Raw genomic sequence first — 72,089 nt, forward strand, 5'->3', positions numbered from 1 at the left:
CAAACCAGAAGAAAGTGACTTAAATAAGGAAGCTACAAATGAAGAGAACTACAACTTAACACAAACAGAAGAAAATTACAAAATTTCGCCACAACAATGAAAATGATATTTTATCTTTCAGGACTTCGAAACAAATTTGAGGATAAGAAAGAAGATCTAACAAAATGAGCTGCCAGGAGAATCATTAGAGTGTGGGAGACAAAAAGTGTACATCTTACTCAACTTGTTTCTCTTACCTTCAACACTTACAAAAATACAGGAATCCTCTGGCAAGTGGAACATAATGATTTGGAAAGCTACTTGGCAAAAGAAGGAAGCTAGAGCTAGATTCAAGAGATTTGATTCGATCTACCAGATGGAGTACTATATGATTAAACACTTTTTTGCATATGGTTAAAAGAATAGATAAATTTTGGATGCAAAGGGATTCTACAGTAAAAGGGATAAGATATATAAATAGTATAGTATTTTTAAAAATACATGAAATGTAAAAATACAATAAAAAATAATGTACGTGAATAAAATGTTTGGATACTTAAAGGTAACTAATTTGGAGAAAATTATGACTACCAGAAACGATGTTACATGTGGACATTATAAGATATATAAGTAGTATAGTATTTTTTATAATATATGAAATGTGAAAATATTGGGATGGTGTATGTGAATGAAAAGTTTGGATATTTAAAGGTAATCAATTTTGAGAAAATTATGACTGATAAGAATAGTTTGAATACTGAGGGAAATTTAAGCTTAAATAAGAATTTTGAAAACAGGACACATAGTGACTTAATAAGATGACTTTTACAAATACAATTGAAACATAAGTCGACCAGAAAATATATGGATGTTATTGTTATTTGTACCAACACAAAAAAAGTTTATATTCAATCTCATATGCATCTAAAATATTAAGAATTATGTTTGTTTAATGTTGACAAAGGAGAATACTATTGGAAGAAGAAATATATTATTGCTAATATATTGATTATGGAATTATGGGAATTAATCACTATTGATTGTTTTTAAATATATGAACCCAGACAAAACTCTGTTTACTAAGCACTAAAGACTGTTACTGTAAAAAAAACCCAATAAAATATATTTTTAAAAAGATGGATTTAATCAGAATTTTGTTTTGGTACAAATAACCTGGCAGATACTCAACTTATACTTTCATTTATTACTTCTACATTGATATTCTACTACATACACTTTCTCTAACTCAGCGTTCATAGCTTCTTCTGTGGTATAGGGTATACATTTCAGCTTCTGTACAACAGGCACAATGCCCACATCTATTGTAACTTTGTGAGAATATTCAGGAATTTGCCCAAGCTGTTTAAACAATAAGCTGTACTGTTCCATCAGTTGATCTATTTGACTCTGAGAACGAACAGTGGCACTTGTAATATGATTCACAGAGTCTCCTTTCTGAAGAATAGGCAAAATAGCTTTTGGGCTAAATAATAAACTCTAGAATACCTTTGATAACATATCTAAAACCATCAACCACATTATTGTTCCAAACTGCTTGTGCTGTGAACTAACCCAAGCACATAGGTGGGTGAGAGTAATTAGAACCCAAAGTTACTGGATAGCAAAAACTTTAATATCTTGCTTAAAATGCTTCATAACAATGTTTGTTGCAAATAAAATTCTGCATACAACCAGCTTCCATCACCATCTCTAATTACTTTTCTTTAGCACTCACAATTTATTTTTTTCTTCAGGACTGACAAAATAAACTAACTCTGCTTCCTCGCTTTTATCTTTTATGTTTGGTTTCCTAACAACAACAATGTTGTCACCTTGCTCTTTGCACGTTTTATGACCAAGTTATGAAATGCATCTCAAGTTATGAAATGACCAATTTCTTTTTCAACTTAAACAGGTTGTGTTTAACACAACAACACAACAAACTGTTCTCTTCAATATTGCAATAATCCAAAAGGAATTTCTTCCTGGGACAGATTTTCACTCTCAGAAACCGACTACATTTCCCCCAGCCTTATAACTACTCTTTGCTGATGAATCCAATCAATGGAAATATCCACAAAGACACTACCCATGGATGCTTTCAAGCAGCTTTCATCTTGAGCATTTTCATATTATTTGACCATGGTAACTACTTTATCGGATGACAAATCTTCCTGCTGGAAATATTTATCACACAGCATTTTATTTTTCCACCACATGATCTCAAATTACATCAGCTTTTAAGTCTCCCTATTCCTATGAATCTAATTCTTTAATTTCATTAGATGCTGGTATTCTATGTTTATCCAAATAGTTTCAGTTTGTGAACATTTACTTTTTTCTTCTAATATGCAGGAAAAAAAGTTGTGCTGGATCTTCCAAGTAATTCATTAGTGTAATTCAGTAGTGTGGCCCTTTGATTAGCATCTTCTTCGTCTATCTCATGTTTCTATGGTCCCCTACTGATCAAACAGTCAGTTAGCTCCTATTTCTTGGGTCTATATAATCTATATGCTCCATGAGGGCAGGAAGATGCCAGGAGCTTTAGCTATTCTGGGTAAGTCAAGGTACACGTAATAGTATACTGTATATAGTTATTCAATTTCTCATCAGACTTTCAGGGAAGTCTTCCAATATCTACTTTGGGTCTAAAAACTGGGAGCAGATCTGACAAACTTTTTCTCTCAATGTGAATATCTGACTCCTGTCTATCTAGTGAAAGAGACCACATCAACTACTTCAAGCTCTAAATGTTATGCATATGACACTACAAATATCCATACAAAGGAAACTTTCCACATACTGCTGTGTACATAAAAGATTCCACATAAGAAATGGTACAGATGAAACAGAATTGTTGTGGTGAGGACTCCTTTGTGTGTATAATGTATGTGCAAAGGTCTCTTCTACACAGAAATTCATGACCTCAATGGGAAAGACATCACCTCAAATGGGTCTGAAGAAATGTTGAAATACACAGACAGACAGACAGACACACACACACACAAACACGTACACACATACACAGGAATTAAAATGAGATGTTAAAATCTAATTTTTATGGAATAATCTTAAAAGCAGTACAAGAAAAATGAGAACTTGATCACCTGGAATGTTATATTAGAAAGAATGAACTGCTGCTTAAAGATGTAATACAATTCTAGCAGCCGAATACCCAAGCTGACAATACAGCTAAATCACTTTGACTGCAATGGGAAGAAGGTGTAATTATGCACCACTGAATTCAAAGAAATGCCGACTGTTTCAAAGAATGGGTGACTGGAAGAATAATGGATTGCTTTGATTTTCGACAGAAAAATTTGGATACCCAAACTGGTAGAGACCTTCCCCAAGATACGGGAATAGTTTACATCAATTACAATTAACTCCCATCAATTATGGGAGACTAAAGATAGGGCATACTCAACCTAATTCCATGCCAAGAATTTGCATTCATCTTTTGCATTTCACCACAACGAACTTTTTTTAAAATTGACCTTCTTACAAGCTGATCCTGCAAGTCACTCAGTATCGTGCTTAAACTGAAGGCCGTTAAAGCCGACTTTTCTCTCTTTTAAATCTTGCTATCAAATGCAGCCATGTTCTAGTTTGGGAGAAAAAGAAATAACTATAAACTTTATAAAAGAGGATTTCATTTGAAGCCGTATTCAACATCTCTAGTGTAAACAACTGGAATATACTAAGTAGGATAGTTAAATAGCTCAGCACATAACTAGATGACAAGTAATAGAGCACTCTTAAAACTAGAGTAATATCAGGGAACAGCTAAGAAAATCATATATTTTGATGTATGTGTGTGCAAGTGTACATACCGGTATACATATAAAGAGTTCCTTGTACAAGACATGTTAGTTTCCAATTGATAATAAGATTTTCAGCAATAAAACTGTTTTTATTAGACAGCCAATTTTTAGATATAAATATGTATAATTAATCAAAGCAATAGCATCAGCAATAGCCTTGCATCATATATTCTATTGGTGCTGTTGGCCATCTGTTAATCAGCAAGCACTAAGAAGAATATTTACTGGATGGGTGAGTTACATTGGATATTCCAAAATCTCTTGCAAAGACGCATCATTTCAGCAGGATTTAGGTAAACAAAAAATTGCATAACTCTGTGGAGGCAAGAGGTATACTACATGGAGCAGTACTTTATTAAGTTGTAAGGACTGGTTTTATGTAAATCAATATTCTTCAAAGCACCTGAAGACAGGACAAGAAGCAACGGATGGAAGCTAATCAAGGAGAGAAGCAACCTAGAACTAAGGAGAAACTTCCTGACCGTTAGCACAATTAACCAGTGGAACAACCTGCCTCCAGAAGTGGTGAATGCTCCAACACTGGAAGTTTTTAAGAAGAGACTGGAAAGCCATTTGTCTGAAATGGTATAGGATTGGACTAGATGACCTCCAAGATCCCTTCCAACATTATTATTATTATTATTATTATTATTATTATTATTATTATTATTATTATTATTATATTAGTGAATTCTACCACATTATTCCATTTATTCAGGATACTCAGTGACACATGTTGATACTTGTTAAAGAACTCCAACATTAAGTGACCATACTAATAAAACAATTTTTCTTTGAGATGAATATTGATCACAAGAAGACTGCTAAAACAATACCATCTGTATCTAAAAGGTAAGAGCAAGAGAACCAACCTAACTTATTTGAAGAGGAAAAATGAAGGAGAGGAAATCTTGGCATTATATTGGTCACAAGCTGAACATGAGTAAGCAATGTGAAATTGCTTGAAAAAGAACTAATGTAAATTTATGCAGCTTGGATAAAACCATATTTCCAGTGTTTAAAGCATAATAACTACTCCTGTGTCATATTTTAAAAATGTATAATATGCTAAGGAACTCAGCATATTACAAACCACACTTAACTTAAAGGAAAGGCATGAAAATATATTTCAAGCCAAAAAAAGTGTTTGACAACACAGAAGAGGGCAGAGGCAAGGTTTCAGAAGGCAAAACAAAATTCAATGGGATTAAGTTACAGAGGTACAATAGATTCCATTTAAACATTATTGTAAAACTCTTTCACTTAGAAGATGATGGGTTGTTCCTTCTGTTGACTTTGAGCATGACAGCCATATGTTCTGTAAGCACTAGCCTTGGAGTTTCCGAGGTTGTTATGTTTAGATGTGTCTTACCTGTCCATCAGATTTATCATCTAGAAATGATGGCAGCTGTAGTCACAGCACATTTAGGAGTCACTAGGCTGGAGAAGCCTAGCCTGCATGATCGGTTCTATTTTTGTGTTTGGAGTCCTGCCAGTGTAATTGGCTAGGCTAGTCAGTTGGCTAAGGATTTGGCTAAAGATTTAATGAGAAAGGTTATGCAATGAGTCAATGTTGAGAGCTTTAATTATGGCATCTCCAATGGACTATAATTAGTGCATGAATACAGTTTTTCATCTTTGGTAGTCATTTTTTTGACATAGATTTCAGGAATGAGTACAGTCTTTTACTGTATGCCTCTGCCTATGTACAAGCATTTTGCTGAGCAGTTTTTCCAATTCAGGGGCTAAAAGTAAAGGGGATGGAGATTATTTTATAATTCAGAATAAGGGTTTAGGAGAGCGTTCAAATTACAGAAGGAGTGGAAGGGGCAAACTTTTTACCATTCCCCCACTATTCTTGTTCTCAAAAGGACAAATCATACTCTACTAATATTGGTGGGGGGAAATCAGGATTGGCCTTTCCCCCATAATTCAAGCACTGGATTTAGGATAAAAATACTGTGGTCAAATCCAATCCAATCCAAACCCAAACCCAAACCAAACCTTTATTATGGACATAGACCAGCAAAGATACACCACTGTCATGTAGAACACAACATGCTCTATTAATATTAATGTATCGGGTCGAATCCCGAGTGCCGCGTAGCAGAGTGAGCGCCTGTTACTCGTCCCAGCTTCTGCCAACCTAGCAGTTCGAAAGCATGTAAAAATGCAAGTAGAAAAATAGGGACCACTACGGTGGGAAGGTAACAGCGTTCCGTGCGCCTTTGGCGTCTAGTCATGCCAGCCACATGACCATGGAGACGTCCTCGGACAAATGCTGGCTCTTCAGCTTTGAAACGGAGATGAGCACCGGACCCCAGAGTCAGAAACGACTAGCACGCATGTGCGGGGGAACCTTTACCTTTAATCTTTTGCACACAGTATCTCCATGAAATATCTAAGAAACTAACTGTACTTTATTTTATAGAAGTCTCTGGCATGTTGTTCACGATAAAAAATCGTATTGCCTGGACTGTGGGTGTTCTCGTCTTACGACTGCAACAGGGTCTACCTGTACTCCAAATTCATTATTAAGCAATGTGCTTGTCATGTGTCAGCATCTGTCTTTATTATTTTTCTTTGCCATGGTTGTTCAGTGAATCACTGTGGTCATTAAGGGAGAAATCATGTGACAGCAACTTGAAGTCTACCCTGCCAATTTCCCCAATGACTTTGCTTGTGAGAAGCCAGCTGGGAAGGTGACAAACGGTGATCACGTGACCACAGAATGCTGCAACTGTTATAAATGCACAATGGTTGCCAAGTGCCTGAATCACGATCATGTGACATGGGGACACTGCAACAATTGTAAGTGTGTGATACAAATCACTTTTTCAGTGTTGTCATAGCTCTCAACATTTGCTAAATGAACGGTTATTCAGCAAGGACCACCTGTAATTAAAGAAGTAACTTTTGATTTTGTTTGCAGCAATTACAAACAAATTATCTCTCCTCCCTCTGAAAGATTTCATTACAGAGATTCTTTTAATCCCATTTTCAACCCTTTTTTCAATTAGCAAATCTAGAAATCTCCATTTCCCTTTTTTTTTCAATTTCCACAGAAGGTCCATAGGTTCCTAGTCTTTTATAATGTACTTATTGTTTTATCTCTGAGCAGACAGATCAGTTTTGCCATTTCTGCTATTATTATTTTTTTACAATCCATCCCTCCATTGAGGGTATCTCATCATTTCTCCATCAAGCTAGTAATCCAGTTATGATGATCTAAATAGACCTATTCTCTATTTCTGGAATATATTTGATGACATGCCACTTTTGTTGATGTCTGTGATGTATTGCTTACAGTTCTCTCCACCTATTTTGACATCACAGTTTTATTTTCAGCTTGGGGCTTGGCTTGGCTTGGCTTTGAGCAATGAAATTCTGTACACAAAGATTAATATATAGCCTCTGAGTGAAGGCAAGGCTGTGATCCAAATCAAGAATTTTGTTGACACCATAATCCTTAGGAGTGCACAACTGGAACATTTCATTAGCAACAGGCGGATGGCTCGCTCTTGATTTATGGCCATGGTAGACAATCAAGAGTCCATGTTCTGTGCTACTAGTGATAACCTGAGGATTTCCAACTGATGAATTTAAGTATTTAATGCAACACAGCACTACTTTTATGGATTTTACAACAGATGCCAGGCTCTAGGCATCTACGAACTTTCAATTGTTCTAAATGAGACACATTCTAAAAAAAGGATTCAGTATCTCAGCCCACTTAGACAACCTGCTTGTTATATGGACTGTTCCCATTACAACATAGATGTTCTAAGGATCTTTTCTGATAGCCAGAAAATTAGTAGGCCATATTTTTTTTGATGTTTGTTTATCATATCATGCCTCAATCACACAATCATGGCTAAAATGTCTGGGTTTATGTCCATTTTCTCCTCCAAAGGACAAAAGGAAAGGAGGGAGGGAGGGAAAATAATTTTCTGGCTTCCTTATAATCTTGTGTCACTCTTCACTTTTCTTTCTTTGGTTTCTTTTATACAATATTTTCAAATTCGTTTCCTAGAAATATTATAGAGTGTCTCTGCTTGGGAAGTAAAAAAAAGTTTGAAAGCCCAAGCATTGTCTTAAAGGTGAAGGTCTCTCAAGATGATTTTTCTGATAACCAGACGCTATCCTGGAGAATAACAAAAGTGAATGTTTTTCCTCTGGTTTGTCATTCTGTCAGTGGGGTTAGTTCGGTGTTTCCTATTCTGAAAACAGGTCTCCAGCATCTTTTAATGTAAGATGTAGGAAACTGATCTTGTAGCCTTCCAAATATAAAGAAATATTTGCAATATTTCTGCCAGCGTAAAGAAATATTTGCAATATATGAGAGATCTTTATTTCCATTTTGTCTGAATATAAACATGAGAGGAAGGTGCAATTAATATACCTTATTTGGGTTTGCAAAATAATAATAAAAACGATTAGCTACTGCAATATGTTCAAGAGCAGCCAACTGTCTTAGAGCTATATAACGATTCTCCTTGTTCTCTCCTCTTCCACAGAGCAATCTGCCATTATTCCCCTCTGACCTGAAGTTCTCCAGATTGTTTCCAATCCTGCATTGCTCAACTCACTGAGCCAATAGTGTTTACAGTATTTTGGGATAGTGACTCACAAGACAGCTATGAAGCCCTCCTTAAGGGGCTTGTGGAAGTCTTGGTGTTAGCAACCCTCCCTCTTGGCCACAGCTGTATCTCTCAAGCGTTGCATGCATTTGAGATCTTCCTGCCTCCACTCATTTTTAAAAATAATTTTATTGAAGAAATTTTTCAACAGAATAAAAAAAAAAACCGGCACAAATTCTGAATTAAAGAATAAAGAAAAGCAAGATGAAATAAAGAAAAAAGGAATAAGAAATAAAGAATAAAGAAAAGTAATAAGAAATGAAAAAGAATGCTAGTAGCAGAAGAAAGGAAAAGAAAAAAAATGATAAGAAGCAATTTCTGATCTTGAGGGTGATTAAAGATACATTTATATTTTACCTTCGCTGAGGTAAAATAATTTCTTTCTTTCCATAAGCTACCCTTGCTAATCATTAAGCCTATAAATTAAAACTTCATTTTTCTCTTTTTTCAATAAGAAGTCCATAAGGGGTTTCCAGTCACTAGCAAATGTAGTTATTCATCTTTCTCTAATCAAACAAGTTAACTTCATCACCTCTTCGAGTTCTGTCATCTTCTTCAACCATTCTGCTGTTGTAGGTATTTCCATTTTTGCACATAGAATAGTTTCGCAACAGCATACTCTTCATACTTTTTGAAAGCAGGGGGCGGGGGGGAGATGTTGTTTCTGTCGTTCTTCCTTTTGCTGCACTCTCCTATGGGCTGCACTTTCATTTCTGATGATGCTCAGTGGGAATTTGTGACTAAGGCGAAGGAAGTTATGACTACAGAAAAGTTACATACTGTACTTTCATAATATGAAGGATCTCTAGAACCCCTCCTTTCCTTTCATCTCCACTGCAGGACATTCATCAAAGTTGTTTTTTCCAGTTCTAAGTCAGATGAAGTTATTTGGTATCATGATTTTGTCCTCCAAGATGTTGGCCAATCCCTGAAACATTGGTATATTTGCCAATTTGATACATATCCCTTCTTCTCCAATGTTTCAGTCATTTAGAAAGTATTGAATAGCATTGCCAAAAATGGAGTCCTAGGGATCTTAATTGATACCTTTTTTCAGATTGATGGAAACCCATTTATAAACATCTCTCTCTCTCTCTCCCTCCCTCCCTCCCTCTCCCCACCTCTCTCTGTGTAAGGGGGCATTATTCTGTAATCAGTTGCAACCACTTGGAAATCCATCAGATCATAGCACTCATTAGCCCTCATTTACACACCTCCCCACTTTTCTATACTCAGAATTTCTTCCTATGACTTCTAAATATACATTACATACAGCCACAAGATGTGAAGTGTATATGTTGGTAGAGTTTGTATGAAGGTTATAGTTGATAGATTATATCCTATGCCATGCCATGGCAATCTGGGCAACATGATTGATTAATTTTCCATGCATATGAATGATAAGAAATTTCTTCAGCTGATGTATTATAAGCACGGACAGGGGTAATATGGAATAGAATAGAATAGAATAGAATAGAATAGAATAGAATAGAATAGAATAGAATAGAATAGAATAGAATAGAATAGAATAGAATAGAATAGAATAGAATAGAATAGAATAGAATAGAATAGAATAGAGCTGGAAGGGACCTTGGAGGTCTTCTAGTCCAGCCCACCACTCAAGCAGGAGAACCTACACCATCTCAGACAAGTGAGTGTCCAGTCTCTTCTTAAAAAACTCCAGCAATGGAGTGCACACGATTTCTAGAGGCAAGCTGTTCCATTGGTTAATTGTCCTCACTGTTAGGAACTTTCTCCTTAATTCCAGGTCGCTTCTCTCTTTGATCAGTTTCAAACCATTGTTTCTTGTCCTGCCCTCTGGTGCTTTGGAGAATAATTTGACCCCCTCTTCTTTGTGGTAGCCTCTCAGATACTGGAATACTGCTATCATGTCATCCCTATTTCTTCTTTTCTTTAGACTAGCCAAACCCAAGTCCTGCAGCCATTCTTCATATGTTTTAGTCTCCCGGCCTTGGATCATCTTAGTTGCTCTTCTCTGAACTTTTCCCAAGGTCTCAACATCTTTGTTGTAGTATGGTGACCAAAATTGGTTGCAGTATTCCAGGGATGGTCTTACTAGATTTTTACAAAGTGGTACTAATACTTTGTGTGATCTTGATTCTATGCTTCTGTTTATACAACCCAGGATTGCATTAGCTTTTTTGGTTGCTGCTGCACACTGCTGGCTCATAGTCAAGTGATTGTGCACTAGGACTCCAAGGTCCCTCTCACAGTTATTGTTTTTGAGCCAGGTTTCACTTAATTTGTACTTATATCTTTGATTTTTCCTTCCTAAATGTAAAACTGTGTTTTTTTCCACATTAAAACTCATTTTGTAGGATAGGGCCCATTGTTCAAGTTTGTCATGTTTGTTTTTGAATCCTGAGCTTGTCTTTTGGGGTATTAGTTATTCCTGCCAGTTTAGTGTCATCTGCAAATTTGATGAGTTCCCCTTCTATTCCCTCATCTAAGTTATTGATGAAGATATTGAAGAGTACTGGGCCTAAGACAGAGCCTTCTGGTACCCCACTGCTTACTTCTCTCCATGTGGATGTAGTACCATTGAGGACTACTCATTGAGTACAGTTTGTCAGCCAGCTACAAATCCATCTGGTGGTGATGTTGTCTATTCCACCTTTTTCTAGCTAACCAAGCAGTAGATTGTGGTCTACTTTTCGAATGCCTTACTGAAATCTAAGCATACTATGTGCACAGCATTTCACTGGTCTACTAATTTGGTCACATTATCAAAGAATGAAATAAGATTGGTTTGGTATGATCTGTTTTTACCAAACCTGTGCTGGCTACCAGTTATAACTTTGTTTGCTTCTAGTTGTTTGCAGATTTGTTTTTTGATTATCTTTTCCAAGATCTTCTGAGGCATTGATGTTAGACTGATTGGTCTGTAGTTTCCTGGGTCTGGTTTTTTTTCTTTTCTTGAAGATGGGAACTACATCAGCCCTTTTCCAATCCTCAGGTATTCCCCAATGCTCCAGGATTTTTGAAAGATATGGTGCAATGGTTCTGAGATAACATCTGACAGCTCCTTCAGAACTCTGGGATGTAATCTGTTGGGTCCTGGTGATTTATATTCATCAAGGTTGGATATAATGTATAGGATTCTGTGGATCCTCCCCTGTGTTATCCATGTTTCCTTATGATTCTACTCCATATAATTTAGTCTATTTGTGAATCTACTGGCATACATAATGTTTATGATCAGTTTATGTGGTCTTTGTGCACAAGCTGAACATATGATCTACTATTTATTCTGCTTGTTTGCACAATTTCCAATTTGAATCATTTGATGATTTTTCAATGCTGGCCGTGACTGCATTAGTTTAAATAGCTTGCTCTCGGGCAGCCAAAATCAAGCTTTAAATTTCTTTTTTTAAATGTTTCAGTTTTAAGACACTCATTGTAAGCCAATAATAATCATCATTACTACCAGTGACTCTGAACAGAAGATATGCATGAACTAGTTACACATGTTTATCACATCACTTAGATGTATTCTATGTATTGGTTATTGCTTGGGATTGCTTTATAGGATTAAAAGTCTAGGATTTGGGGGGGGGGAAATGCAGGCTCGAACATTCAGTCTTCAGTAGGTACAAAAGACCTTACCAACCTAAATTAATTACTCATTAACAAGCAAGAAGAGCTTGGTAAATATGCTAATTTAAGAGACCTGATATTGGAAGCTGTTTAATAGACCTCCAGCAGAGAAGCCAGAGGTGAGGTATTGAATCAATAGATATTGAAAGAAGTCCACAATCAAGAGGTAGAGTCAGTGATCTTATTTGGATGAACCAGCCAGAGGTCCTGGAATATTACAGATGGACTGACTAATCATCAGTTAGGGTCAGCCAATATACAATGTACCCTAAATGCCTTGACCAACCAGAAGTGAGAAGGCAGGGTACAAGGAGTGCTAAAAAAAATGTGTGAAAGGTTACAGCAAGCACACTCAAGTCTCTGAGAAACTCCATTGTTGAACACATATTTACTTGCATTGACAGTCTCCAGTTCTCTAGTTAGATAGGCATCTAGTCTTTGTATGAGCACTAAACCCCTGCAAAAAATATTCTGTTCTGTTCTACCCATATTGTGTTAATGCAATATGGTGATGAATGCAGTTAAAATGAAAATGTGTTAATTCTGAAACTAGATGTTATTATAGGATAATATTAGGCGTATATGCTCATCTAAATGAAATAATTCAGTCATGATGCAATTGCTTTTTGCAAATTACTTACGTTGCTGAGCTATCTTTAAAACCACAAGAAAACTCACAACTTGTCATTTAGTGGAGCAAAGGATATTCTGTTGGAAAGTAAAGTCCAGAAAGATATGGTTACGAGGGAAGAATCCCTTGGGATTCAGTTACCTTACAGGAATTCTACATGGGAGTATTATTACACAGGAATCTGTCATGTCCAATATTCCACAAGGGAGTAATAGAAGATTTTTAGAATGAAATTCTAGAGTATCTTGTTTTATAGGATCTGGAAGAGAAGGAACAAAGAAAAATGTCCCAGCAATGGAAGAAAGCAGATGCTATTTTATGAAGATGGAAGGAATTCCAAATATTTAATATCAATTCTGGCAAAAAAAAGCTACATAAGTAATATGATCAAAAATGAAGTGATAGAAAATAAAAATGTTAAAACTAACATGGTCATTTTTAATTAGATAAATATTTCCCCAGCTTTAACAACTATAAACAACTATTTACAGTCAGTTGCAGCCCAAGAGAGTAACCTGACAGACGTTTTTGCATATTCACATTGTCTAAGGCAGTGTTTCTCAACCTTGACCAACCATGCTGGCTAGGGAATTCTGGATTCTTCAAGTGGTTGAGGTTGAGAAACATTGTCAAGGACCCCAAATTAGGTGCTCAACACCTATCTAATAGGCATGAGGAAAGATAATGTCAGTGAGCAGATAGTACATACTGAATTATATACCATGATGCCAAATGAAGTAGGTGATGCTAAAAGCACGCTGAGATTTATGAATATATCTGGAGCAGTAGATTTGAGAAGTAATGGCACCAGCTGTCAGTACAATTTTTTTCTACAATGAAAAAACAAAAAGACCCTGAAAAAAACCCTAAATTTATTTATATTGGTAATGAATGAAAAACAGAGAAGTTTGGGGTTGTATAATGGGGAAGATTGTTCCAAAAATAGGACTAAAATTTATTCATATAATTAATAATAATAATCAAATGTTTGATAGTGTTCTAATTCTGCCCCATCAAGAGATGTCACACATGATATCTGAGTTCCCCAACATATCCATGATTACTAGATAAGACACAAAGCATCCACTTTTGTTTCTGTATGTGTGTTTGTGTCTTAAGTTGACAATAAGATTTTTACAAGGGTCTTAACTTATGATTTTAATTGACTTTGATTCATATTGCATTTTTATACTTCAGGGTGCCATTCGTTTGACGGACAGCATATAATTTTGTTTGTGAATTAATTAATTACACTTTTTCCTCTGAAAATGCTTCTCTGGTGTCTCAGCTGAGCGATCTCCCTTATTATCTATTAACCGAGGATCAATAGAAAGGAAAAATACATGTTTGATTCCCTCTTATGCAACAAGGAGGGCAAGTTGAGTCCTAAGAGCAGGTGAAGTTTCCATATTGTGTGCTACTTCCTTGTTAGAAAATATCTGTGGCAGTTTTTTTTACACTGTTTCTTTCCCCCCCACCGCTCCCCCCAATTTTCAAGTTTAATGTGTTAACTGAGGGATTTGAACAATGTAGAAAACTGAAGACAAAAAGAAAAGGTAATTTAATAAGAAAGTGGTAAAATAAAATTGACAAAATTACTCCCTGTGTATTTAACAATTTCCTCCTTCTTAAAAATTATGACATAAACTCTTGGAGGGTCACTGGGACCACATTCAAAATTTGAAATACAGTATTGCAGGTGGTTGGGGTTACAATCTGTTTCTAGGGCTGGTACTTTTAAAATCACTTTTTTTAAGAATGTCACCATACATGGCCAGTGCATGTTGAATTTATTTCTGGATTAGAGGAGGAATCATATAATCAACACTCACAAAGCTAATGATGCCATGGAGAATCCAGAAGTATGGATCACAGGAGGTGTTGTAGGCAGGCGCCCTTTCTTCAATATTTATTTATCCCACTTTTTTTTAATCCCATTTATATCCCACCCTTCTCCGAAGACTCAGGGCGGCTTACAATCTAAGCACAAATCAATGTGCTTAGCAGTAGCCTTCATTCTATGTATATGCCTGCTTATTAGGGCTTTCACACACACCCCAAGCGGCATTATTACAAAGTCATCTTATTGCCCCCAACAATCTGGGTCCTTATTTTACCTACCTCGGAAGGATGGAAGGCTGAGTCAACCTTGAGCCTTGTGGGATGCGAACCTGCACTAATTGCAGGCAGCTGGTGTTACTTAAGGAGGCATTAGCCCACTGCTCCACCAAGGCTTATATCTCACTTGTACTCAGAAGACTCTCGGTAGCTAACAACATGTAAAAATGCCATAAACATGAAAGTTAAGACAAATAAAACTCAAACAAAATATGGTGCACCGAGCCCCAGAGGTTCTATCTTTAAAATATGGAGTTATAATGTCTCTGAACTTCCTTCCTGCCACCTCACCAACTGTTCTGAACCAGCCTGCTACCGGCCTTGCAATAAGGCAAACCCCTGTTCAAACAGTAGAGACTGGAGAGCGTCTAAGGCTGAAAAGCGTCTGCCAAGATTTATTACTCAAACAACAGAACAAGAAACAAAAACACTGGAACTTGAATCCTCAAACGGAAGGGTTGCTTTCAGCAACCAGCCCCTCCCCAAACACTCCTTTTATTTAGAGTTCAGGGCGTGGCCTCCCTGTGCCTCCTTCCGAGGAGTCCCACAGCCTTTCTCTGTTTGGTCCTGCTCGACTGCCTCCTGCGTCGGGCGTCCTTGAACAGGGCCAGCTGTGGGTCATCATCCTCCGCACTATCGGGCTCACGCAGCTGAGAAGAGGGCCCCGGCTGGGGGCTCTGCGAAGCCTCCAAACCGTCATCAGCCAGTTCGTCTTCCACACCCTCCTCCTCCCCCTCATCTGAGTCATCCGAGACATCTGAGCCGGCTGCCGGACCCACAGGCTGGCCCTGAGTCACAACACTAACGTTAGTTCCTAACACTAAAGAATGGCTATTGCCTCCCATGAAAACATGTCCCAAAGGAGAAAGCCTAGAGCAAACTATATTTGCTTGGTTGCACAGATATCAGGCCTATTGCAGAGGGCAGTGGCTTTTCAGTAGCATACAACACTACTAGGTATTTGGCTGTCCAAGTCTCCAAAGTCCACACTTAACTTGAATGTAAGTTGGGAGAAATTTTCAGTTTAATTGCATCTGCTTTTTTTGGCCATTCCAAGTTTTCTCCCCCAAGACTTTTTCCAGCTAATAATGATTAAAAAAATACCTCAGCTACTGGAAGAAATGTGCAACTGACCTCATATACTAGCTCAAAGCCTGGAGGAAGCTATTCTAGTAATGAACTCTAAGGCAAACCTTCATCTGTTCATTGGTTGCTGGAACTGAAGAAGCCACTTATTTTCTTCATACAGTATACCAAACCCATGAACAAGTTTGAGTTTAATACCTTTGGGCCAATGCTAGTTTATGAACTGCTTTCCTTGCTTTTGTTGTTCAGATTCCACAAAGCACAAAAAGACAAAAGATCCTTCTTCTGCAAACAGCAGCAGCAGCAGCAGAAGAAGAAAGAAGAGATGATATTTCAACAGTTCACAAGTCCAGCTCCAAACGTTCTCTGGAATGAGGAGAATGAAGATAGATCTCAGCATTGGAACCTGCCTGTGTTTTTTGATGAGTAACATCAAAAGTAACCGGGCAGGCCAGGGACATTGCTGAAGTTCGGAAGGTTGCACATGAGAGACAAAATGGCCAATCCCAGTTGCTATTTCACACAGGAAGTTTCTAAGCAACGGTATTTCATCAGACTTCAGCCTCATTCCAGGATGATTTATGGAGCTGAGTTCTGCCTTCAAGTTACACCTGTGCCATCCTGATCCAATCGGCCTGGGAGGAACACAGCTGACAGCAAACTTAAGTTGCAAGATGAACTCTGGCCCAATGCATTGAAAGCAAATGTTACTATTAATTTCACTTGAGGCAGAACTTTATCTGAATGTCACAAATAGGTGAAACTTACTGGCCTTGAAAAATCTCCAATATGTTTTTTCTATTTCCACTCAGTTCTTCCTTATTACAAAGGAATACAGAAAATAAAAGTATAGCAACATAGAAATATAGAAAACTGATGGCAGAAAAAGACCTGGTAGCCCATTGATTATACCCTTTGAGGTTTTTCATTTTCTTTTTAATTTTTTTACAAATAATTTTAAATAATTTTAAATAATAAATACATTTACTGCATCGCATGAGAAAAGCACATCTTCCTTCCCCTGTCCTTACCACTTTCTACAGAGGGACGATCGAGAGCATCCTGTCATACAGCATCACAGTCTGGTTTGGAATCATTATTGCTTCTTTTTTATATATAAATATTTTATTAATTTTCTAGTTTTACAATCAAATACTTAATAGACAACATGTTGTCTGGATCCATTTGTAATTCAGTGATTAATAATCAGTAATTCAATGATCATTACTTCTTCTGACAGGAAGGCGGTGCAGAGTGGTGAGGATAACAGAAAAGATTATTGGCAGTTCCCTCCCTTCCATCCAGAACATAGCATGTAAGCGTTGCTTGAGCAGGGTCCGCAAAATTGTCTAGGACACTACATATCCTCTTCACAACCTGTTTTCCTTGTTACCTTGTTACCTTCTGGGAGGAGGCTTCATGGTATCCGAAGCAGAACTTCCAGACTAAGTCATAGTTTCATTCCATACAGTATCAACCTTGTGAATTCTAAAGCTTCCTCTTTCCATTATATATTCAAGATGGACAGTGATTAATATTTATATGTTATTTATACGTAAGGGTGGTAGGCTTAAATATATATGTTGTATATAGTAGGTTCAAATGTTTTATGTATGTGTACACTTTGAGAGCAAGCAACTAAATTTTTTTAGTCAATGTGCCCACAGTAAAAAAAAATGACAATAAAGTTTATCAAATCTAATCATTTAGAAAGAAAAAAAAACTCGAAGGGCAGACTCTATGCAAATTATGTCCTAGTTTTAAATAAAACTTTTGAGGTATAAACTATAAATTATATTTTAGAGAAGTTAGTTCACTAGCCCTAGCCCTGTCAATTTTCCTATTTTTTTTCCTGGACCAGACAAGTTAATTGGGATTCTGTTTTGTTATTCCAAGATTTAGAGTCTATAGCAAGTAATAGGATTTATTGAAGGACACAGCACAAATATTTATCCAATTAAAACTATTTCAGAAAAGCTTTTTAAATATGACTCTCAATTCATAAGGCCCCCAACATTCCTTAGAGGTAGCTGGTAGGTATTAGCTGAACTTTTAATGTTCTTTCTGCTGGTTTTTAAAATGGTTTGGATTTACTTGTCTCTTCTGCTAGACAGAGCAATTACTGAGTTATACCACCAGGTGTTGATAAATACTCCTTTTTCTCTCAAATACTCCTTTTCCCTATATTTTAACAATAAAAGGATGTGAAATTCCAGTGTTTAGCCCGCTTCTTAATAGACAGATATCAGATGTAAAAATCAATTGCAGATCTATCCTTAAGGTTCTTTGGCACGCACAATTAAATCCAAGAACTTCTAGGATTTCTGCAACTTCCACTCTGTGTTCTCCCAGTTATAAAATAGCAGGTTGCTATCTTTGCAACTGCTTTATGCAAAACGAAATCAAAACTCTATTCATGCTGAGGCATCTGCTCAGCTGTTTCTCATTACATCTTCCCCATTTTTCTGTACATAGTGACAGTCATCTGCAGCTACTGTGCACTAAACAAAAAGCAAATGAAAGCACAACAGGGTTAGATATCCATGTCTGAGTGCAACTTGTCTTCAGACCTATTTTTCCTATGGAGTACCTATTTGCAATGGTTAAGAACGTAAGCAAGCCATGTTCTAGCTTCTTGCTATCTGTTCTATCTGTAATGTACATTGCCTGGTGACATCAATAATGCAATGCAATCCAATATATATTTGAGCAGGAATGCAAATAATGCAATTTGCCAATAAGCCTTTTGTGACTCCCAGTGTCGATGGTCCCCAAATTTGGGTTTAGGAAGCAAAATTTGTGCCTTAAACCTCTCTTGGTTTGAACATACTGCCAAAAGCACTCCTGGCCCAAGGCCATCTACTCAATTGTCCAACCAAAACTTGATCTGACCCTTGAGTTATCAAAAGTTGTACACTACTGTCTTGCCATATTTCTGGAAAGTGTAGTTTGGACCTATGGTCATTCTGCCTATTCATTCTGCCCCTACTTTCTCCTCATTATTTGCCATTATGCCATTAGAAGGCAATTAGATGAGAAGTAAGCCAAGACTATTTCTGGCCAAGTCTCACTGTTTTTACTTAGAAAGGTGGAAATAGTCTGTGCAGTCTAAATTAGCGTGTTTTTATATTACCATTCCTTTACCATATGCCACCTGTGGTCCAAACTGTGCATAATCTCTGAGATTTAAAAATAAAATAGTGAGGTTCATTCAAAGTGCAGAATTAACAAATGGCACTGAGTACAAACTACAAGCTACTAGGTGAAGCCAAAAAACCCCATCCTATAACCTGAGGTGTTTTTTTTAAGAAAAAGACTTATTGAACACTATATATTTTCTTAGAAATCTAGGGTAATCTGTTTAGATAAAAAAAATGCCATGAAATGATGCGGCAGCCTCAATGGTACCATTCTATTTGCTGAGTAAAGTTTGTAGAAAACTTTGCTTTGTTGGGTCCATTCTACTCTTTTTAGCTGCTCCAGAAGAAAATCTTCTGTCCTGATCAAAACTGAGGAGAAAAGGACTTTAAAAAAATCCCTTTACCACAGTGTGCTAACTATTGTTCCCTTCTTTATTTTTTCCAATTAATTTAATTAAGGATGTATAATATTGGAGTTAATCCTCATCAGCAGTGATGGTAGTGGCAAGCCTTAAAGTTAGTCTGGGTTTCTTTAATGTTGCTCTTTTAACTTGTCTCCCATCTACCTTTATAAACATAAATTTACTTCAAGATATAGAGAATGAGAAAAATTATAACAGGCCACATTTTAATTAAGAGCTTGAATCATTCAATCCTGGACATTTGCTGCCTAGCTCCATGAGGTAATAAGAACAATGTTCTTCCCAAATAAGAATATCTTCTTTCAGCCATTTGTCTGAAATGGTATAGGCTTTCCTGCTTGAGTTGGACTAGATGACCTCCAAGGCACCTTCCAACTTCATTATTATTGATCATCATACAGTCAGCCAGATGTTCAGACTGGATTTGGCATTTTTGTCTACCCATCGAGTCCTTACCAAGGACCTGGCATAGGCAGATGTGGATGTTTGATGGTATCACAGATCTTGTCGCAGGATGGAAGCAGTTGCTAGTAAGGCTGCCTTTTGCAATTGAGTGATGGGAATTTTGTCAATGCCGATGATGGTGTTCAAGTGGCGCTCCAGTTGTTTTGGGATTGCACCCAAGGCGCCTATTACTATTGGTACTACCCTTGCTTGCCTTTGCCACAGTCTTTCTATTTCTATTTGTAGGTTTTTGTATTTTGTTATCTTCTCCATCTCTTTCTCATCTATTCTGCTGTCTCCAGGCACTGTCATGTCCACTATCCAGACTTTTTTTGTCTTTCTTATCGACAATAACTTCATTGTTGTTGTTGTTGTTGTTGTTATGAAATGGCAACCGTTCTCCAGGCTTCTGGGAGGAGGGACAGTGGGTAATCTGTTCATTTTGAATAAACATGTTTTCCATTGGATATTGTTTTTCTCCTGGGAAGTAGAGGGAGGTGTTCATTTAAGTTACTTACAGTATATCTGTGATGAGTCTTTAGAGCTTGGAGGGCTTTTTCTGGCCAGGTCTCTAAGATGAATATTTTGTACCTCTATATAGTGTGGGCAGGTAGCACAGCAGTGACTGCACATTCACTGTCTGAGTTATCCATGGAGATGAAAACATTTACAATAGCATTCAGACAATGAAAAAGGTAAGTTAAACCAGCTGATTAAAAAAATTCAAAAACTGTGTAAATCACCTGATAGTGGTACAATAGGAATTTTTTTTTAAAAAACCACAAAAGTATTATTCATATAATGAATATGAATCATGGATTGATGCAGAAAGCGTAGAATTTCCCCAGCATTCTACCAATTGTAGTAAATGTCTAGGCATTGAACTATGAGTACTGTCCTTTGGAAGATCTGCAGTTTTGTGTTCCAGACAGTTCAATTAACTTCTACATCTGGAACAGAAGGGGGTTACCTGACCTTCACTTTGACTCTGGCTGCACATGGGTCTTCTTTACAGTCTGATTTAGTAAATGGGGAAGAAGGAGGGAAACAAGGAAGAAGGGAAGAAGAACAATGTCCCTGCTTGAGGCCCACTTTCCAGGTCTTGCATTCTCCCCAAAATGGCTGGATCATATATGATAACGACAGTAGTAATAGACTTGAATTTGCACTCAGTCACTTGCTTTGTCTATGCTTCTCATTTGTTTGTGACAGACTGTATGGAGCTCATGTGACAGCCACCATCAACCTAAAATTGCTGATGTATATGCCATCCACACTGTTCACAGAACAGAAGGGCTTACAATAAAAAGAAGAACATAGATTAAAAACAAGAAATATACAATGCTAAAGGCGAAAGCTCTTAGCATTACAACACCAGCAGATGTGGGCAAATAAGTACATTTTTTAAACCCTTTCCCAATAAAAATGTGGTTCAGTTTAAATGCTGGTCCATACCTTTTGTACCATAGCCTGACCCTGCCAAGGAAAAACAAAATTAAGTACTGATGTTAGACACATCCATGGTGAGACGTGGAACAGGTGCCCCTTGATGACCTAAGGGCAGACAGGAATAGGCAGAATCTTTAACTGGCTTGGGCCTAAGTCATTAATCAATTCTCTGCTTGCCTTGCCTGGATGTATGGTAGCTTCAGTTCCCAGATCTATTGCAGCATGGGTGGCCTGATTTCTACCAGGCCTTCTAGCACAATGACCTGAGAGGATGAATTTGTGTTAGAACTATTAGAATATACGCTACAAAGCATTGAAGATCTACTAGATGGCAGCAAAGGATCAGTATGATCTGTTTCTCTTTGATGCCATCCAGTGGCCATCTAAATATTTGCAGACTGTATGTGGCAATTCTAGTTCTATGAGAAATAATAGAAGAACCTTGAGGATAAAATGCTTCCTATGCTAATCAGAAAATGGCTTTACACTGGGTCAGATCATTGGTCTACTTGCATTCAACAATTTTCTAGGATTTGCAGATGGCAGATTTTCCCAGTCATACTTAAGAATGCCCAGGATTGATTGCCTATTGGACCTTCTATTGGACAGTGATTAATATTTATATGTTACTTATATGTAAGGGTGTAGGTCTATACATATGTTGTATATATTATGTTTAAATGTGTGTTGTGTATGTGTACACTTTGAGAGCAAGCAACTAAATTTCATTTTTAATGTGTGCCATTGTGCCCACCGTAAAAAATGACAATAAAGCTTATCTGTCTGTCTTTCTGATCTATCTATCTATCTATCTATCTATCTATCTATCTATCTATCTATCTATCTATCTATCTATCTATCTAGAATTAAGGTGTGTTTGGTTCCCTTCAGTTTGGGGCCAATAACAGAAAAACAATGCAAGACGTTGTTTTTAAATACATTTTTGTTTTATTTGCTTAATAAAATAAAATGAGGTGGGCAAACTGTTTCATATTTGAAATAGCTTTTTCATGTTTGAAATGGGCTGTTCATTTGAAGCCTTCTTATAATAGATCCATATGTTGTGCTTTTTTAAAAAAAAAATGTCTCAAGAAGAACACATCACAAAAATCTTAGGATGCAGAAATTGTCTTTTTCACTAGGTTTTAAGATACATTTTGTTTGTTTAAATAAATATGTTTAAAATAAAATCCACTGATGGTTTTTCCTTCCACTTTTTCCTTCCATTTCAGGAAAATGGAACCACAAAGAATGGTTTGAAATTTCCGAAAGAGTTGTGTTAACTACCTAAGTAGAAGTTCTACCAAACAGACCAGCTGTAACAATGATGCAATGACATGTCAGGATATTATTTCTTTTTATTATATGGTCTGCCTGAGAGATTGACTAGGAGCTCTAAATCTGTGTCCTTTAATACAACCTAACAATCCTACTGCTTCTTCTTTCAAGAATAATAACTGTCTCCTCCTCCTTCTCCTCCTTCTCCTCCTCCATATGAAGCTTATTGTATTTTATACAATATGATGTACTGTGAGGTACTTTTATTATAAACCCCAAATAAGTCTTTTAAAAATGTATTTAATGGCAAGAATAATTATAGTAAAATAGTATCAAAAATATTGAACACAAATAATTTTAATGACTAGCTCCATATTGTGTTGGCATGTCTTCAGTGATAAAACTATCCCATATCTTTACAAAAACTGCCACTCTGAGGTATATTATACTGTAACCAACAAATAAATTTGGTCAGATCTAACAAATGGGCATGCAAATGTCTTCTGTTTACATGTAAGATATCTAAGTCAATGCTTGCATGAATAGCTGGTTCTTTTTTTTTAAATTCCATTTATATCCCGCCCTTCTCCGAAGACTCAGGGCGGCTTACAAGCTTAATGGGGTTTTTAAAAAAAAAATCAAATCAAAGGCTCTTGAATTACTTCAAAAGAGATTTGGTTAAGAAATAGATTATTTCTCCATCTGATTTTCTTGACAATGGATCTGACACGACTGATTTCTGAAGAAATCATAAAGTTTGCCCTTGTTCTTGTACTTCCAGCCTGTAGAGACTGGCTGAGACTTAGCAGGTGTTTAACCTCCTTTAGCATCTTTGATCATATTTAAAATGGTTTGAAAGTTACCACCCAATCCTCTGGTGGTTCAACATCTTCTCCCTAATGAGACTATAAATGTCATTTAGAAGAACTGCCAGCCTTTGAAATCCATAGAGACAGAACATTGTTAACTAATGTCTTTTAAAGAGGCATTGCTCAGAACAAGCAGAGCATGAGGTAATAGTTACTGAGGATGTCAATATGCAAGTGTGCTGGATGACAGAGGGAGATCCTCCCATTAAAGCTTTGTGCATCTGTAAGCATCTTTTTCATCCATCCTATTGCTGTTGGCTTCCTCAATGCCCTATTGTGGCTGGCCCCTGCTATCCTCCACTGCCCCTGTCCAGCATATTACAGCACCGTGTTGTCTGAAGTAATACATTTTTGATCAGGGCAAGGCGCTAACAACAGCCGGCAACAAAGGAAGCCAGCGATCAAATAAGGCCGCTGCATGAACGAGAGGAAGAAAGGAGTTTGTGTGCCTATCTAGCTGGATTGCCAGCGGGCACATGAATGAGTGTGTGCATTTGTAGGCATCACAGCCTCCAGAGGCCTAGCTGGTGAGTGTCTCCCAGTGACTCTCCCTAGCCATTCCAGGCTTGGGCCCCAGTATTGGTCTACATTCCAGCTGGTTCCCTTCTCTCAGCTGCACTACTTTGACATAGAGAATCAGCCAGACGTGAACGTGAGAAAGCTTTTGCAGACAAGGCTCTTCAACTGATTGCTGCTGCTCGGTGGCTTCTGAAATGATCATCATCAAAAGAGGGATGTCTGACAAGAGGCCTACAAGACACAAGAGGAGGTATTGACAGGCTTGTTTGTATTGACCTACTTACATACAAATATGGGAGGGGAGAGATCTGTCCAGCAATATAATTAATGAAAGATTGATACATGTGGCCTCCTTATTCCACCACTTACAGAGACTGATCAAACATAATGGGACAATCTTTCCCCCCAGTCTTAGAATTTTGCAAGACGTCAGTTTGGCATCCATTTAGCAGGGCTAAGAAAGTTAACTGCAAAACATTGTCACTGTATAAGTGCACGTGTCTATCCACATTTGCATTGTATAATGTACTGTATGTGCATCTAGGCATGATGAGACATAGGAATGGATGGATTAGATAGACAAATATAGTTTTTTTTATTCCTTGCTGCATTATTTAGATCATGGATATGTAATCTGAGCTCCTGAGAGTAAGTATAGCCCTACCACCAAGCACATGCATTTGGGTGAGCTCTCATAGTTCTTTCCAAGATCACCACCAAATTATAGGCTGCGTGGAGCAGCAGAAAGAACAGGTTAAATGTCAATTGAGTGCAATCAATGCAATTCTCACTAGATTTATATTAAATAAAATCATTTTAATTGTTTTGTATGGTCTTATGTTGCCTGGGAAAGTGCTTTCTCCCTAGTGAAGGATAAAGAGATGCTTCAATTACCCGATCTCCTTAGGTAGAGCAGAGCAAAAGGTAATTTTGAAGGACTTGGAGCTTTTATCAGTGATAAAGCTTGCACTTTATATGTGATCCTGGCCTGTCCAAGTAAAATTCAGAAGTACGGTGGTTGGTGGTGGGCAACTACTGTAAACATTAGAGACATTTATGGATGGTCCAGTGATCTAAATGTGAATAAGGAAAATTCACTTAAAATATTTTAACTAGTGTCAATATGATTATAGTAAGAGTTTCCAAATTTTGGGGCTACTAGGTATATCTGCAGGGGAGGGGAATGAGCTGAACCGGTGGCAGCACCGCACAAGCCACCGCACAAGCCTGAGCGAGAGATGGCTGGAGCTGCAGGGCTGTCAGGGCTCAGCAAAAGGGCCAGGATCAGCACTTCTTTGGGGCTGTCAGGGCTCAGTGGAAGCACCAGGCTCCAGCTGGAGCTCAGCGCTGATCCTGGCGCTTCTGAGCCCAGAAGAAGCGCCAATCAACTGGAATGTTGCAGCATCTCCAGGGTCTTGTGATTTACACTCAGATGCTTGGCAACTGATTCATATTTATGATGGTCACAGTGTCCCAGGGTCATGTGAAGTGACCAAAACCTGCTGCAACCACCCAGCAGTTGGGAGGAATAAAAACCAAACACCCCCCCACACACACACTTCTGCTGCCAATCCTCAACATAAATGCTCACAACAATAAAAACCTCGGACAGGAGGAAGAGCGCTGCCAGGAGGGCAGGCAGATGTCTTGCTCAGCTGTGGATTGGGGGGACACTTTTTTCAATGCCATTGTAACTTTGAACAGTCACTAAGCGAACTGTTGTAAGTCGAGGACTACCTGTACTGCATCACTTTTTTCCTTTTGGGGGGGTCATCAAGTTTTTGACACCTTGCTAGGCGACTGGTGGTACTCGGATGTTGCCATATCCTAAAAGTGGTACAATGGGTGAAAAGGTTGAAAAGCCCTGTCATAGATAGCCATTTCTACTCCAGTAATAGATAACTGGGATAGATATGGAACTAGATAACCTAAACAATTTGCTCTAAAATGCATAAGCCAAATCAAATGTTTGTTCTTCATGTTAACATAGCCAAGAAAACAAAGCATCATTACAGATAATCCTCGACTTACAACAGTTCATTTAGTGACCATTCAAAGTTACAACAGCGCTGAAAAAAGTGACTTTTTACAATTACAACCATTGCAGCATCCCGATGGTCAAGTGATCAAAATTCAGATACTTTTCAGATACTGGGCAATATTTATGATGGTTGCATAAATGTGTCCCGGGATCATGTGATCAACTCTTGCGACCTTCTGAGAAGCAACATCAATGGGGAAGCCAGATTCATTTAACTGCTGTGTTACTAACTGGACAACTCCAGTGATTCATTTAACAACAGTGGCAAGAAAGGTCAAAAAATGGGGCAAAACTCACTTAATAAATTTCTGGAGTCAGTTGTGGTCATAAGTCAAGGACTACCTGTACTAGATCTAGATCAGGGGTAGGCAACCTTGGGGACGTGGTGGCTCAGTGGGTTAGGACGCTGAGCTTGTCGATCAGAAGGTCGGCAGTTTGGTGGGTCGAATCCCGAGTGCCGTGTAGCAGAGTGAGCGCCTGTTACTCGTCCCAGCTTCTGCCAACCTAGCAGTTTGAAAGCATGTAAAAATGCAAGTAGAAAAATAGAGACCACTACGGTGGGAAGGTAACAGCGTTCCGTGCACCTTTGGCGTCTAGTCATGCTGGCCACATGACCACGGAGATGTCCTCGGACAAGTGCTGGCTCTTCGGCTTTGAAACGGAGATGAGCACCGGCCCCTAGAGTTGGAAATGACTAGCACACATGTGCGGGGGAACCTTTACCTAAGAATATTTTGTCTCTTGAATGGCTGCAAAAGTTGATGAGTTAGCAGAGATGGCTAACTTGACTGCTTTGATGAAAGAAAAGAACACAATTTTGTTTCTATTTGGAAACCACTTTTGGACTTTGTGCTTGCAATGGAAAAAAAGAAATTTTGAGTTTGAGTGTGCTGAGTAGATAGGGGGGTTTTTGCTATAGAAGTGACTAGTATATATTATTATATAAAAGTAAAAAGTTGAGGTTGAGGTTTATTCTACCTGCACCCAAAGGAGCTGGAAGTCAATGTTTTTTTCCCTTTGTTTTTCCCCTCTACCCTACACTCTTCTTTATTCCCTTTTTCCTCCCTGATTTTAATATCTTTCATTTTTTCTTTGTATTTCTGTATTTTATATTTTGATAAGCTAATAATAAATTTTTGGAAAAAAGAATAGACTGTCTCTTATTAGCAATTTGTAGCTGATAATCATTGGCAAACAATTCTCCTACAAACCTTTCCAGTATTTTTAACCAAACCGCTGCCCATCATCAAAGCATAAGTTAAAGATGATGCTAAATGCAAGAAAAAAATTGAAAATGGTGGTAGTGGTGGGGTTTCAACATGGGTGGGGTAACAATTCCATACATTCCGGTTGTTGTGCATGTGGGTTTTCCTTCTTTTTTTCTTTTAGCATTAAGTTCTGTTTCTTGTGTAGTTCTCTTAAGTGAACTTTCTAACACTTATTTGGGGACAAAAGTGAAGGGAGACACAATAGCCGGTACATGAAATCATGTAAAAACAATACTTGCTCTGTATTTCATAACTCTAGAATCTACAAAGATCTGATGATGCAGAACAAGCAAAGGATTCAGGAGAGAGATGAAGCAGCCCGTTCACAATATACACAGTGAAAAGATAAAACTTGCTACTTCGGGATGCAATAATGGCAAGCAGTTAAGATGTTTTAGAGGGGGATTAGACAAATACCTGAAGGATGAGATTCCCAGTGACCCATCAGCCAGATGACTGTATAGCTACTTCCAAGAACTGAGGCAGTTTAGCAGCCCGTAGGTCTGACTGGCCACTGTAGGAACGAGATTCTGGACAAGATAATCCCTTAATACAGCTCAGCTCTCTTTAGAAAAAAGGAAAGCAGAGGTGAACATGAGAGTAAACGGTGGGGAGGAGGGATGATGGGCGGGGTGCTGGGATTTTAACAAAAGTCAGAGATTTTCACGCTTAGGTGAGGTGGCATCTGACTCCCAGGGCAATTCCCTTTTTTCTTTCTCGCCTCAGTGCTGGAGCAGCAGGGGATCTGCTCCCACTGGAAGGAATGGAACCTGCTGGTGGCTTTAAAAGGCTGTGTGCTTTCCACTCACGAGGGTGGGGTGTGGGGTGTGGGGGCGTTTGGGACCATCCTGGACTGTTCTGACATTCTTTTTATTTTATTTTATTGAAAAGTTTTATAAAAGTTACAAAAAATCCCCAAAACCAACCCACCCCAAACCCGCCCCCTCTCCCTCCCCCACTTCCCAGAGCTGAGTACAGGGTTACAAATATAATAATCATAATCTAACTAACATTAACCAACTATATAAATAACCAAGTTCATAATGCGCTTTAACTCCCCTTTAACATAAATACAAGCAAAATAAAAGTATACATAATAATAATAATAAAAAACATAAACAAATTAAAATCCAAATTATTAAACAATACAATATCCAAATTATTAAACCATACTAATACTAAAAATAGTAATAATGCCATATACTTAAAACTAATAAAAATTCCACTATAATAAACTATTATTAATACTAACAATCTAAAATTTACTCATAGGCTAAATGGAACTTTTTAGTCCCATATTCATTCTGAATATAATCTATCCATCTTCTCCAGACCGAAATGTATCTTTCTTGTGAATGATCCTTCAAATAAGCAGAAATCTTAGCCATTTCTGCTAAATTTGACACTTTAAGCGTCCATTCTTCTATAGTAGGCTCTTGAGCAGGTGGATCCCCTGATCTTCATTTAATAATGTCAATAAGTGCATACATCAATATGTAAACTTGGAAGCAGATCAACTCCCAGTGACTTCATGGGCAGGGACATCCATCTCAGTAGTTTTTCTGTCAAGGGCACAGAAATAATTGGTTGCTTTTCTTCTGGGATGTTTGTTAAACTCCCTAGGTCTGATTCTGTTGGCTTCTTTTGAAATTTATGAGGTTGGTCAAGAGTTGCTGCTGGTGGCGGTGGTGACGATTGCTCAAACTGGCTCCAAGACTGCCGGGCACAACTCAATAATCACATTCTGAGCTGGGAATAAGCCTAATGAATTCACAAGGACTGTAAGATACAGTTAAGTTTGCTCTGGAACAGCGCAGTTGCGTTTATAAAGTAACTTACATTTAGGTACGCTGATGCTTAGTTTCGGCCATGCTAGAGAGAAAACTCCATCAAATGCTTAGGGTTTTTCTGGAGACAATCCATCTGGGTGTGCTTTCTCTGCAAATTTGAAAACTTGAACCTGACACAGCCTTGTCTACAGCCAAATGGAAGTGAACAAATTTACAAAATGAGCCTAACGGTGCAAGTTTCCATCAGCCTCTTATCTCTGGGTGAACTTTAATATATTGGGAAAACAAACCCACTATCACAGAAAAGAGATTTGAGATGTAGTTTAATGCAGAGAGGTTTTGATCAGTTGTCTTTACAACAACCTTGTAAGATGGCCTGGAATTCTTTTTCCTCTTTTCTTTCCATTAGTGCTAATTGGGGGGGGAGGTTTTTTGGGGGGGTATAAGCTGTAAAAACAACAACAACAGGGCTTTATTTTCAAGGTAGACCTACTGAATTAATTAACATGTCTTCCTCTGTCTTGTTTCAAGGGATGAGTATTAAAAATGCTGAAGGATCCATTAATTGTATCATATATATATATATATATATATATATATATATATATATATATATATATATATATATATATATATATATATATATATATATATATATATGTGTGTGTGTGTGTGTGTGTGTGTGTGTGTGTGTGTGTGTGTGTGTGTGTGTGTAAATGCTTGTTCACTATTTAAATTACCTTGCTAGGCCCCAAACATGGGACAAATCTTTATATATATACACACACACACATATAGACAGAAAAATGACTCCAGGGAGCATATATGTAACCAGAGAAGAGCTTCTCCATGGGCTGTCAGTCTGATACTCTTAGAAACGCTGGGGTAACCTAAAACTATCAGATACCAAAAGTATCTTTAAGATCCCATTCCAATGAATCGCTGGAGAATTCGGCACTCCTTACTACTCTTAACAACTCCCCAGTGCATTTTTTTGGCTTGTTTCATTTTAATTGAAAGACGGATTCTCCTCTCTCCTCTCTTTCCCATCTTTCCAAGCTCCTGTTCAGATATACTTTTATTTCATCTGTGCAGAACGCTTTGGAAATGTTGCCTTCCAAATTTTTGACCTGGCTTTTTTTACTTTTTTTTTGTGTGTGTGCATTTTTTAAAAATGCCTTTAGTCTCTCATGCATTAGCTATTTTGGCCTACCGTGTAGGATTCCCACCACCACCACCCTTTCTTTGCAAACTCTAAAGCATGTTACTTGGAAACAGCCAAAGCTTAAATTCCTCTATTTTCCACAAAGTGAGACATTGTTGAGGGGAGGAGGAGGAGGATGGAGAGGGAGAGGCGCGTTAGGCATTCTTTGATATGTGCGTTTGTGCGTATGTTAAATTGGTAGCATTTGCAAACCGAAGCGGGGGTGGGGGGGGGGAAACAAACCCAGTACGAGTCGCACGTCCTGAGCAGGAAAGGTGAAAGTTTCTCGATTATCCTTAAGGGAAGACTCGTGTATTTTTTTTAAAAAAAAACAAAGTTGACATATATTCCCCCTCCTTTCTCCTCGCCTACCCCCCCACCCCCCCACCCCCGACTTCTAAGACCCAATTGGTTGTGATGGACCATCTCGGGGTGACCATTTCGCGTCCCGTTCAGCTCGCTTGTAGGAAGCAATAGGTGGTGATGTAATAGGTATCAAGGCCCGCTGGACATATAAATGTCGTGGTTTCGGGGGAGAAGGGCCGTGAGAGCGAGCGCGCAGAGCAGGTCCCCGTTTGACGGGAGCGGAGATCAAGTTCAGAAGAAGCTGCCGCGGGCGGACTCGATCTTTTCGCTGCCAGCCCGCCCCACCGGCTCGCGCACCGGATTCCGCTTCCATGAGATCTAAACAGGGGTTCTCCAGTTCCACGGGGTGCTGAGTTACTTTCCCCCCCCTCCCACACACACACACGAAATTATATATATATATATATATATTATATTATAATATTATATTATATTGTAATACATATATATGCACATATTTGTCTGTTTGTGTTTGTTTGGTTGTTTGTTTGTTTGTCTTCCCTGCACCCACCCCCACCCCCGCTCTTTGGGATCCAAGTCCGGGGCAGGAGTTTCGCCGGAGAAGGGTATTTTTAGCCGCTTGCCTCCCCTGGAACCACGTGTGCTGCCAGCGCTCTCTCTCAGGATGACTGGTCCCTGCCCGGCCTGCTGGCCAGCCTTGCTCCTGGGACTGCTGTCGCCCTGGCTGGCGGGGCGCTGCATGCCGGTCTTCGCCCAGCAGTACAACGAGAGCCTGGAGTGGCGCTGGGAGACTCTCTTCTCGCGCTCCATGGCCAGGCTTCCCCCGGGGGAAAGGCATTTGCTCAGTCGGGACGGGGACTATCTGCTGGGCATCAAGAGGCTGCGGCGCCTCTACTGCAACGTCGGCATCGGGTTTCACATCCAGGTCCTGCCGGACAGCCGGATCAACGGGATCCACGATGAAAATCGATACAGTAAGTCGGGGCGGCGCCCCGTGCGCCTTTGCCCACCTGCATCCGCTCCGCTGAGACGACCCCAGAAGGGGCTCGCTAATTTATTTATTTTTTTTAATTTTAATTCCATTTATATCCCGCCCTTCTCCGAAGACTCAGGGCGGCTTACAAGCTTAGCAGTAGCCTTCATTCTATGTATATGCCTGCTTATTAGGGCTTTCACACACACACACACCCAAGCGGCATTATTACAAAGTCAGCTTAATTGCCCCCAACAATCTGGGTCCTCATTTTGGATCCTAAGGCGGGGAAAGGGGCGAGGGAGTCGCTTCTTGTGCCCCGGGAAGCTGCCTTCTGGTCGCGGTGGACGGAGGAAGGCTCTCGGGGCGCGGACGATCGAGCCCGTCGCTCCGCTGCGCCAACGCCTGGCTGAGACGCGCTCGCCTAGGAGGAAAGCCCCGCGCCCCCTTTTTCAGGGCAAGGCGCCAAACCTCTCCCCTTTCCCCGCTTCAGGCAAGCAGCAGCCAGGGTCAGAGCCGAACTCGAGCTCGGAAGGCAGAAGGACCGAGGGGGAGCTGCAGAAAAGCAGCCTCGGCTGCGGCAGGGGAACGAAAGGGTTAAACGCGGTGGAAAGCCCAGGTAGACCAAACGCGGAGAAACCCGAAAAGGCCAGATAGGTTGGTGGTCGGATGCCTTTTTCTCCCGCGTGTTCTTGGCTTTTGCGGTGAGCTGCCAGGTAAGTCGGCGGGCGTCAGGCGAGGGATCCTGCATGGCGTTTTCCCGCTCTTTTTTTTTCCTGCGCAGAAGGGATGGGGTTGGGTCTGAAGAGAAACGCAATGTGTGCGAAGGAGTGAAGGGATTATCTCGCGGTCTCTCGGGAATAAATAAGAGCTGCGATCAAAAAGCAAAGGGAACCTGGTTTTTTTGGGGGTGGTGGGGGTGGTGGGGGTGGTGGTCCTCGAGATGGCCGAGGAAAACTGGGAAAGGTGGATTCTTGGAATAGAGTAGCCATTTATTACAGCAGAGAGAGCTATGGCTCAGCTGAAACGGTAGCCAAGTACGCTTGCTGTGCCAAGGAGTGTGGTATCCTCTTCGAAAGTGAGATTTCCCGATTTTCTGTTGGGTGATTGGACTTCACTGGCTGCTCCTTGTGCAGTTCAGCCCAAGAACAGAAGCAGAGTCACTTAGCCCTGCCCCAGAAGTTCCACCAACCTGACCTTGTCCTCGAGGTTAATCAATTTAAAGCAGGACTTTATTTTTTTTTACTTTCTAAAGAAAATTAGACATTTTTCCTTAACAGCCTAGCTTTGGTTATGGGAAGCAGCTATTCTTAAACCCCACCCTGCTTTTGCCACAGGCTGATGAGTAGTTAATTTGGGAGTCAAGATCCCAAGCAGCTAGGATAGTTTAAAAGCATCTGTTCGTGACTTAACCCCATGGCCCCATAGCTCTAATTCTAACTAACACCCAACTGAAACAATAGGACTGGGAGGAGGGGTTAAAGACTGCACCATGACAAACGTTTCATGTGTCCTAAAACATGCCAGTTACTTATTTTAAGCTGGGCAAGGTGGGGGATCTCTGCTAGCTCTTCAATCACAGCAGAAGGAGGACCTGAAGCATTTGCAAGCCAGCTATGTCAGACTCCAGCATCCCTTGTTACTAGCACTGCCAGCAGATTCATTTGTAGTTCCACCTATCTGGGAATTGCTAGATTGAGAAGGCTGTTTTTAAGCACTTTCTAAAAGGAATTATAGCAGGCAGTACATTGGCTGAGTTGGGCTGGAAGAGCCATTAATGAACATGCTAAGGAGTTAAACTAGATGACATTCATTCATTCATCCATTCATTCATTTATTCAAAAATTAAAATGTTATGTGTTATATAATTATAAAAAAAATTAAGGGGGCAGGAATAATTAAAGCCTATTAAAAATTAGTTGGCAAAGGGAGGGCTCTCATGGCAACAATCAACCACAGGATTGTGTGCTCTGCAACTTTATTGAGGCAAGAGACTGTAGAGCAATATGTTGGGCATATCCTGAGCAGGGCTAGCTACTGGTCTGTATGACAGCCATTTTATAGAGATGTGTTATCATATGGAAAGTTGTCTGTGGAGAGTAGTTTGCTTATGTCGATACAATATACTCCTATTTTTGGGAGGGGGAAAAGAAATCAGTGATAACATTTGCATAATTCTCTATGGAAGTATGAGTAGGCTAAATTCATCCATTGTGTTAAGGAGGGGTATGTTTTGTCTCAATGTGTGAACCCACTTAGTGGTGGTTTGCAAATCATGATTTACAGTCAACATGCTTGAACCAGCCAGTTGTGGTTCACTTAATAAAACCTGATTGGACAATTCTGACAAGAACGCATAATGTGTTTTTACAGCCTTCAGATTGCTTCTTTGCACACATATCAAAAATCTCACAGAGTTTCTCATTGTTGTGAAGTGGCAAAGCACATATAGTATATAAACATAAAATATGTGGAACATAGTTAGTAATCAAAGAATAACCGGAAATTCTTCCCCTCAAAATTGCAATATCATGGAAATAGTAACATGTGGATCCCAGCTAAATGAGTAGTCAGTTCTGCACATCTTTATCCCACCCATTGCCACTCCCTACCAAAATGAGCTTGTCCCTGTTGGTACAATTTGAGAATCAAGTCAGTGAGAAGGGCCACACAAAACAAGAGGGTAGGAGATGGTTGACAATTACAGTACAAAGAAAATGGATGGTTTGGTTACTCAGAAGTGGTCATTACCTCCATTCTGTTAATTCCACCAGAACTGAACCAATATCATGGAAGGTCCTTGCTTATTCCATCACAAGTGACATTTAGTCTCAAGTTTCGGCAAGTTAGTTGTACATCATTCAATACCCAAATTTACACAGTGTTCTAGGAGAAAATTGTGCCAACAATATTCCATGTAAATATTTTATAATATGCGGGGGATTAAAAAAGACCTCCCACAGATAGCGAGATGGCAATATGGCAACTTGGGTAGCAGCCACAACAACTCTTAAGCATTATGAGTAAGCTGATGGGAAACAAAGCTTTCAATGCTTCAACCATTTATTCTAAGCTTGAGTGAATCAATCATCTGCAGGGAAGTTTTGAAAAGATTGGTGAAAAAGAACAATTGGTGAGACTGGCAATGGTTTTGGACTGGACCTACTGTTGGGGCTGGATGGTCCAACCCGTAAGATGGAGATTGCCCATTTCTGTTCTAGAGTAACCTGAAGCTCAGTGGAACTTTTCGGAATCTTAATAGCTCGATGTTTGCTTTCTAATATAGGTGTCTACACAGCCATAATACAAGATGTACATAAATATTCCTAAATTTTTTAAATAGCTGTTGCATGCCACAAGAGTAACCCTACTGGTATGGTTCTATTGACATATCTTAAAAAGTAATAGAATTAGTAGGATATTCTTTATTCAAATGGTTTATGATTGCATGTAATTCTATATTCATATCCTGATATTTTCTAATGCATTCTTCTTCTCTTAAAGGTTTGCTGGAAATCTCTCCAGTGGAACGAGGAGTGGTTAGCCTTTTTGGTGTTAAAAGTGGACTTTTTGTAGCAATGAACAGCAAAGGCAAACTCTATGGATCTGTAAGTAGCAGTTATGAAGGTGTTCAGCTAAAGACTTTTAGTCACCTTTTAAAAATAATGTGTATCAATGGTATTTTTATTTGATGAACACAATTGGCACTACAAGAAAGACAACTGTGTTTTAATATTGCAGGCTTTTAGTAGATAGATTAAATTGTTTGCTAAACCACTAAGAGGATAATTCTTTGATTGTCCCAGATGTGGACATTACAAATAGCTGTAGGAAATAAAGGGTACTTTATGATTAAAACATTTCTGTATTTGTAGGAGAAAATCACATTATCTGATAATCAAGAAAATGCTGTTTAATATAGACATATATTTCCAAGTATTGCAGTCACCTAATTTGGGATGTCAAAGGATTGCACGTATGTGTGTACACATAGGTTTGTAAACTGTAAGATAGAATATTGCTCTGAGACATTCAATTCTTGTAATTTTCTGCAATCTTCCAAGGTATTTGGATTTGTGAGTTGTGGTGGTGAGGGGGCACGAAGGGAGGCTCAGCCAATCTCAGTGTATACCTGGTTGTACTTTGACAATAAAGATTCATTCATTCATTCTTACTACTTTTCTAATGGCTGTGCTGGGTTCAGAAGTTTGGGAGCTATAGTCCTAAAACAAATGGAATAGTTATTATGATTACTTTTTGTGTGTTTTATAACAGAATACGTTTTCCCCTTGTTCAATTTAAAGGGCAAAGTTTTGAGGGACTAGAAATGAAATGGCAAACACTAATAAAAAATAGGATGATGGGGTGTGGTGGTTTTTTTTTTGTTCTGCTACAAAGCTTTATAAGACATAATTTCTGGAATTTAGCCAACTGTGTCACTATGTGATAAAAGCTAAGCAGTAATTTATAACAAAACTCAAAAACTAATTACATATGGATATATTCATGCACTGCCTAGTGGAAGAAAAGGACAGTTTAACTATGAGGGTAACAGTATACTTTAGATTCCTTTATTCTATACTGAATTTGTTTGAATCTATAAATCTAGAGCAAAAATGGTTGGAGAGCCATTTCAATTCTTGTAGCCTATTTAGTTCCTAAAAATAACACCAGTCTTTTTTTTCCCTCCTTTGGTCATTTCCAGCTGTCTTTCTATTGTAGTCACTCTGTTTATATGAACTGATGCAGGCAGAGATTTTTGCCAAAGAAAGAGTGTTTTCTTACTGTCTTGTCTAAAAGAAAGCGAGACTAAATCTTAAAGGTGTAAAAGGCATTATACAGTCAGATAATTTAAGACTTTGGACCTAATAGTTTTCCATTATTCATATCAATTTGCCACCAATTATCATTTTCTTTCTGCATTTTCTATATACTTATCATTTTTAAATAGCTAATCAAAAGATACATCCTTTGTTCTGTGTCATTCATGCAGATCTATCTATCTATCTATCTATCTATCTATCTATCTATCTATCTATCTATCTATCTATCTATCTATCTATCATCTGTCTATCTATCAACTGTCTGTCTGTCTATCTATCATCTGTCTATCAACTGTCTGTCTGTCTATCATCTGTCTGTCTGTCTGTCTATCTATCTATCTATCTATCTATCTATCTATCTATCTATCTATCTATCTATCTATCTATCTATCTATCTATCTAGAATTAAGGTGTGTTTTGTTCCCTTCAGTTTGGGGCCAATAACAGAAAAACAATGCAAGACATTGTTTTTAAATACATTTTTGTTTTATTTGCTTAATAAAATAAAATGAGGTGGGCAAACTGTCTACTATCTACAGTAGTGGCCAAAATTATAAAAAATACCTTTTGGGAAAAGTGTACAGTAGAAATGCCACCTTTGGTTAAATTTCCACCAATTTTTCTTCTAATTTCTTTATAACTGTAGCCTTGTTCACTTAATAATACTATTTTACATTGCTTTCTGGGCAACCAATCAATACTTTAATTTTATTATGTTTTACAAGCTCACTAAATGAAAGGAAAAAAATAACCCAACCAACTTGATAGCAATCACATAATATACTGACAAATGTCCTCCTCTCAGCTTCAATACATGACATCAATAACTGAATCCTACTGTGATCTGATTGGCTCATTGCCAAAACAAGATGACACCTGATTGGCTCTCTAAACACTCATGCTCATTGGTTACAATCAGATGAAGGAAAGCTATCTGATATCAACCTAAGCAAGTTGTGCCTCCTTTTTCTGGTTATTTGGCTATAACATTTCATAGAATACAGCGCAGATAATTGAACAAACTATGTTGCATTACATTGTTGATTAAATTATCTTTCCATTGATATATAATTTTATGGTACTACTAAAAAAAAGTGGTGTTATTAGCCATCAAACCTCAAAAATACACTTTCCGCAAAAGGTTTCCACAATTTTGGCCACTACTGTATCTATCTAATCTAATCCTTCAGTTTCATTTAGAGAAAGTTGTTTTGTGTATTACAGCCTGAAGATATTACCCAAAGGCACTTTATTCTAAGATGGCAAACTTTTATTTAAGGCTCAGTATAAATAGTCATTGGACTGCATTCCAAACAAACAAACAAACTAACAATCTGAAATACAGGCAGAAAAAAAAAGAGATTAAGGAAAGTTTCAAATGGTGGTAGACGATAATGGCTTGCCTTATTTTCTTACACTATCTCCCTCAAGCCAAAGGAATCATCTATGTCAAGTCCTTTGGTTGTGGTATTTTGGATTACAACACAGTAATTAAACAATGGCAAATACCTGGTACTTGATGAGTTAGGTTTCCTTTATATAGGGAGCAAAAGAAAGCAGCATAGTAGACCCATAATACTATTCTTTCTTGTAGCTCTGCTAACTGCCATTGGACAGCTTATGTCAAAAAGTAGATAAAGTTAATTAGTTAATTAGCCATTGGATAATTTTTAGAATAATATAAGAATAATCATAACTTATATTAATCATAGGGACATGGTGGCTCAGTGGGTTAGGACGCTGAGCTTGTCGATCAGAAGATTGGCAGTTTGGCGGGTCGAATCTCGAGTGCCGTGTAACAGAGTGAGCACCTGTTACTCGTCCCAGCTTCTGCCAACCTAGCAGTTCAAAAGAACGTAAAAATGCAAGTAGAAAAATAGGGACCACTACGGTGGGAAGGTAACAGCGTTCCGTGCGCCTTTGGCGTCTAGTCATGCCGGCCACATGACCACGGAGATGTCCTCGGACAAGCGCTGGCTCTTTGGCTTTGAAACGGAGATGAGCACCGGCCCCTAGAGTTGGAAATGACTAGCACGCATGTGCGTGGGAACATTTACCTTTTACTATATTAATCATAATTTATATTAATCAGTAGGTGAGTGCTTAAGACTGATTTGCCACGTTTGACCCTTAAACAGCATTGCTGTTTTCTTTGTATGGGTATGCTTTATTCTGTGAATGGGGAAAGAATGTTCAGCAGTATGCAGTTCAGTTATGAGAAATATAATTTCTGTACTCAGAAAAACCAGATGCGCAGGTACAAATCTGGTGGTACCTGGCTTGGTAAGATGAAACTGATCATCCTGGTAGAGCACAGGTTAAACATGAGCCAGCAGCACATTGCAGCTGCCAAAAGAGCCAATGAAACGCAGCAGAAGTATAGTACTGAGAACACAGGAAAGGATATTTGTGTTCTCTGCTGCGCTGGACAGCCCACACTTGAAATACTGTGTTCAGATTCAGTCACTGCAATACAAGAAAGCTATTGATGAAATGAAGAAAATGCAGAGAGGAGCATGTGGAAAAAACAGTTACAGGAAATGGATACATTTAACTAAAGAAGAAAAAAAATACGGGGAGAAATGAGAGCAACCTTTTAATACTTGAGAGTCAATGTATAAGGGAGATACTCCAGAGAACCCCAGGGTAGAAGCTTTACAGAAAAATAGTCAAACCTGGAAAGTGGAGGAATTTCCTGGTGGCAAGAACTATTAAGCAACCTGCCTTCTGGAGTCATAGGTGATGTACCATTACAGGTTTTCAAGGTAAAGGTGCAATGCCATTTGTCTGGGATAATATGAGGATAGCTGCCCTGGGCAGGGGGCTGCACCCAGAAAACTTCCAAGGTCCCCATCAACCATGGGATTCAATGATGATGCATCCATATCCAAAAGCTTACCTTGTGGAATATAGCAGTGGAAGAATCTTGGATACTTACTGTATATTGCTAGAGATGCTGACCAGAATAAGCAAATTTCTATACTGTATAAAAAAGTGGTTGTTTTTTATTCATGCGTATAAGGCAGCACTGACATACATGAAAAGTACTGGTGACATAACAATTGCTCTTCTTCTGGAAACAAGCAATCGCTTTATAAATCCCTTGTTTTTGTCCATTTCGTCCATTTTTATTTGAGACGCAGTGGCTCAGTGGGTTAGGATGCTGAGCTTGTCGATCAGAAGATTGGCAGTTTGGCGGGTCGAATCCCGAGTGCCGCGTAACAGAGTGAGCGCCTGTTACTCGTCCCAGCTTCTGCCAACCTAGCAGTTCGAAAGCACGTAAAAATGCAAGTAGAAAAATAGGGACCACTACGGTGGGAAGGTAACAGTGCTCCGTGCGCCTTTGGCGTCTAGTCATGCCGGCCACATGACCACGGAGACGTCCTCGGACAAGCGCTGGCTCTTCGGCTTTGAAACGGAGATGAGCACCGGCCCCTAGAGTCGGAAACAACTAGCACGCATGTGCGGGGGAATCTTTACCTTTACCTTTACTAAGATTGGGTTCTTCCCTCCTGAAAGAGAAAAGCACAACTCACTGATATTTCTTACAAATAAATGTTCTTTCATATTTTTTTTTAATTTAAATGTTCTGCAGAGGAGGCAAGGCTATTGGGCGAGAAGAGAAAAGAAGGGAGTTGGAGTAAGGATAAAAACGGGAGAAAGAGAAGGCAGATAGAGAAAGTGAGATGAGGCCCGTTGAGAATAATTCAGAAAAAAGAACCTGATGGGAATATTTGGTAATGCCACCATGGAGGAATAGGTGAAGCTGAAAGAATTTGCTAGGATGGCCAAATTGACCTGTTTGAAGGCAATATCTATGTTTATTGGTGACTGGAAACTCCTTATGGACTTTAGCATAAAACAAAAAAAATGAACTTATGATCTATGGTTTTAATAATTAGCTAGACTAGATTATAGAAAGTAAATCATCTTGCTGTAACTTTAAAGAAAGGTAAATCTACAGCTGTAGTTACAACTCATAAAGATTGTAAATCACGTCTTTATATCTTTCTGGTTTCTTTTCCATTTTTCTACTACTTTTCTATTTTCTCTCATTTCTTTTTCCTTCTTACTTAATTGTAGTTTCTAATAATTTTTAGCCCTGTTTTAATTTTTTTAAATAAAACTATATTTTTAAAAGAGAGAAAAAAGAACTTGTTGCTCCAGCATATACTGTAGCTCCCCATAATTTTCTTGGAGAAAATATAGCACTCAGGAGATAGTTCTCTTGTCTTCTTCAAATCATCCTTAATATAACATAAAGATGTGTCCCTCCCCCTTCATTTTTAAGGCAGCTGCCTGAAGATTTTCCATGCTTGAAAATATCTGAGGGCTTTACTGCTCTCTGTGTAAGAGGAGACCTTCCCCTGTATAGAAAAGTATATGCTTCTACGTTCTTAAAACAGTCAATTCTCTGAGTTTAATATTAAAAGAGGGGAGGGGAAATCCTCTAACCTATGGAATATGTGTAAATAGTTGAGGCAAGGATGGATCTACCTACCCTGATCTTTGTAGAGTAGATTCCATAGACATTCTATGTTTTAAATTTTTAATTGAATATATGTAAGATCAATTAATAAAACATGCTTTCAGTTTATTTGTCTTTGAGTTTTAATTTTCATTCTGCATTATATCTGTATTATATTACTGTGAGCTTTAGGCACGTGCCAGCTTTAAAAGTTGGGGAGCCACTAAAAACAGTGGAATTACCTAGAATTTTTGAAGCAAATCCAAATTGACAGAAGGGGAGATGGATGGGAAAAAGAGAGAGAAGCTATAGGGCATGTACAGATTAGGTTGCCTTGAGCACTAATTTGAGTGGGAAGCAGGTAATAACGGTGTACATGTTTTGGGATTCAGCCATATTTAGCCCCTGAAAGCTGGGAAATGCATTCATAAAATTATTTTGAAATGTTATTCAGAATATGATGTGGATGGTTTATCCACAATCAGAAATAAAAGAGGGAATAATAATTGGTTGGGGGCAGGGCTTTTTTTCTCATAGAACGCTCAGAACGGAGTTCCGGCACCTTTTTTGGATGGAACCTTGTAGGGTAGGCAAGGCAGGCTGTATGACGTATGAGTTCCGACACTTTTTTCTTTTACAAAAAAGCACTGGTTGGGGGGGTATTGCAGTGTGTTACTGGGCTGCTTCAAGATTTTAGGAGTCTTCTTAATGTAGGGGCCTTGCCATTTGTGGAATGTCATCACTCTAGAGAAGCATAAAATTAGGCTGATAAATTCTGTTTGGAAAAATAATGCTGCTCTTAGTCCCAAGAGTTTAACCAATGTAGAGGAAGACAAAGTGCTGAATCTGGCTTAAGTGAACAGTTTTGGACTTCTCTTCTTATTATTCCAGATCAAGGAACGGGCAGGAAGATAAGTACATGTAGTCCTTGACTTATGACCACACTTGAGCCCAAAATCTCTGTTGCTAAACGGGACAGTTGTTAAATGAATTTTGCCTCATTTTACAATCTTGCCACAGTTGTTAAGTGAATCACTGCAATTGTTAGCAACATGGTTGTTAAGTGAATTTGGCTTCTCCATTGACTTTGCTTGTCAGAACTTTGCAAAAGGTGATCACATGACCCTGAGCCATTGCAACCGTCATAAAGATGAGTCAGTTGCCAAGTGTTTGAATTTTGATTACAAGATCATTGGGCTGCTGTAACAGCTGTGTGAAAAATGGTCATAAGTCACTTTTCAGTGTCGCTGTACAGTAACTTTGAACGGTTACTAAATGAACTGTTGTAAGTCAAGGACTACCTGTATGTTTGAGCAATTATCATTGTGAATTTTGATGAGAATTGACATAATCTGTACTGGCTGGTCTTGTGTGATTTGAAATATACAGTAACTGTTTCTCTGAACTCAATTTTTTTTCTCTCAAATACTAAAATGCAGGTCTTGATTGAAAAGAAATGTAAGAAGGCTGCATTTAAAAAGGAAAGTTTACATTTATACCAACTTCAATATGAATTTTTGTATACATGTTTGGGCAGTGTATACATTTTTTAAAAAAATGAAATCTATGTAGCAATGAACAGAGACAAAACTAACATTCGGCTAATTATAATTTGAGTAAAACAGACATTTATTTCTGTTGGAGAGTGATCTGCGTAACTAGAAAAGTATATTTCTGGGAAAAAGATAAAATCTTGCAGGATAAATACTGGGATGTATCTAGGAAGAGGAGATACTTGTGAAATTTGTGAAAACTGAGGATTTTAGAGAAACAAAGGAATGGAACCAAGGTGTGGGGTGTATATCTGTGTGTTTTTGTGTGTGTGTGTGTGTGTGTGTGTGTGAGAGAGAGAGAGAGAGAGAGAGAGAGAGAGAAATTAGAGAGAAATTATATATATAATTAAAAGCCTTGACAAATTCTTAACATATATATATATATATATATATATGTTAATATATATATAATATATATATAATATATATATATATATACTGTCTGATTTTAACTCTTTCATCATTTATGTAAGACGCTTCCCTACATCAAATTACCAAACTTGATGATTGATCAATCTAGGCCAGTATTGCTTTTCTTGATTAGACAAGATCCATCCTTAACCTATTGATGATACCAAAATTTCACTATGGTCTCTTTGGCAAATATTCCATCAATTATTCCATAATCAAAAAAAAATCTTTGAAGACTTAAATTCTCTAATTTTAAAATTTATTTGGCAAGGAAAGAAAGCTAGAATTAAATTGAAAATGTTACCAGAAGCTAAGGAAAATGGAGGTTTGGAAATTCAATTTTCCCATTTAATGAGGTCCTCGGATGGACTAGTAAATGTTGATCATAGTTTTTGTCTACCTCAGCCTTCTCCAATTCAATGTCTTCCATAAGTGTTGGATTACATTTTCTGGAAAGATGAAAGTTATGAGCCGAGGAGGCGCAGTAGTTAGAATGCAGTACTGCAGGCTACTTCTGCTGACTCCTGGCTGCCAGCAGTTTAGCAGTTCGAGTCTCACCGGCTCAAGGTTGACTCAGCCTTCCATCCTTTCGAGGTAGGTAAAATGAGGAGCCAGATTGTTGGGGGTAATATGCTGTCTCTGTAAACCGCTTAGAGAGAGGGCTGTAAAGCACTGTGAAGCGGTACATAAGTCTAAGTGCTATTGCTATTGCTATAGACCAGGGGTGTCAAACTCTCAACATCACGTGATGTGTCACGATGTTTCGTGACTTTTTTTCCATTTCCAGCAATGGGGTGGGTGTGGTTTCGCCATGATGCATCCGGTCCGTGGGCCGGCAGTTTGACATCCCTGCTATAGACTGTAAACTGGAAGGAACTAGGATGGAATAAAACCATCTGAAAGACTTTATGAAGCTAGAGTTGTATGATAAGGTTGAAAAGAGAACAAAAAAGAAGGCAAGTGCTCAGGTGTATTTTTCTTGTACATGTATACAAAGACATTTTCTATATCTAACTTCTCCCTTACTCTCACTATCCTCTTCCCTTCCTCTCCCACTCTCATTTCAGAGCCATTTTGGTGATGAGTGCAAATTCAAAGAGATTCTGCTGCCAAACAACTACAACGCCTATGAATCCCAGATCTATCCTGGGATGTATATGGCCCTGAGCAAAAATGGAAGAACCAAGAAAGGCAACAAAGTGTCTCCCACCATGACAGTGACACATTTTCTTCCCAGGATTTGAAAATTATCCCTTCAGAGCTACCTCAGGGCAGATGGAAAAGGCAAGGCCCAACTGGGAGAATGGAAGAGGGAGGGAGTGAAAATCTATGGTGCACTTTTCTTTGAGAGTTTTATGCAAGAGTAGATGTAACATATTTAAATTATTGATGTCTGTATATATTGCCAGAAAGTTATTTATAGTTCTGATGATTTTTAAAAAATTCCTAAAAGAAAAGAAATGAAAGAAAGATAGAACAGCCTTCCGCAAAACCAAACCTCCAACCTAAGCTATTCATTACACAGTGTAACAGTAGAAGACTCTTGCATTGTGGTTTATTTAATCTTATCTTTGTTTTGGGGTAAGTTATCACAGGTGTGCTGCTATTATGACTTTTTAAATGTGAAATCTGATTCCTATATGTGTTGCACTGTTCTGTGCATTGTACAATGTTTGTTAGTGGACATTAAATTGTTTTTTTTAAAGAAACACATTGTTTTTAGCCAGTTATGACTGACAGCAAAAGTTTTAGTCCATCCAAAAGAGGCTAGCCAAATCTTCCTCGGTTCTGATGCAAGCTTATAGGAACGTACAGCTTCTCCGATCTCCTTTTATGTAGTGTCCTTAGTTCATAGAAATGGTGTCAATTTACTTCTGCTACAGAAACTGCAGCATTGATGCACACCCTGTAATACTCTTTTTAGCTGTGCTACAGTTGAACTCTGAACCTTCCTGCAGTCAATCCCTCTGGGGCCTGTAGAGCAGAATCCACCTGGCAAAGTGGATTCTGGAAGTTGCACGGCAGGAGTTCATAGTGAATTGTGCTTAGATAGATCCTTTTAAACTTCTAGACTTAAATTTTCAGCATTGTGAGACTGAGGATTATCACGTTAGTATAAGGCAACATTTGGACATTTTTACTCACCGTTTAGCTTAGGTAGAGCGTGGTCATTTTCTTCTTTCAGCCAGTCACACTTGGGAATAGGTTACAGTGAATAACCTTTGCGTTAAAGACCACAAAACCATATTTTAAATGAAGTGATATTACAGGTAGTTCTTGACTGACAACCATGGTTGGCACTGGAACTTCTGTCGCTAAGCAATGCGATCATTAAGTGAGCCATCGTACGACTGCGTCCGATCTGACAACCTTTTTTTTTTGCCAGAGTCATTAAGTAAATCACACATTAAGAAAATCCAGTTTGACTTTGCTTGATGGAAGGCAGCTGGGAAGGTCACATATGGCAATCACATGACCCCAGGATGTGCATGCTGGTTGTCAAGAACCTGAATTACGATCACGTGACTGTTGGGATGCTGCAATATTCATAAAGGCAAGAACCCAGTTATAAGTCACAGTTGCTGTTAGAACTTGGAAAGGTTGCTAAACAAATGGTCCTAAATTAAGAACTACCAAATGCACGATTTTAGTAATATTTGAAAAATCTCTCCCTTTGGGGCCAGATTTCCACATAGTTGTAAGCCACTATTTTTCAGAAGTGCTATTCAAATGAGCATATTTGGCTCTTCCTTTCAATGAGCTGTCTAACAAACCAGGTGGTGTCATCTATGTTTTTTCTTTCTGCTGTGCATGTTGAATCAGGAACTGTCACGTTCTCTGAGTTCTTCTCAGATAGGAACAAGCCAAGGTTCCTGCTTCACTTATCACCATGAACAAACCGTGGACGACCTATTTTAATTTTGTTCACCTTCCTTTAAAATTTGTTAGCAACTGTTTCCATAAATGTTACAATATACCAAAAACCGGCTTATCATGCAATTCTGCAGTACAGAATCTGATCGCTAGTTGAAGTCAATCTTTTTCCGGCTGGGGTTGGAGGCAGATAAACATAGGTAAGGCTACTGAGGATTGCAGGGGAATAAACTATTTAGCCTTTTAAAAATGGAGGTTGCTTTTTAAATATGAAAAAGTATGTTAAACCTATTAGGGGTTTAATAGATCTGGTATATTTTTGTTTTGCTTAAAAAAAAAAGTGGGCAATCCGATCATCATAATTCAGTGGTTTCAACCATGCAGTCTTGGGCTGCAAAATAGGTGTATTTCTATGGTAGAAGTCCTGTCCAGCTACCAATGCCTTTGCCATAAGGATTCTTGCTGGGACATGATTTTTATAGCATGTCCCAATAGCAGTTCACTCCAAAGTAATAATAATAACTTTAATTAAACATTTGTACTGTAAATGGTTTATAGGTTGTAGTTTTCTCATTTCATTCCCTGAAATAATGATGCTTTAATATCTACCTCACTCAATTATTCTGGAAGCCAGTTTTTTTTTTTTTTACAAGACCAGCAGGGAAGGGGCGTTCATGTTTTCTCCTTACCCTGCTTATAATTCCAGTGTGGGAGGGGGGCATCCCAATCCCCCCTTTTTTCCATATGTAGTCAAAAGAATTCCAGATAGTGTTGGTTACATCCAATTTGAGCCTTGTCACGTTTGTGCTATCTTTACCCAGTGATTTACTTTTAGTAAGGATAATCATGGTGAAAATATTTGCAGACAGCTGTCAGGCTGCAGCACTATATGCTCATCCAGTAACCTTATATTTTTCTTTATATATTTTGTGAATGTAAACCATGTCTTTAAAGCAAAGAATGAACCAGCAGGTTTAAGAAGGATGATGGGGGGATGGAAAGGATGAGCAAAAAAGGAGGGTAACTCTTAGGCAAGGTTTAATGGTTTCTTTTAATGGAAGTAGGGCTTTGGAAGCTAATCATAGGCTTCATCTAACAGATATCTTGGAAACATTGCCTAGGGCTTTGTCACGTTGTAGAAGAAAGGTCTCAAAATCATAATGGGAGCTGAAGGCAGATATTGGTAAGGGCTTACCATGAAATGAGGCACTGGAATTATTAGGATAAGTACTCAGCTATCTGGAGATTAGAGACACCAACATAATATTTTGCTGCTATGCAGGTAGAGTACCTGCCGTGAAGATTTAGAAATGAACTCAGTGATTTTATCTGGGAAGGGCTACTTTAGACAACAACCCTTCACTTATTTCTATTTATTTCAATGGGATTTCTTTCAGTACATCTTTTTCCCCCACCTCACCTACCAAGCCTATTTGGAGCACTCCCAGATCAGGCACCTGATTACAATGTGTCTCATTCTTTGGCACAACAGAAGAATAGGAAGCTGACTTATATCAACTCTTGTTCTATCTAGCCTATTGGCTACCTTGGCTAGCAGTGCATCTCCTGAAATTGAGATCTTTCCTGTCATGAGCTAGATAGAATCCTATTAAGCAGAGCAGACATGAAGCTTAAAGGACTTTCTACTTAAAAAAACCAGATGCTCAGTCACTAAGCTTACTTTGATCCCACTCTTAATGTTCTACTAAAATATGTTCCCACATTTTACCACCCCTTTAAAAATTGGATGAGTATGTATGTCTGCTTGGGAGCCATTTGGGGAGACTGCAATTACTATATGGTGGAGTCAGCCTTTAAGTTCTTATTTCTGTTATGAGGAAGTCTGGTCAAGTTCCCCAGTCAGGTAAAAAGATAATTCATTAGGAGCATGGCCTCTGCTCTTTGCTTTGACTCTTTAAGACTCTCGAGGCTTGTCACTTGGCTATATTGCCCCATCATAAAAGAGATGGCTAGACCTATGACTGGAGAGAGATGTATGAAGGTCCTTTTGGATACATATTAGCAGAGAGAAAACAAGGCTTTGGGGATGTCATACTAAACCATGGTTTAGTGCAACATGCACGAGTATGCCCAAGGTTCAGACTTTGCTTCTCTTTGGTGCAGTTAAGAAGAACAGTGTAGAAACATCTGCTCTTAAACCATCCAGAGTTCTCTGTGAACTCTGAATTGGAAAGACTCTTGACCAAAGTTCAATAGCCGAGATAGGGCTGCGAAAGACTGTATCTCCACAGCGTTTGGAAAGTCCTTTTGAGAAGTGAAGACTGCAATAGTCAGGGTCATGATGCAAAGTAGGAGAGGCTTTGTCATGGATGTGGGCCTAGATAACATTCCCTAAGTGTTAGAGTAGACTTTTGGAGGGACAGGTGTATTCATTTAGTAAATGATGTTAACTCTAATTCAAGGCTTATAGTATAGCTTCCATATGCCTCCTTCCTTAAAATGATGGGAAATTATATCACTAGGTTGCAATAGTTGTAGTAAAAGAGGCTTCTGGGAGTCTGTGGCCTGCCAAGTTCCAATTCAGACCACGGTTTTGTTTTGGATTATCTCCTAACTCAGGTTTGTTTAAATGATTAACAACTGGATGTTAATTGTCCTTTAAATGGTGCACTGAAGGTCATATTTCAATAGTAGAAGGGAGGAGACAAGAGAGCTAAATTTTACTTAATTCAAATTATCATAATGTAATGAAATGTAATGAATATGAATTTTTCCAGTTTAACAATTTACCATGTTAATCACTATAATTTCATAACCATTTTAGAAGTATTTATGGGCCAAACTGCAAGCTTCTAGGGGCCATATATTCTCCTAATTTTTGGAGTTTTGTATTTGTGCTCCAAAGCAAAATTAGGATGAATTGGCCTTGAGCTTGGAGTCAGTGGCCTTAATGACCACAGATGGTTGAACATGTGTCCTTTGAGTCCTTTCTGCAGCCAAGTTGCAAGTGGAAGTGCCTCTAGATACACCTAGATTGGGTGTTAAAATGAAACATTGGCATATATTTATCATGTTAAATGCAGAGATTACTTGAATGCACAAGAATTGCCATTGTAGATCTTTATTTTATAGGGCAAATTCTAAGTGACCATGATTCCACATTCATTATCAAGTACAATGCCAATTTTATCCCTAATTTGATATGCTACGATTAACTAGTGAGTAAAGCAAATTTTAAGATCTATCCAACTCTTAAATTATCCGGAGAGAATAACTCATAGCTAGTATATTTCAAGATGTTTTAGCTTTACAGCCTGCATATCTTAGATCATTTATATGCTGCTTTGAATCAATATGCAGCATTTCTTCCAACCAGAAGTAATAACTCTGGTAATTACTTGGTGTACTTTGCTTGTAATAGAAAGGAAAGTGAAGCAAAGCCCGCTTCATCTTACTGGAGATTGCTATTTTTCTATCCTTTGATATTTCTCAGTCTCGGTCTCCTGTTCAATTTTTAAGTTTATACATAATTCACTTCAGGAATTATTACCCTAAGGTAACTTTTCATGTAAATGTATCCTTTTTCTACAGTAGTGATAGAAGCCATAGTAGATTGTGACCTTCTCTAGGGAATTCGGTACTGAAGAACTATAATCTTAAGGAATGTTTACATACTCGGTAAATTAAGTCATCATCAAAATTCCAAGGCAAGACAAAAATGAATTCAGCTTTCTTTCTTTTTTTAACATTCCTGTATTTGAAGAAAAAAGTGCTACTGTTATATACACATTACTTTATGAATGACTTGCATATATTTATGTACTGTATTAATGAAAGACCTGGGAGAATAAAGCTAATCAGCAGTGCCAATGGGAGTGAGACCAGAACTTAGGAATATGAATTTCCCTTTTGGAGATGTTTCATCATTACAAACGTCTATTAATTTGGATCTGGATACAAATGGGAATTGTCCATTTCTGCTGCTAGCCAGTAGAAGTATGCTGGAAACACCCAATATTGAGTTCAATAGGCATGGAGCCTGAAATGGACTCTTCACTAGAAGCGTTCCCAAAATGGCTACTTGAAACTTGAAAAAAGGGTCAATTTAAGGCCTGAATACTTCTGATGAAGTTGGAACAGTGTGCTTCAAGTTTGATTCTGGTTGTTTTAAGTTCAAAATAGTTTGAACTCAAGATGGTTTGCATATTTCTACAATACTTTCTCCCAGTGTCTTATTACCTTTCAGGCAAAAGCCTTGCTCTCTTTGAGTATGAGCAACTCACAGCAGAGACAGAAGTGGCAGAAATAAATCTCATGACCATGTTCCAAAACATTATTTTGAATTAAACATGATGCGTACAACTGGCTTTTACTGGTCTTTATTAAGTCCATCATTAAGTCCATCATGTAATATTTAACTTGAAAAGTGGAGAGATTGGGTAAGAAGAGAACTTTCCCCATTCCATTTCTCCTTCTTTTGAGTTTTTGAGTATTCAAAGAAAGCTTAGGAGAAAAATGAATCAATTCCAAGGGATAAGCACAATCATCCATCACAAGATGTGATGAGAGAACAGCAGGACCTGATTAGCTGCTGTTCATGCAAACATAAGTAAAATAAGTGCATACAATCCAGTCTTAAATAAATGAACTCAAGACAGAGTGATGCTAGAACATTTCTGTTCAGTGTGGGATATCTCTGTATCTTTTCTTTTATTCTCTCTCATTCTTTCTCTCCCTTTTTTAAATGTGTGGATATTTATATGCACAATGCATACATCTGAATACCCCAAATATTTATAGGTTTCCATAATAAGTGATACAGATCATAGGTGCATTTTAATCACATTTGTTTTCCTTTCAGTTGCCAAATGACGAACTCATCCTTAGTGTGGTCAGAGGTGGTTTATATTGTAATGTTCAGATAACATTGTAAAACTTTTATATCAATGTTATGAGATTTCATCATTTACCAAATCTGTCTGTAGTTTTATACAGGTGTTGTTCAATATTGTGGTGTATGTGCTGTGCACATTTAAATGCATAATAAATAGATACATGTTTACAATGGACATTGTGCATTTGCTTGATGTTCTTTCATCAACAGCTGAGGAAAAAAATATTTTGCACTTCAAAAATATTTAGTATTCTCATATGGTTGCTTTACTTCATGTAGAATCCAGTGTGGGCTTGTTCCAAAGTCAGTTTGAATGGAATTGATGGAATTAGTCTAATTGTAAGTAGACGTATCTGCACTGTTGGTTTCTAAAATGGTTCCCATTTGCACACTTATGTATTCAGTAGGTCCATTTGTTTAATGAAGAAAGATACAGACAATACAGCATTCTGTGCACTCATGCTGGCCACATGACCCTGGAAGTCTCTTCAGACAATGCTGGTTCCCTTGGCAAAGAAATAGAGATGAGCATCTCCCCCTACAGCTGGACATGACTGGAGAGGGGAAACAGTGGTGGGATTCAGCTGGTTTGCACCTGTTTGGCAGAACTGGTAGCTAATTTTCTGTTGCCCAGGTCCACAACTGACTTCTGGAAGCGGCATCCACACAGAGAACTGCTTGTTCACGTATTTGAATCTGACCACTGAGGGGAAACCTTTACCTTTGCCTTTACCTTTACATACAATTCATAACACAAAGCTTTGAACTACTATAAGGAATACACTAATATTCTCTCACTTTTTCTGCTTTGCTATTTCCTTAAATGCTTTAAACTTACAGGTAGAGTCTTTTAGGCCTTTTACATGACTGACATTGAGCAATATTATAAGCGTAAGAAATATGGCTAAACAGTAGTTTTATCTCAAAATACGCCATACAAATATTTTCATAAAAATTATAAAGAGATAGTAACAAATCAATTTCAGAGCTGTGCCATCTTATTTTAACAAGATTTGCACCTACAATATAAGCCTGAAAATGAAAATAATCTCCCCACCACCTCTCTAAATAAATTGGGTGTAAATTTGTAAAGATAAAGGGATATGCTAAATGTACAGTTATTTAGAATTAAAGTACCCTTTAGAAGAAAAAGTTAAAGCCCTTTCAGAATAGAATAGAATAGAATAGAATAGAATAGAATAGAATAGAATAGAATAGAATAGAATAGAATAGAATAGAATAGAATAGAATAGAATAGAATAGAATAGAATAGAATAGAATAGAATAACAGTCCATATAAGTAATAACTGAATTTATTAAACATCAGCTGAAGCCAAAGCAAGGTACATTATAGCAAATTTAATTTCAGTAGTGTTATGCTTTAGAACATTACAGCTAAACTTGGGGACTTAATCGCGGGGAGACAATTCTATTAACTGCCAATTCTTGCAATGGTTGCAGGCAGGGCTTTTTTTCTCATAGAATGCTCAGAACGGAGTTCCGGCACCTTTTTTGGATGGAACCTTGTAGGGTAGACAAGGCGGGTTGTATGACGTGTGAGTTCCGGCACCTTTTTCTGTTACAAAAAAAGCACTGGTTGCAGGAAATCTCAGCCAGATATTTAAATGAAACCAAATTTTGAATGAAACAATATAACTCTAATAAATAATAATAAAACTGTAATTAATAAATAATCTTACATCAGGGTGGGGTGACCTGGGGCTGTAAGACATATGATGGGATCATGACAACCCACAGAGTTCATACCACTGAAAACTGGAAGCACAAGTTCCTTTTAAAGGAGATAAAGCCAACATAAAGCCAAGATTGTGGTTGACAATATTCTGAATTATTTGCTTTTGCTTTCTTCCTAGGGAATGACTAGCCCAAACTCACCTATGGTCTCCTGCTTTCTAGCTTTTAACTACCACACTAAACAAGTTCTCACTATATATAATTATAGTTGTTAAATTGTTAAAGAGAATATTCCAGAGAAAACCAGAGGAAAGTGTATTAATTAAGATAAGATAGAAGAGATATGTAAAATGCATAGGACATTGCAAGATAACTTATCAGGTATCATTGCAAAGTTGACTCATTTCACATACAATAAATGAGAACAGAGGACAAGTCAGTTCATCAAGTATTTCTGTCATCAACTTAATTCAGAAATGGGATTCTGTACATGAACAAAAGTCCATTTCTTCCAACATGGCTGCTTTGCTCCACCATTAAAGGAAACACATTGGGAATTTTCCCTTCAAAAATCCCCCACCATTCAGGAATCCCCACTTCAAACATTTCCTAAATTGTGATCAACCAACACATGGTGCTATGAATTTTTTCCCCTGCCTTAATGCTGGAACCTGAGTGCATTCCATAACTAATGGAGGAGTTGGAACACGTTAAAGGAAAACTTTCTTCAGGCATTTGCTATTAAACTATAGGATTTGCTTCCACAAGATATAATGACTAAGATAACTTTAATGGGGTTTAGAATAATCATGGGGGGCACAATTATGAGTTATTCCTGGCCATGACAGCATCATATTATAGCCAGTTTCCATTTGAGTTGGGTAAGAAAGGACAATATGGAATATAGTGTAACCAAACAGATACAGCAACTTACACGAATAAGAATCTTGTAGGAAATTGTGACATTTGTGGATTGATGTCATCATATGCATGATATTTTAGCATCAGTGTGGTTTGTTGCAGACACCACTGCTGTCACAGTCGCATATTGCCCGGTAATGCCAGCTTTCACAAAATACAAGCACCGGATGACGTTTCCCTCCTCGTGTGCTCCAAGTTTCTGACAGGCATCTGGTTGGCCACTATAGGAATAAGAAGTTAGGTTAGAGGAAATGTTGGATTGATCCAGCAAGGCAATTCTTTATTATCTTGAGGAAAGGGAATACTTCTGTCAAACACCATAAGACTCTTGACACATTCTGGAAAAGGACATTAACATCATTGGAGCCAATTTTGGTATTTCTCTTGCATTGCTGCCTAGTTGTTTTTGATGTGTGAGGACACTTATTCAATGTGGGCCACTTCTCAAACTATTAAGTCCCCCCCCCTCTTCTTTGAGCATTGTATCCTGAACTAGTAGCTATTAAGCAGGCCTTGCCATCTATGCATTTATATATAGCTACTTCCTTTCCTGGGGAAGAATTCTGCCAAAAAAGCAGATGCAGTACTATAAAAGAAACAGCATCAAAAGGATAACATTAACAATAATAAAAAATGAGAAGATGAACAATAAGAAGAGTCTAGCTTTAAAAAGAAACAAGCAACAAAGACATAGGCAGAATCAAAAAGGTTCTTTAATTATTTTGGGGGGGAAGGCACGGAGTAAATTTTTAAAAATAGATAATATATAGGGAGGGATCTTGACAAATTTTCCCAGGATCCTTTACACTTGATATCCATACTGGGCTTCTATCTACAATGATTCTTGGAAAGCTGAATTTATATATTCACCCAAATCAAGGTGAGGATGAGCATGTCACAGCAAGGACAAAACTATTTTAAAATTCCATACCATGGGGCAGCAAAGCAGTTCTCAACTGGGCAACTTGTGATATATAACCTTAGACTTCTCTCTAAAACTCTCCTTTTATGCTACAAGCTAGGAGACAGTCCAACCATATACACACTTCGAACAATTTCTCCCTAAATGCTCTAGTCTTAAAAATAGGAAAAGAAAGTAAAGGGAGAAAAGGTGTTTCATCTCTCCCGTATTGTCATCATGACTGACATTAAGCAGATGCTTATGTCCAGTGCAGTGTGGCACTAATAGGTTGGATGTGCAAAACAGCTGCACTGACCTGTTGTAAATATCTAGTGCCGACAAGCATTTTGTTTCGACTGAATTGTGCAAGTGACCTACCTGGTTGAGGGTTTTATGTCACACGCAGCCCACCCATACTGTGTACTTAAGCAAATATGAACTCAGCTGTATTCTCCCCACCTTTGGCCACCAGCAAAATCCAGAAGTAGATTCCTATAGGAACTTTGCCAAAAAAGAGCAGACTTTGAGCAGATATTTGAAGTGGTCTATGAAAATATGAGTGGAGCCCAGATATGCCTCCACTTCATCGTACTGTTTGTTGTATTTACACGTCCTCTTTTGATTACAAAAATACAATATAATATTTCTCCCTTAAGTCAAAAGAAAGAAAGATACCATTCACTCTTCATAATATTGGCAATCAACTTCTATGTTAAAGTATACTTCATAATTCCTGTATATCTCTTGCTTTGCAAATGTCATTAAAGCTGTTGACAATTCTCTGCATTAGTGAAACAAACAAGAAATTCATTAACCAGATATAGGTAAATATACTTTATGGATTAGAGCACTTTATTTATGGGAAATAGTTTTGAAAAGTCAATGATTATCCTAGGATTTCCAGAGTATTAATTAAACACTTTGTGACCTCCTGAAGTTAGTTACTAAAAATGCTCAGATCCTTAATTAGACTGAGTTTCAAAAAACCAATCAAAACAAATATAAGAATCTTGGCAAATGTGCTTTGTAAAAAGCAAAAACTAATTTTTAGAACTACACCTTTCAGCCAGAAGGATGTCATCCGCAGTATCAATTTCACAAAATGTTTGACACACATTTATTGAATATAATGTGATTATTATGGTAGTCTTGGGAAACATTTTTACCAGCTTTTCCAACTCACATGTGGAATGTCCATCATTCAAGACTGTGTAGTAATACGTTTCTCTTAATAATCTCTTTCCAGATTTTTTTCTTTCTTTAAATGTTGGAGTCTAAACATTCCCAAAGAGTCTATCACCACCCCAGGGACTGGCTTAGAAGTATTTCCCCAGGTGGGTCAAACCTCATGCTCTTTCAGGGTGACCCGCTGTGCATCATTTGACATTAAGCAGCTGTGTTGATCATCAGCTAACCTTCCCAATACATTTTTTTTGGAACCACTGGAAACAAACACATGTAGCTGTAGAGAAGGAGGAGGAAGAAGATGACAAAGGAGAAAGCCAGGAGGGAGAGAAGCAAACAGTAATTCACTAGGAATCAGGGTGTTTTCCTAAGTGACTTTGACACTTAACAGACTCCTTTAAGCTGCTGGAGGAATGATTTGTACTTCAGAGGTAGCCTGATTAGAAGACAGTTGGAACTGGAGAATGCTAATGGATACAAACAACATCAAATCACACTCTTTAACGTCTTTGAAACAGTGTGAAGGAGCAAACATGGTAGTCAAGCGAAGTTCAAAACGAAGAGTAGTCAATAAGTATAGACTATAGCAATAGGCAATAAGCAATATACTAGAAGGTACTATAGTATGACTAAATCACCTTTTTGGAATACTTTCTGACATCTTTTAAGTTTTATTTGGACATTTGTCAGTGGTTTAAGAGAGACTACTAAGCCTCATTTCAAGCATAAATACAGAAAAGATTAAATGGAGACTTTTGCTTATATGAAAACCTTGAAATACTGTAGTTGATGTTATTACCATGAATGAAACAGGTTGTTCAGTGTTGTTAAGTTTTAATATCATTTATTTTTAATACTGTTCTTTTTAGATTTTTGGCACACCTTTATTTCTGGTCAACTGAAAGGTACCAAACACTCTCCAACTTTCTATTTTCCTTGTAACTACACACACACACACACACACACACACAGAGAGAGAGAGAGAGAGAGAGAGAGAGAGAGAGAGAGAGAGAGAGAGAGAGAGAGAGAGAGAGAGAGAGAGAGAGAGAGAGAGAGAGAGAGAGAGAGAGATCAACATTATCAACCCAATATATATGTCTAAAGGACATCTGAGATACATAGTCTCCCAATCTCTAACCCAGCTCCTTAGCCACTATAGAAAATCAGCCTTTATGTTCCATTTAGCTGTCCATTACTGAAGAAAATATTTTGAGGAAAATATTCAGCCAAATATTACCCTTGGTGATTAGTCTTCACAAGTTATATCCTTGTCTATCACACTTCTACCTGGCATATTGCATTCATTTTTAATGCATTTAATATTTATGAAAAGTTATTAAAACTGCTACTTCATTACAACAAACCTTGAAAAAATATACTATTTCAGCATAAAAACAATGTCATATTATTAAAGGGAATAATAGCTGGGAAGAACAACATAAAATGATGGCTTTTCAAAGCTTTCACTCCATGGGGACTGGCACATTGCAGGAGGGAGAGGCCCACCTATGTTGCCAGCACTCTGCAGCACAAAGAGGAGGGTCTAGGGCAGGGGTTGCTAGCTGAGGAATTCTGGGAGTTGAAGTCCACAAGTCATAAAAAGGCCAAAAGGTACTATGCTGCTCCAAAGTACATCAAGTGGCCAACAGCATTTGTAGAGTATTACCAAAGAGCTAATCGTGATATATTCCTCGTTCTCCAATCAAGGAAATCCTTGTTCCAGTGGCTTATATAGGCAACTTGGACTGATTTTTCACTACAAGGACCAGATACAGGTAGTCCTCGGCTTACAACAGTTCATTTAGTGACCATTCAAAGTTACAACGGCACTGAAAAATGTGACTTATGACCATTTTTTTAAAAGAGTTTTACAAAAACAAAATTTTACAATATATCCCCAAATCCCTCCCACCCCAAACCCACCCACTTCCCCCCCCACTCCCCAGAGCTAAATACAGGGTTATAGTTACAATAATCATATTCTAAATGAAAATTATGCATATTATACAATTAACCAAATTCATAATGCACTTTAACTCTCTTTTAACATAACTACAAACAACGTACCAATAACAATATCCCACTAAAATCTACTCATAAGCTAAATGATACTTTTTAGTCCCATATTTGTTTTGAATATAATTTATCCATCTCCTCCAAACTGAAATATATCTTTCCTGTGAATGATCCTTCAGATAAGCAGAAATCTTAGACATTTCTGCAAGATTCGAAACTTTAAACACCCATTCTTCTACAGTGGGCAAACTATCCTTCTTCCAATATTGTCCCACCAGTAACCGTGCTGCTGTTATCATGTTCAACATCAAGTTAGTTTCTTTAACATCACAATCTACAACAATGCCCAATAAAAACAATTGCGGGGAAAACTTTATCTTTCTCTTAAAAATCTTTTGAATGTTCCACCAAATTTTAATCCAAAAAGCATGTGAAAATAAGTAGCTTCTAAACTACCACACCTCCAACATTTAGACTGTAGATTAGGATACATGTTGGACAGCTTCTTGGGATCCAGATGCCATCTATAAAACATTTTATAAAAAATTTCTCTTAAATTTTGAGCCTGGGTAAATTTAACATTTCTGACCCAAATTATCTCCCAGGTGTCCAATGAAATTGGTTCCTGAATATTTTGTGCCCACTTTATCATGCAGTCTTTAACCAGTTCTGTTTCCGAATCCAATTCAATTAAAGCATTATATATCCTCTTTATATGTGCACAATTTGAATCTCTAATTTGCTTCACTAAATTTTGATCTGTAGTTGTGATGCCAACCGACTTATGACCATTTTTCAGAGTTATGACCTTTGCAGCATCCCCATGGTCATGTGATCAAAATGGCAACTGGTTCACACTTATGACCATTTTGGTGTCCCAAGGTCATGTGATCACCATTTGCCACCTTCTCACAAGCAAAGTCAATGGAAAAGCCAGTTGTTCATTTAACAGCTGTGCCACTAACTTATCAACTGCAGTGATTCACTTAACAACTATGGGAAGAAAAGTCGTAAAAGAAGGCAAAATTAACTTAACAAATGTCTCATTTAACAACACAAATGTTGGGCACAATTGTGGTCATAAGTTGAGGACTACCTGTAATCTATTTTGTTATATACTCCAGTCACTATAGCTGTAAAGCAGAAGCAGCACTTGGATCTGAGACAGGAATAAATGAACTAACTAATGTAATACAATAACTAATATCTCCTTATTATCTTGAGTCAGTTTTCCTTTCTCAAACCAGCAGCAGAATCTAGACAAATCTGATCATTATTATTTTTTTGATCTGCAAGTTTGCATAGTGGACTATGGGCATCTTTTATTTAGTTCTAAATCCAGTACAGGTACTGTAGTCCTTGAGTTATGATCACAATCTGAGCCCAAAATTTTTGTTGCTAAGTGAAACATTTGTTCAGTGAGTTTGCCTCATTTTACAAAATTTCTTGTTGTAGTTGTAAAGTGAGTCATTGCATTTGTTAAGTTAGTAACATGATGGTTAAGTGAAGTGAACCAGTTGCCAAGCATCTGAATTTTGATCATGTGACCATGGGGGGTTGCCACAAAGGTCGTAAGTGTGTAAAATGGTCATAAGTCACATTTTTTCAGTGCCATTGTAACTTTGAACACTCACTAAATCAACTGTTGTAAGTTGAGGACTATCTGTATAACAAAGCGTAAATAATGCAGCCTAACTTTTTTCAAAGTGCACGATCAGATCATAATCATTCACTGATAAGGACACTTGCATTGACAAGGGGAATCACGAGAGTCATTTGGCAAACATTCAATAATAGAATGCAAAAAGAGTTAGATTAAGAAAGTGACAAGAATGAAGAGATTCCTTTGCATATATAAATCTGAGAGGCTTTGCCACTGATACACATTCAAGGATCTGCGTTCTTAATGTCTTTTCCAAATAGTAACAATGATATGTGAAGTCCAAACTCAGTTTTTGTTGGGAAACTGAAAAGTGCCATTTTGAGATATCCCAATATGTAAGAGTTTACTCTAAAACTTGGCCACATGTGGACTTCAGCTCCCAGAATCCCCTAGCCAGCTTGCTGATCTGAGAATTCAGGAAACTACAGTCCACACAGCTTAAAGTTGCCAAGTTTGAAAAACACTGGTCTAAAAGTAGCCAATCTACTGACTACTAGCTCCTTAAACTACAGTGATGAGTAATATTTTCAAATGACATCCACATTTGTTTATGACCTACCCATACATGTTGGGCCTGCCTGTACTAACTCAGGCAAACTCTGAATTGCTGAATTGCTATCTCAATATATCTATAGACATGAGAAAAGGATGGTCTACCCATTTAAAACTTGCAGAGAAATGCTTGCAAGTCTTCCTGGTCTTGCAATTCCACTCTCTGTACATATAGCATCAAAGAAGTAAGGCTTGGAAGGGACCTTGTCCAATGCATGAAGCCCTATACAGCAAAGGGCTTAAACTGTCTGGGCTTTTTCACATAAGATGCCACATTCCCATAGGATCTGTCTCATACTTCAAAGTTATAACAGAATAACAGGGTTGGATTATTATTTTTATAACATATCCAAATATTATCCAAACAGAGTTGGACATTATTTTTACTGTCAATAAAAAGAAGGAATATACCAATAGCCAGAGATATTCCAAATGGAACAAGAGAATTCAAAATAAATTCTGATTCCCTCATTTTTAAAAGAAATCATTACAAGCTAATAAATCTGCAAGACAGTTTCAATGACGTCCACTGAAATCTTTCCACTCACTAACCAATTTTCATTAAATGTTCCATCCACACATTTATTTATTTATTTTTGTTAAAATAGAAAATATTTTAGGAAAGCAATGTAAACTATAAAAGAGAGCGAAACCTACTTTATATAAGATGCTTTGTTACATCATTTTAGGTATTAGTAGAAAAGGAAGAGATAATAAATGCATCACTGCATCATGCTTCTGTCAATATGACACTTAATAAATAAATAAATGCATATTTCAGTACCATTGGTGGAATTTTGGTGAGTCATGAAACTGCAATATATATATTGTAAAAAAAATACATGATGTATGCATTTGCATAATTACACTATGCTTGTGAAACCATGAGAATGGTCAGATTGTTTAAGGTACAGAATAAGTGGGTAGAAAAAACTATGTATGTAAAATGTAGTTACCTTAAAGTAAAAGCCACAGATTTTGTCTTTATTTCCAAGGAAAACAAGGATTTGAAAGAAAATGCATTATATGAAATGCAAACACTTGGCTATAACATGATCTGGAATCTATTGTTTAAATAAAGGATGCCTCTGAATTTGTTCTCCTAACAATGCATATCCTTGATAATTGAATTACATACATCGGTTGCATATACAAACATGTAAAACATCAGGCAGAGATGCTAAGTTTCTCACATCGTTCATTTCTTAACACTTGAGTCGTGTCTTAACATACTGATAATAAGTGGCAATTAAATGCTCCATTTTCTTGCCATTACAAACATTCCCGAGCCTCCATTAGCAGCAGGAACAGGAGAAGGATAAGGAGGAACACATTTGTTTATTTTGTAAAAAATATATATTCAAAATCAATAGGAATTCTACACACATACCCCACTCCCCCAGGAATCATGCAGGCATGCATGCATACAGTAAATAAACGGTAAGAAAAATGCTAAAGAACAAAAGTGAATAGTGGAAACACCTCAAAGCTATACCTGACCCATATCTGTGATATGATATTATTCACTGGGAAAAAAATTGAACTGGGCACTTTTGACCATAAAAGAAGAGAATTGATGAGTGTTCACTATGCATTACATCTCCATAGTGATATGGATAGAGCCTGACCCACACAAGTGGTTTATTTCCAATCAAACAGTCACAGGAAAAAAAAGGATGCCTTGACTGGTAATTTAAAAGATAGCCGAGAAGAAGCATTGATGCAAGTTGAAAACTGAACTGGATGCGCAGGAAACAAAACGCGAATGTTGGGGGGGAAAAACCCCAAGAAAAGAATGCTGACAAGGAAAAGCATTACAAGTAGTCCTCAACTTACAACAGGTCATTTAATGACTGTTCAAAATCACAACAGTACAGAAAAAAGTGACTTATGACCAGTTTTCATTCTTATGACTGTTGTAGCATCCCCATGGTCATGTGACCAAAATTCAGACACTTGGCAATTGACCTCTATTTATAATTATCTAAGTGGTTTCCTTGTTATTTTGTATAGTAGCACTTTACAATTTCTGAATGTCAATAGCTTCCATTCATTCCCTCTGATTTGGGAACGCTCTGATTTTTTTTTTCCTCCCAGCTTTGTATCCTGTGTTTTGGGACATGCCTTACACTTTTGGTAGAAAATGCATTGACAAAGTAACCACGTTAGAGAATAGCGTTGTACAAGTGTGTTTTTTTACAAAGCTAGAAAACTTTTTTCACATTTGTTTTTTTCCTCCAAAAGGGTGACATTTGTTTGCAGTTTCATGTGGTGAAGACATAATCCATAGCAGCGGTGGCCTCTGCCACAAGACATGGGTTGGGAGCACAAAGGTTAATATCCTTGTCATGTCATTAGGGTCATTGTACCACACACCGGGGGTTAATATTACAGACTGTATCAATAATGGTGTGGGAGAAAAATTATTGCATTTTCAAGTAAAAGTTGCCTAAGTTGCATATTAAATGTTAGCTATATGGCATTTGTTTGTTTGTTTTTTATCCCACCTTGCTCAAGCTGGCGAACATACCTTCTCTTCTCCTATTTTCCCCACAAAAACGAGGTGGGTAAGCCTGGGAGAGAAAATGACTGGCCCAAAGTCACCTGGCCAGGGACTAAGGCAGGACTAGAACTCACAGTCTGCCTGGTTCCCAGGCCAACACCTTCACACTACACCAAACTGGCAATAAACAAACCAACAAACAAATAAAATTTATCCCCAAATATAAATAAATAAAAAATATTTATAAAATAATTAAAATAAAATAAAATTCCAAATCCATTTTATTATGCCATGAATAAGGTTATGTTTTATATCAGGTTTCACTGGTAATGGAAAGGGAAGTGTGTTATGCCAGGGCTTTTCAACCAGTGGTACGGGTACCACCTGTGGTACATTGGCACCTGGCAGGTAGTACACGACCATCCTAGAAAAGTTGTATGCTCAGAACAATGCTCAGAAATGCTCAGAACAATGAAAACCTCGGATAGGAGGAAGAGCGCCGCTGGGTGGGCAGGCAGGTGTCTTGCTTGGCTGTGGCTTGGGGGCACTTTTTCAGTGCTATTGTAACTTCAAACAGTCACTAAATGAACTGTTGTAAGTTGAGGACTTTTTTTCCTTTTTTTTGGTCAAGTTTTTGACACCTTGCTAGGCGACTGGTAGTACTTGGATGTTGCCAGATCCTAAACGTGGTACAATGGGTGATAAGGTTGAAAAGCCCTGTGTTATGCAACCTGAAGGTGCACACACATTGAAAAGATTCCCAAGGTGTCCAGCAAGGTATATTTGCTTTGGTTCCACTTCACAAATGTATCCAAAACAAGCAAAAATTCCTGCAGTAAAGTGAGAACACCATCAGCTGAAATGCATAGCTACAAAATTTCCTCATAGTAGGACAAAAAAGAATCAACAAGTAAGCACATTAAATAATAGCAACGCCCAATTAGATACAAAGATTAGGTAGTAGCAGAAAAAGGCCAAGCAACTGATAGTCATGCAAACCAATGATAAGTCACATAACCATCACAGTTCTTGACAAAGTGTTCCACATCTGAGTCTACATTAGGACAGTGAAACTAAAAAGGTAAAGGTTCCCCCGCACATGCGTGCTAGTCGTTTCCAACTCTAGGGGCCGGTGCTCATCAATGTTTCAAAGCAGAAGAGCCAGCACTTGTCCGAGGACGTCTCCGTGGTCATGTGGCCGGCTTGACTAGATGCCAAAGGTGCACAGGACGCTGTAACCTTCCCAACATAGTGGTCCCTATTTTTCTACTTGCATTTTCACGTGCTTTCGAACTGCTAGGTTGGCAGAAGCTGGGACGAGTAACAGCCACTCACTCTGTTACGCGGCACTCGGGATTCGACCCACCAAACTGCCAACCTTCTGATCGACAAGCTCAGCATCCTAACCCACTGAGCCACCGCATCCCATACAGTGAAACTAGACATGTAGAATACATTTGGTTTGTAAAACATCATGGTATCTCTTGAGTTAACTTTAACAATTTACCTGCTTTGCTTTTAGCTGTTCATTCCATAGTAAGATATTAGCACCTTGCTTAAATGGTTGTAATGGAACAGGAATTATTTGTCACTATTTGATCAATCCATACAGTACATCCAAGTCTGTCTTGTGAGCAAAGGGTCACCCATCCATCGCACAAATTGATTTTCCCCATAGATAAACATTAAAATGTTCTGTCGATTTCCCAATCCCAAAGTTTCATGTTCAATGTGTAAATACCTCCTATTCATAGAAGAAAATTAATGACTGACATGTGCAATAAACTTCCTTAATCCATGTTCCTCAGTCTGTGGCAAAATGACATCCTTTCCTATAGGAGTGGCATGAATATTTTAAATAAATAAATAAAACCTTAATGCAGGGGTGTCAAGCTCAATTTCATTGAGGGCCGCATCAGCATTGCGGTTGCCCTCAGGGGGCCGGGTGGGTATAGCCAGGGTGGGCGTGGCCTACTGGGTGGGCATGGCTAGAGTGTGTATGGCCTACTGGGTGGGCGTGGCCAGCTCTACATCGTTCACATCAAGGGTGCCTATGGGGGCCTGGGCAGGAGTGGGACAGATCTGGGGGTCTCTGGCAGAAGGAGGGTCTCTGGGCCAGGGCCAAGGCAGTGGGGGCCGTTCCCTCACTGTTTCCAGGATGGCTTCGGGGGCCACATGAAACCACTTCGCGGGCCGGATCCGGCCCCCGGGCCTTGTGTTTGACATGTCTGCCTTAATGAAACAAAAAATGGTACATTCAGATTATAATAAGCCAGATATAGTCTTTTATTAATGCATCTTTCAGTTGCTGAAGTGGAGACTCACCTGCCCCAGATCTGTGCCATCTGATTCTTTTTCTAGGGAACAGGTGCAATAATTCTGAAATATCTCCATAATTAGGGATACACTGCATAAGATGGGTACAGACATCTAGAAAATAACGCACCACATCTAGATTTTCAGGAGATGGAGTTTGAAGAATAGCTTCAGTCTTCTTTGAGAATTGTGTTTAATTCCATTGGCTAAGACAATGAGTGCAGTCGTCTCTTCAAGACCACTAGCATTTTGCTGTTCTTTAGTTTAGGTTTATCACAGAACTCTTCAACAATCACTGCACTGATAAGGATATCTATATTTTAGACAGGACCAGAAGTTCATTGTCTTCTCTTCATGGTGGATATTTCTGCTTCTCTTATACAACTCTCATCCTTCTGCAGTCTCCCTGGCTGCTTCTGCTTCCTGATCTGAAAAAGGCCCAGGAAGAACTTCTTAAGAGCTCTTAAAAGAAGAAGAGGTGATATTCTATCAAATTAATAAAGGCTTGAGTTCTCAGGCAAGTCGGACCAATTTTGCTAGCTGAGAAAATATCAAAAGTTGAGGTGTACTGTATAATAAGTTTGCTATCATTCCAAAGCAGCCAGTATAAACTATTTGATACAAACTGCCTTTAGCTTTTGAAGGAACATGCAGAAAATAAAGTTAGGGGTCCCTTGGACAAATTTCATTCTATAACATCAGCATATACTTATAGAGTCGTTCTAAGAAAATCAGTGAGAAAAGTGAAAGAAGATAAAATAAAGCGTGTTCACCAGCTTTATGCAGGCAAACACATGGTCACTGAGGGAGAATATTTGAAAAAGGTCATTTATTCATTTTGTCACTACATTCCTTCACCCCAATGATACCCCCGCTAACTGTATGCCTCAAAGGTCTTTATTATTCTTGTTCTGGCAATCATGAAACAATCACTTTCACAGATAATAAAATAACCATTCAGAAGAAGGGGGAAAAACAGAGAGAGCAGACAGATGAAAACTGTAGAGTATTAACACATTCACTGAGAAAAGTCTTTCGAGAAAAGAAAAGGGAGAAATTGGCATTGTCTCTGTGTCCTTGTGTGAAGCAAGCAAGGTGATTTAAACTTTATTACATGAGCCTGAGATCAGCCCATATTTATGAGCCAAATGCTTTGCTTTGGAGTAATCATGTTTATTTTAAAAGAAAATGTTTGCCATCATGCCAGCCATATTTTTGGTAAAGACATGACATTGGTTCCTAAGAATTGCACCTGAGCTGTACCCTTTTAATGACAAATTATCTTGGGAGCATGTGAGATTAATACCAGCAAAGGTATTGAAGGAGTCAGGACAGCCTCGCCCACTTTGGTGAAGGGAGCAAATCTTTGGAGTTGAAACTGATTGAATAGGTTTTGGTGAGGAATGTGAAGCATCTTCCAAATAGCTTATTGGGGCTCAGCAGAATTACAGGAGTACCAGCAATTGGCTAATAGGGAATCAAAGATAAATATAATTTAATGACATACAATTTTGCATATACATGCCTTTGAGCTAGTGTTGATTCCTGGCAACTGCCTGGACAAGTTCCTGAAGTTTTCTTGTGAAGCTTTTCAGAAGTGGTTTCCATGGCCTCCAGAAGGTGAGTGACTGAAAGTCACCCAGCTGGTTTTGTGCCTAAGATGAGACTAGAAATCATGGTCTCCTAGTTTCTATTGTGGCACCTTAGCCACTACATTAAACATATTCTAAACATACTCTCGGATGACATCCCTCTCTCTGTCTGTCTCTCTGTCTTTCTGATATCCAAAAATTATCATAGAACCATGAATTGTTCTGTAATATGCTTGCATAGTGGGTTTTTGATCCTGTCTGTGAATCCTGCCAATATATGTATCACATAATGTGGGTTTTTATATGCCTAAAATTGCAGCACATGCCTTTTTAAAAAAACAAACAAACAAAAGTAGAAAGATAACTAGCATCTATGTGATGTTCAGCCAGAGATATGGGCTTAAACTACATGTCACAGCTATGTTGCACATAATGGAAAGAATGGGTGCATGGAACCCATGACTCCCTATAGAGAGAGGATTGTGGTCAGCAAATATTTGGGACCAAAACTCGCCAAATATCCAATTACCACCATACTGGGGAGTTATGGAAATGATAGCACAGTTAGAGAGCCTCCTTGGAAATGACAAGAGAAACAAACAGATCCCTAAGATCCTCAGATCCTCCAAGCAATTCTTGTTTGAAAAGTTCTAAAATATTTCATGTGAATGATAATATAACCTGAAGTAACAGTTGGTCTTTTATTTACTTTATTTATTTGAATTTATTACCCTGTTTTCCCCAAAATAAGACCTAACCAGAAAATAAGCCCTAGCATGTTTTTTCAGGATGCTCATAATATAAGCCCCACCCCCAAAATAAGCCCCAGTTAAGATTGTCAGCCAGATGGACGCATTTAGTACCGTATTTCCCCCCAAATAAGACCTAACTGGAAAATAAGTCCTAATGCGTCTTTTGGAGCAAAAATTAACATAAGACCTGGTTTTATTTTGGGGGAAATACGGTAGCCTCCCAATTCCAATAAACTCTTTATATCTTATCTGGTGGCCTCCACCTGTACTAAAGCTACCATTTTCATCATTCCCAGGATGGAAGTAGCTAGATATTTGGATAATATTAGTCTCAATTCATTGAGAAAACACTAGGTCAGAGAAGGCTATTTTAAGCCAACAATTCATTTAAAGAAAGGATAGAAGAACATTAAACATACACAAACTTTTTTTGCTCCTTATTAAATTATTGTGATCACAGTTAGTGAAAAGGACTTCAGATAATATCTCTGACTCTCTAGTCCAGGTTTGCTTAATAATATACTTCCATAAAAAGATATTACTGAAACTAATAAGCAATGCATGATAGAACAAAGTTGTTTTGTTACCTTGGAACTCATAATGCATCTTTTTTAGCCCTAACAGAATTATGATTTCTAATTTAGTCTGTTCTTTTTATGTCATTACATATCTCAACTCATTAATTGAGACCTTTCATAATGATAACCACTTTAGCCTTTTCTAGCTTGGCACTCTCCAGATGTATATTGTAATTCCCTGAAATTTTAGGCAATTTCCAACTATTGAAATGGTACAAGATATCTGAAAGTATTGGATTAGGAGTGTCTAGGTTTGAGGCTCTCTTCCTAAGACTGAAAAAGGAGAGCTTACCCCTCACCCCCACAGTAGGTTGTCTTATAAACCTAACCATGAAATGACTATTTGACACCAGAAGATTTATTATCTCCCTGGAGAAATAAGACATTCCTTTTGGATCTCCTGCAACTGGGCCCTGCAAAGCCTTTCTTTGATGGAGGTCTCTGTGGTATTGATGTTAATGAGCAACAAGTAACAGAGAAGCTCTGGATCCCCAGGTAGGGACTACCAAAGCATAATCTAATTACTCTCCAAAACAAATTACTTCCAACCAAAACAAATTACTTTCAATCACTCTGCAGCAGATAAGATCAGCCCAATGAGCTGAAAGCTAATGACAGCTGGAGACTTGGAAGGCTTCAAGAGTTCATGTGCTGATATTTTTTTTCTCTTTAGTGCCACTGGGTGAATGACAAAGGAATGACAGATGAGTAGAATCATGAAGTGTGTTTCCCTTTCATTTCATGTTAGTGAATGCAAGAGATCTCTCCCCATGCAGTGCTATTGGCAACACATGGGATCATTGATAAATGACAATACGGAAGTTCTATCAAAGAGCTTCATATAGGCAACACATCACAGATAATCTAAGTTATTTAAATTATTTAAAATGCATCTCCAGCATGAACTGGAGGGCAACCATCCAGTCACTGAAAATTTGGCTTAAAAGGGAAGAGAGCCTCCTTCAAATATTTATGGCCACCATTTGTTCCACACCATCACTCCTTTGAATTTTATTAAAATTAAAATTAATTTAATTTTATTAAATTAAATTAAAATTTTATTACAAAAGCAAAGTGAAATTATTATTTGGTGGTGCTCTCTGAAAATATGCAGCCTATTTTCACAGACCTATTTAAACAACATTAATTAAGTGTCTGGATTCATTCCTATAGTATGATTGACAAAGGAATACAAGCAGAAATGCATAGAGCTTTTGTCTCAGTAATACCAAACCTCTTCTTTCCTAGTTCAGTTTATTTATAAACTATTTTTTGACCATGGTGAGACCCACAAGCCAGCCTGTAATATAAAGAAATGACAAGTGTCTAAAAATGAGAAGCCATAAAGAACAGAAACAGATGGGCGTAATCATGTAATGTGAAGACGTATTAGCTCAGCAGAATGTTCAACCCTTGGTTCCAAATACACTACTGCCTGTTTATTTAACCTGGTCTATTGAACAAAATCTGAATCTGCCTGGTTTATTTTCTTTCAAGTGTGCAATCTGAACAAGCAGATTAACCTCTGAAGCGTTTGATTCATGAGTTTCCACATCTTTTTTGTTATTACTTCTGCTCATCTTATTTTCAAATAGTTTTCTAATTAACCATTTTTGGTTAGAAAATTAAGGCTGATTAGGATCAATCCAAATGCAATGCTCAAATGCAGGGTTCAGATGTGTGTTTGAATACTATTCTTTCAGATCCCTGGTTAGTTCTGCTTTGTCAAATAAAGGTCAATTCTAGCTGCCATTGGCAGGATGCTTCAGATGACCTTTGGCCTTCAATTCTTGACCTCGACTGTCCCTAAGCCATGACTCATGGTGACAAATACTGCAACAAGATTAGTTAAGAAACTATAAGGGGATGAGTGGGGATGGAAGTCATCATAGCCAATTTCTTATAAAATCTATGGAAAAAATGTTTCATTATTCATTGGTAAAGATAAAGGATTCCCTTTTGGATAACAATAATTTCAAAAGTTCTGTAATAAGATTTTTTTGGACCTTTAGTTTGTAGAACCATCATACCTAAGCCAAGAAACCAAGTGTTATAAATGTTAGCAATAAGAGTTAATATACAGAGTTTAATACTTTTGTGGAATTAAAAGATTGTTACCTGTTAATTTTGGTTTTTGGTTAGTACAGGGAGTTTACAAAATGAAACAAAACATTATAACATTTGAAATACCCCAGGAGATTTTCGAAGAAAGGAGTAAGAAATCAGTAGTTACAATGTCAGCAATGAATATGCTTCTACGGACAGATTATGTCCAAAAAATATTAATGAAGGAATGACAGATGTAAAACAAATTTTGCCTGTTGCAGAAATATTAGGACCAGAAATCCTGGATAATAAACAACGTGGATTAGAAGAGAAGGGAACTAAAATGGAAACACAAATGACAAGCCAAGAGAATGACTCAAATAAGGACTTTCTACTGAAACGTGGTTGTTGATTAACATTTTGAAAAAAAAAGTATAAGTACAAATGATAAACCAAGAGAATAACCTGGATAATTCCTTTTTACTGGATTCCCAAAACAGTCTTGTTAAAGCATCAAAGAACTTTTGGGAATAGGAAAAAAAAACAGAAGACAGATCAAATCCTACCACAACATCTGAATGAAACATATACAGGTAGTCCTCGACTTATGACCCCAACTGAGCCCAAAATTTCTGTTGCTAAGTGAGACATTTGTTAAGTGAGTTTTGACCCATTTTATGACTTTTTTGCAACAGTTGTTAAGTGAATCACTACGGTTGATAAGTTAGTAATCTGGCTTCCCCATTGACTTAGCTTGTCGGAAGGTCACAGAAGGTGATCACATGACCCTGGGACACAGCAATGGTCATAAATAGGAAGCAGTTACCAAGTGTATGAATTTTGATCATGTGGTCATAGGGATGCTGCAATGGTGGTAACTGTGAAAAACGGTCATAAGTCACATTTTTCAGTGCCGTTGTAACTTTGAACAGTCACTAAGTGAACTGTTGTAAGTCAAGGACTACCTGTACAATAAACCCTAACTCTCTGTTGGCCTCTGCTTTTCCACCAGGCACTTGACAAATGTTGAGTGGAGTCCCGTTTTTGTTATATTAAATTTGCCTGTTCACTTCCTCATAATATATATTGAACTACTTTTTAACAATGTATGGTTGATTTCTCCTAATGTTTATTTTGATTGTACAAGGTTCAGAATCCCATTTTGGGCAGTTGTAAATGCTCAAAACAAATAAGAGTGGATCTTTTGCCACCGTTTCCAAATATAAATAAATAATCTGAGGACCCAGATTGTTGGGGGCAATTAAGCTGACTTTGTAATAATGCCGCTTGGGGTGTGTGTGAAAGCCCTAATAAGCAGGCATATACATAGAATGAAGGCTACTGCTAAGCTTGTAAAGCCGCCCTGAGTCTTCGGAGAAGGGCGGGATATAAATGGAATTAAAATAAAATAAATAAATAAATAAATAAAATAAATAAACCTTTATTGTCAAAGTACAACATGTGTACATTGAGATTAACTGAGCCTCCCCCCGTGCTCTCTCCCCCCAACACACAGTGACAACAAACCCTCCATCCCACCACACCATGTGAACCAACTACACCACACACCGGCCTCCCAAGTCAACTCTGCATAAGATTATGTCCCATTTAAAAGCCTAACAGCCCACGGATAAAAGCTATTTTTCAGCCTGTTGGTACGGCTGGCTATATTCCTGTATCTCCTACCGGATGGTAGGAGAGTAAAGAGATACCGTCCAGGGTGTGAGTCATCCCTGAGAATCTTCCTCACTCTTCCAAGGCAACGAGCCCTGGCGATGTCATCCAGTGGTGTCAGGGAACAGCCCACAACGTCTTGTGCTGTGCTCACTACCCTCTGTAATACTTTCCTGTCCGCGGCTGTCAGACCAGCATACCAAACCACAATACCATACGAGAGGACGCTCTCTATGGTAGACCGGTAAAAGAGGGTCATTAGCTGTTGTTCTACCCTGTTCTTCCGCAAGATCCTAAGAAAGTGAAGCCTCTGTTGGGCCTTTCTAGCCACCTGGGTTGTGTTAACTTAACAATATTCCGTTGTACCTGAATTCATGCCTTTTGTTCTATCACACAGTGTGAATGCCTTTGACCTAGAAAGTAATAACCGAAAATTACCTTTCAGGAAAGCTAAAATAAGTCACTTGTTCTTTTTTTTTTTCCTGACCAGAAACAAGTTATGTAAACTCCATCTGGGGTCACTAATCTCTAGTTCAACCTAAAAAAGCACATATAAGCCAAAGCTTATAGCCAAGTAAATTTACAAACAGAAATCAATTTTCAGACTTTTAGAGCAAACATTCTGGGGATGAAGAGAGTACAGAAGAGAACAGAAGGACTATTTCTTTTAGAACTGGAGGTCAAGTTCCATATGACAAGGAATCATTCTTAATTATCAAGATTTACCTACAGAATACATAGGATTAATCCTAGAAAAAAGTGTAACATCTTAGAAAGAAGACATTTAAGATATTGTGTACTCTTGATATGTGGACACCTGGATTTTAAACATGGTTAGAATAAGTTGAGAGCTTCAAAACCAACTAATAAGAATCAGAGCTATCACTATTGTAGATAATGGCTAGGAAGAATACTAGCATCTTAGCTCATTCAAGTTTTGTATATGCAAGTCTTTGCCAAACAAGCTCACAATGTAATCACTCTAGAACAGAGAGAGCGTGCATGTGCACACACACACACACGCACACACACACACACCAGATCAATGAATACCAATAATAACAACAACAAAAAATCAAGAAATTCAAGGA

General features: G+C 38.1%; 1 protein-coding gene across 1 annotated transcript; it reads left to right on the plus strand.

The window, feature by feature from the left end:
* Positions 1-31,311: 31,311 nt before the first annotated feature.
* FGF4 (fibroblast growth factor 4) lies at positions 31,312-44,119 on the plus strand (the record flags this gene model as incomplete). Its single annotated transcript, XM_081312851.1, has 3 exons — positions 31,312-31,621; positions 35,125-35,228; positions 43,943-44,119. 3 exons carry the CDS (start codon positions 31,312-31,314, stop codon positions 44,117-44,119), a joined length of 591 nt encoding a protein of 196 aa, XP_081168977.1.
* Between the last annotated feature and the right edge of the window lie 27,970 nt (positions 44,120-72,089).

The sequence above is a fragment of the Vipera berus genome (assembly GCF_964194415.1).
Source record: "Vipera berus genome assembly, chromosome: 1".
NCBI classification, from domain to species: domain Eukaryota; kingdom Metazoa; phylum Chordata; class Lepidosauria; order Squamata; family Viperidae; genus Vipera; species Vipera berus.